Consider the following 70,613-nt stretch of genomic DNA (forward strand, 5'->3'; position numbering starts at 1 on the left):
CTGTGCTTAAGTTTTTACCTGTTAATCCCATTGTCCTTAACCATTTCTGGGTCCACTGGCACATTTTTCAGTTGAGTATGGGTCACATTTTCCTCATTACTGTGTCTGGTGTCTTTATCTAAACAGGCAAAACTTAGCATGCAGCCAAAAACTCAGCAAGAACTCTATGTAGTATTTGGAAGATCCTTCTCAGCACAGTTCTCTTTCTTTCTAGTATACTCTATGTGAATTCTATACACCGTGGTAGCACCCAGATCCACAACTCAGCAACATTGCCACATGCTGCTTGGATTCCCTCATCCTCTGCCATGACCTGAAATTGCCTCAAGGACAATACGTGAGTTAATCTTGGGTCCCAACTAATTTATTTCCCTTCTATCAGATCCAGCAAGCGTGCTGTCCTCAAGGTGCTCTTCCTGAAGTGGATGGCTTCTGCAGTGGATGTAGTCCTGCAGTGGATGGGCCCTGCAGTGGATGGATCCTGTAGTGGCTGGGGTCCTGCAGTGGGTAGGGTCCTGCAGCAGATGGGGTCCAGCAGTGGATAGTTCCTGCATGGATGGCTCCTGAAGTGGCTGGAGTCCTGTAGTGGCTGGAGTCCTGTAATGGATGGCTCCCACAGTGGATGGATCCCACAGTGAATGGCTTTCTGGAGTGGATGGGGTCTAATGGTTGGTATATGTTTGAGAACTGGAGAGAAGGTGAATGTGGCCTGGGTCCAGGGTGATGGAAGAAGGGGCAAGTAGACAAAAGTCCATGAGGTAACAGTGAGAAGACAGAATGGAGGGGCCGAGAGGGTCATGCCAGAGACCATGGCAGATGTCCGGGTGATGGGCGAATTATGGAGCCATTGCCTGTCTTCATCTGCTTAGGTAGCAGGAAGAGCAGAGCTGGGATTCAAGCACAGCTGTGGAGGCAGCTGTCTTTGTCAGCCAGGCCTTCCCCAAAGCTCCATACCATGAGGGCTCTCCCTTCTCTTAGAGGGAGATGCCTGACATCTTCCTGGCTGGTTGCCCAGATGACCATGAAAAGGCCCAGGCCTTCCACAGAGTGAGTATGACATCCTCAGGCAGGCACAATTTGGCCCGGTGCAGTCCTAGCTGACCATCCCAACTGATGCTGTGTCCCTTGGCTAGACATATGGTCCCAAGTGTTCAGGCAACCTTGGTGGTCATGGAGTTGGCCTGCTGGTTATATTTCTTGTGGCACCCCATGCCCTGTTCTTATCACTGCCCCCCTCTGCCATCACACATTTGTGATCTGGGGAATCCATCAGTTAGTTTTACTTGTGGCTTTTGGAAGCACCAGAGGAAATGCCTTCCATGAAACCACCGATAAGGACCTCTGATGAGGCCCAGAGCCTCAACAGACTTCAGCTTCTACACTTTGATTTATTGGACTTACCCCACTCAGCTAACATGGAGTTGAAGAAGGTCAGCCACCACACCATGGAGCCTAGAGTGTCTACAACTGAAAGCAGGAGGAGTGCATCCAGTATCCATGTGGAATCTAAGCCCCCACTTGACATAGATGTGCAATGGACACAACCAATCCAATGTCCACAGAGAAAATGTGGAATGGGTGTGGGAAGGGTAGCCATGGTGGCTGCTGGGTGTGGGGAATGGGAGGAAGAGATGAGATGTGGAGGCATTTTTGGGACGTGGAGTTGTCCTGGGTGGTGCTTCATGGACAACTACGGGACATTGTAGATCCCCCCAGGGCCCACTGGATGGAACATGGGAGAGTGTGGGCTATGATGTGGACCATTGACTAGGGGTGCAGTGATGCTCAGAGATGTACTTACCAGGTGCAACGGATGTGTCACAATGATGGGAGAGAGTGTTGCTGTGGAGGGAGTGGGGGGTGGGGGCGGTGGGGTTGATTGGGACCTCATATTTTTTTAATGTAATTTTTAAAAATAAATAAATAATTTAAAAAAAAAAAAAAGGACCTCTGATGAGAGACCAGACCTCAGGAGCCCAAGTTGGAGGCAGGGGTAGAGCTACAAGGTACAGCTAATGTGTATGGCCAAGGCCAGGTGAACCCTGGGATTTCCTCAGCAGGCAAGACTCCCATTCTCTTGCAGAAAATGTGGCTGGGTCCTGCAAATGCCTCAGACATAATTCTGGCCGTGGAGCTGAGTTTTCCACTGGGCAGGGAAGCCAGGACCTTATGCTGCCACCTGAAATGCCCCCTCCTGGAAGTCCTGGTCCTGTCCTTGAACCCCGGCTGACTCCCAAGACACCATCCTGAGGCCCAAACAATGAGGCCTGGCAGGCTCAAGGGCCCAGTTTGCAAAGGCTCTGGCACGATTTGTAGGGAAGAGTCAGCCACACCAAGATGACACCTGCCAGAACTGAAAGTTGTCCCCTTGGGGTGAGGGAAGCGTTCACACACACACAGGCTGCAGGAGCTGTGACTGGAAGGCAGCTTATGGGAGAAAAGATACAATTGCTATTTAGCCATGCACAAGTTCACTGGAAGCCACCGGCAGGTCAAGCTGGCTACAAAGGCCGTTGCAACCTGAGCCACCACCAGGGATGGCCAGCCCCTTAGGCCAGGACCAGAGTCCTTTGCGCCACCCAGATCCTGCTGCCGTCCCCTCTTTCAGAGGAACCGCGATGAGCGTCTAAGTGTCCAGAAGGCAGCCAGGTCTGTGAAGGAACAATCAAGGGCACTGCTCATATTTACCCAGCCCAAGAGAAGCACAATTTGGGGCGCATGAACGCCCCCTGGTGGTGGCACTCAGAAGTACTGTTCAAATGCCTGTGAGGTGGCAGAGGGCAAACCTAGGTCCAGAGAGGGCTGGCTGTCAGAAAAGACCTCGTTAGTCACTGATTCTGTGTTTGCAAATTCAACTCCTCACTAAAATCCCTTTGTAACCCCAAATTCAGATCACAGGGCTTTCACAGTCACTCGTGTGCAGATTTGCAAAATAACTTGTCTTCTTGATATGCATGCTCCCAGCTGAGATGGGACCAGCTCTTTTGCTGTAAGCAAATGTTGTGTGTGTGTGTGTGTGTGTGGTCATTTAGTGCCACGTTTTTTATATTTTTGTGCTTTTCATTGTTGATTTTTGTTTTTAAGAAGGCCCCAAAGTGTAGTACCAAACTGATGTCTAGTGTTCTTCAATGCAGGCAGGCTGCAATGCTCCTTACAGGAAAGTGCGTTAGAGAAGCTTCATTTGGGCATGAGTAATGGTGCTGTGGACTGTGAATTCCATGTAAATGAAACCTCAGTATAGGTGTCTTCAAACAAAAACACACAGAAACCAAGGTTATGTATTGATTGGTTGACAAAATGTCACCAGAGGCTCACGGGAAACTAACCCTGGATTTCCCCTGGAGTGATGATTCATGATTTATCAGTTCAGTGTTTGGGCGACTCCACAGAGCATAACCATTGTCAAGATGGAGAATCGACAGTGCTGACTGGCAGGTGGGAGAAGCTGGCTTGGGCACGGAAGGTTCATGCAGGAGGATGCTCGCCTGACTGCCCTGGGGCCTGTTGAGGGTTCAGGGCAGGGTAGAGAGACCCCAGGGTCTTAGAGCAGGACCAAAGAGCTTGGTGGAGGGAGGGGGCTGTTGAACAGCCAGAACGGGCAGTGGTCGGTAGAGAGCTAGTCTGAACGCTTAGTTTAGGAAGTATTGGCATTTCGTGCTAAGAGGCTTTCCGAGGAGAACAGTAACTAGCGCAAAACAGAAAGCCCCTTCCCTCCCTACCCACCGAGATTATGGGACACGTCCGAGGTTGCCTGGCTGGAAGAGGGTCACACTCAGACCCCTCTGCTTCTGTGCCCGTGTTCCATCCACTCAGCCAGGGTAGCTGCCGCCTGAATTCCACTAACAACTAGCACCAGAAGAGGTGTGTTCTGGAAGTGGCCCATCCCCAAGTGGTGTGGGGCAATGCTCTTCAGCCTGCTTGGCAAAGTGCCCATCACCTGCGGTCTCCTAAGGAAGTACTTGGGTGTTTATTCATGTGGCCGACCCCTGCGGAGCCCTCTCCCTGGGGCCCATCATTGGGAATCATGGGACCTTGGGGCAGCATAATGACAATTCCTTCTCTTCTGGGAGTGGGGCCTCAGGTCTAGCTGGCCACAGGGCATGGCGTGGGGAACGGGAAAGTAGGAGGACAAAGGGATCCTGGGTAAGTCACAAATGAAGTCATGACCACGGCTGCCACCCCTTTTCTCAACACATCCTCCCCCAAAAGAGCAAAAAGAAAGAACGTGTTAAGAGCTGGGCCCTGGCTCCAACCAGCTTACACACCAACGAGGAACCTGGGGTCCAGCAGGACGCTGCCCTGGGCCTCCTCACTCTACAAAGTCTGTCTCCTCCCTTTTCTCACCAACCTGAGTCCCCCCATTGGGCGCCTCTGACCTCACCTGGACGCCCCGACAGCACGGCGCAGGGACTGCTACTAGCCCCTCTGGCTGCTGCCCACCGGCCCTCAGTCTCACCCCTTTGTCTTGCCCACTTCTTTCCGGGGGGCTCCCATGGCCACCACCCACACCTATCAGCTTCGTTCAGCTCCCGCTGCCTAGGACACCCCACAGCCCCTCACCACCCTGCCCCTCCACACCCACCGCCCCCACCCCTTCCCCAGCAGAGCCGCCCTCCATTTCCCACAGCAGAAGCGAGGCTCGGCTGACACACTCAATAAACTTTATTGAAGAGAAACATTTTCTAAAACCATTTAGAAGGAATTACAACACAGAACTTGGAACTGCCACTACAGGCCACAGGTCGGGGCACGATCTTCCTCCCCGGATTGCCAACAGGGGCCTCAGCTGCCCCCCACTCCACTGCCTCCGGTCACCTTCTCCCTTCCCAAGGGCCCCGGGACGTGACTCCCACGGGAACGAGGGACCCTGGCCATGTGCACGCCCACAGGACATCACAGGTACGCTGGGAAACACAGCAGAGAACATCACCACGTTGAGGAAACTGAGTCACAAGTGACAACGAGGTGGAACTTTAAGCACAGTCCCTGCGGAGTGTCCCACAGCCCCTTGCCCGTCTTTCCCACTGTCTTCTGGGACTCGGCTCCGGGCCTCCGGGAACAGCTGCTCAGAGGACACACACGTCTCCACAATCGAGGACCCCAGCCGCCTGCAGGCACCTGGGAGAGCAGGGCTGAGCCCCCACAGGGATGTTGGTTGGGGTGGGCGCTGGCTTGATTGGGGGGTGATGACGATGTCTACTGGGCTATGGGTGGCTGATGTGTGGAGGTGCCCTTGGTCAGGGCTGGGGGTGGGGGTGAGGGTGGGGGGTCTGGCGCTCAGGAAGGCTTCCAGGCAGGCTGCCCAGTGGGTGGGGCAGGGGCTGCTTGGAAAGGCCGCAAGGGGGGCAGCCCCTTCCCCACCCCTGCCCAGATTCAGTGGGGAATGTGGTCATCTGGGCCCCTCGAATGGTCTGAGGGTGGTGGCCTGGGCCCCTGGCAGGAGATGGGGGCCCAAGGGTCCTGGGCAGTTGAGGCCTATTTGCCCAAGGGGGACTCGGGGCCGCTCAACTCCCCAGCCCCACCTGTGTTTCCCGCCTCCTCTCCAGGGGTGTCCTCGGCCCCCTGGGCGCCTGCCTGGGCAAGGTGCTCGGGTGCACAACCAGGACCTTCTGGGCCGGTCCCAGAAGCACTGCCCACCTGGGGTGGGGCAGGGTCCCCGCTGGCACCAGGGGCCTCTGTGGGCCCTGCCTGACCGGTGCCCATGGAAGCCAGGTTGTGGGCATCGTCCTCTGCTGCCCTGTCATCCTCCGGGTTGGCGTCACCTCTGGACTCAGCCTCGAACCTGGCCCTTTCTTCCGCCTGGGGTCTCTCGCCCCTGGCTAAACTGGCCTCCCAGGCCTCGGCCTCGCGAACGAGCCCCAGCATCTCCAGGAAGCTGGGCGGCCTCCCCACCATTCTCAGCTTCCTCAGCGCTTCGTCCAGAGGCTCGATCAGGGAGGCTGTGGTGAGCACCTGCCTCAGGCGCACGTGATCTGCTGAGGCTCTGGCCAGGGCCCCCTTCTCCATGGCCTTCTGCAGCAGCACTTCGAGCCGCAGCACGTAAGCAGAGAGACGCTCGCCCGCCTTCTGCTGGGCCGTCAAACACCGCACCCGGGTTGTCGCTGCTGACTCGTTGCCGCCAAACACTTGCACCAGGGCTGCCAGGCACTCCTGTGCCGTTCTGGATGGATTCTCGGCCAGAAGCCCATGCACCAGCTGCAGAGGGGTCCCCCGCAAACCCTCCAGCAGCCTCCTCCTCCTCTCCCTTTCCGAGACCCCTTGCCACACGTGCAGCATGTCGCTGGTGTGGTCTAGCCAGACATCGAAGGACTCCTCCCCGGGCGCCGGCTCCTCCCTCCCGGAAAAGACGCCCAGGTGCTGGTACCTGACAGTCTCCACCCAGGGCTGGACGGCCTGGCTGATGGAGCGGAGCCAGCACACCCGGCGCAGTCCCAGCCCCAGGGCGCCCGCCACGCTCTCCACGCTCTGGCCCTGTTGCTCTATGAAGTGAAAGACGCGGTTGAGAAACTCCTCGCCTGAGCACCGGGGCACGAAAACCACGTTCCAGGGTCCCCCGTTTCCGGGGATTTCCCTGGGGACCAAAGCATAGTTGACCTCTTGGTCAAGCTCGACCAAGACTGCGGTGGCATTCTCCTCCTCGCGGAACACCTTCCCCAGCACGGCGAAGTGGCCCATGGGCCACAAGGCGGCCTCCAGGGAGTCCTGCAGCTCAGCCTCCTCGCAGTCCTCTGGGACGCCCAGGACGAGCAGGGCCCTGCGGGCGCTCACGCCCATCCACCGGCACCAGTCCTGCAGCATCGTCACCGCCATCGCCCCCGCGCGGCTCAAGCGCCAGGTGGGGAAACGGTGCCCCGCGTCACCAGGAGGCCCCCGGGAGGAAAGAAACTGGGCTTGGAGCCGGGTGCTCTAGCAGGACGGCCCAGGTGCGCAGGGCCTGAGAAGACGAACCAGCCAGGCGGGGCGAGGTTAATTCCTGAGCCTACGCACCCCCAGACTCCCCCTCCCCAGTGACACCGCTGCAGTACAGAAAAGAGCCCAGGCCCGGAGCCTCCGCCAGCCACTCCCCCCACGTTTCCCCCAGCCCCCCGCGGGGTGCTGCAGTGGTCCCGGGGGTGGGGTGCGGCGGTGGGGCCTCCCCGGGCGGGGGGAGGGGATGCCGGGACGGCGGGGTCTCCCCGGGCCAAGGTCCCCACCCTTCCCCCATCCGGTACCTTCTCCCTGGGAAGGGTCCCTTCCCCGCCGAGGTCCCAGCAGCAGGGGCTGCGGCGGGAAGCAAAGCGACCCTCGGGCGCGCTCTCTTCCCAGGGTCCCCCGATCCCCCGCGGACCAGCTCCCGCTCCTGCTCCCGCTGCTGCCGCTGTCGCGCTCGCGCTCCGGCTCGGGCTCCCGCTCCCGCTCGCTGCCGCTGTCTGCAGTGCGGACGCGGGGCGGGGGCGCGGCGGCGGCGGAGCGCGGACCCTCACGTCGCCCCGGAGACCGCCGGGCCATTGGCGCGCGTGGGTCACGCGGCCGGGCTGTCGCCGCCGCCGCCGGCGCCCCGAGCCCGCGGGTGACGTCATCAGCCCTCCCCCGCCCCGAGGGGGCGCTGGCCCAGGTGGGGCCTCCCGGGGTCCCCGCGTCCATGGCTGAGAGTCTATGCGCCTCGGGCTTGCCCCCGACCCGCACGCGGGCCGCAGCTCTGTCCCTCGACCCTCCCGGCACGTACTCTCCTGGGGACGCCGGCATGCCGACGGGGCGTCACCGGTGGTGCCCTCCTGGCCGCGAGCGGCTGGGCCCCAGATGCGCTCTGGGCAGGGCCGCAGCGCTGGGGCGCTGGGGCACCTTGGCCTGCTCTAACCCTCCCGTCCCCACCCGGGTGCGGTCCTGCGCGGCGCTAGCGAGGAGCCCCTGGCCCATGTGGTGGTCGGTGGGGCAGGTTCACTTGCGCTCACGCGCAGCCCCAGGCCCCGCGTCTACCTAACCCGCTTCTCCTGCCCCGCGCGCGGAAGCAGCGGGCTTCCGGCGCCCGGGGATGCGTGCGCCACCGCGCTTGTCTTTTGCTCCCGGGGCGGCCCCGGTGCCAGGCTCCAGCCCCAGGGAGGGTGAGAGAGCGTTCCGATGGGCCCCCCCGAGCCACTCCCTGGCGCGCTGCCAAGTTCTGCGTCCCAGGAAACTGCTTGCCTGACTCGGAGCGCCCCGCTTTGGGCTTGCCTTCCTCTGTGAGTGTGAGCCATGGCTTCTGCTGTGTCGGTCAGGTCCCAGAGGACAGCGGATCAAAGGAGTGACTGTCCTTTAGGCGGAAAGCCCGCGTGGTCTGGGTGCTCGTGCCCACCGTGCCATTTCCTGGGAGCAGGGCTCCTGCCCCTTCCCAGCCAGCAAGGAGGGCCTTGGGGTTGATGCCCTGGTGGTGCCCATCCACCCAGCCTGGTCTGGGAAGCTCCACTGCACCCGGATCACAGCACAGAGCTGTCCACGTGACTTCTAGCCCCTCCCTGGATGGCCAGTGTTTTGTCTGCCTACCTCGGTCCAAGGATCAATGATCCCTGAGGGCCGTTCCCTGGGTCAGACTATGTAATAGTTTCTAAAACGTATTTAGAAGGGCTATTTCATTTATTTCTCACCAGAACCCTCACCACATCCGCATCTGACAGGTTGAGGCTCAGAGAAGGTAAGGGATATGTTCAAGGTCACACACCTTATTACAGGCCTAGTTGAAACTGGATCTTAAATTGGTGCCTGATGTGGATTGAATTGTGTACCCCAGTTTGGACACGTTCTTGGTACCATATTGATGCACATTTTTCTGTAACATCCTGAAGAGGTCTTGACCCTTCACGCTGTTACTTCAGTTAAGGGGAGGCCCAACCAAATCAGGGTGGGCTTTATTCTGAATTACTGGGGTCCTTTACAAGCAGAGTGAAAGTCACACACAGAGAAGCCATGGGGAGCAGCCAAGAGCTGGAAGTCAGTGGGACCCAAAGGGAAAGGAGAAAATGCTGCCATGTGCATGGCCATGTGATGGAAAAGCCAAGGACCAAGGATGGCCAGCTGCCAACCCCAGAATGCCACAGTCTTTGGGGGAAAAACGTTACCTTGCTGACACCTCAATTTTGGACTTCTAGCCTCAAAACTAAGAGCCAATAAACTCCCATTGTTTAAGCTAACCCATGGTATGGCATTTGTTTGAGCAGCTGGGAAACTAAAACAGAGCCCATCGCTGTTTGAATAGACTTGGTATCATCGCCTCATTAGTAACTTTATCCACACTCTATTTTTTCCTCTTCTGTCCACTCACAGTCCCTGTGAAAAATCTTTCTCTTATTTACTAGCTAGAAAACTGGCTCAACTTCAAATTTATAGGTTTTCTTACAGTCATGGAGGAGAATGGCAAATTTGTCTTTCTTGGAAACTAGTGACTCACTGTCCACAGCATAAGGACCTTGTCAGGGTGCTTTGAAAGGTGAGCATATCTGTCTTTTCCCTTAAAACCATGTAAGAGATTATTCAGAATCCATCTCTCTCAAACAACACCCAGTTGCAAATCTCCAAATTGGATTTTTGTGCTCACGAAAGGGGCAATGAAAGAGCATGATGGTCCAAGTTCTGCCATTTACTCCCAGTGTGACCTTGGGCCAGTTGGGTCCCCTCTGTGAACCTCAGGCTCCAACCCTTACACTGAGGAGATGAAGGTTCCGTTTGGGGCCAGTTGAACCTGAGGGCCTGTGAGATGTCAAGGGGAGATGCTCAGAAGTGTCGAGGCAAAGGGGGTGTCCGAAACGTCCCTGGGAGGAAGTCTGTAAAGGTCCCAGCCCAGTGCAGTGAGGCAGACTTGCCCAAGGCCTAGATGTCAGGAGAGAAGGCTGTGGGAACCACCAGGGTGGAGTCAGAGATTTTGCAGTTTCCTTTGAGAAGTTTTTGAAACTCTTGGTCATCTCAGTCATACTGTGCCTGCCTGCCAGCCTTCCTTCCTTCCTTCCTTCCTTCCTTCCTTCCTCTTTCCTTTTCATTCTCTCTTTCTCCTTCTCTCTCTCTCTCTCTCTCTCTCTCTCTCTCTCTCTCTCTCTCTCTCTCTCTCTCTCTCCCCCCCCCCTCTCTCTCTCTCTCCCCCTCCCTCCCTCTCTCCCTCCCTCCCTCTCTTTTTCAGAGGTACTAAGGATTGAACACAGTACTTTGTACATATGAAGCAGGTGCTCAACCACTGAGCTATACCCGCTCCCCTATGCCCTGCTTTAGAGGTCCCTCCTTAGACAATAAACCACATGCTGGCATGTTTAAATATGATAAATCATATCTCATTCTCTGTATTCATCTATTTTATCCACTAATCATTAAGTTTGTGCAGATTATATCTTTTTTAAACTTTTTATTGTGGCAATGTATATACAACTCAAAATGGCCTATTGTAATCACTTTCAAGTGTACAATTAATGGTGTTGATTACATTCCCAGTATTGTGCTACCGTCATTTTTTTATTTTTATTTTTTTATTTAATTCATTTTTTAAAAAAATATTACATTCAAAAACATGAGGTCCCATTCAACCCCACCGCCCCCACCCCCCACTCCCCCCACAGCAACTCTCTCCCGTCATCATGACACATCCATTGCACCTGGTAAGTACATCTCTGGGCATCGCTGCACCCCATAGTCAATGGTCCACATCATAGCCCACACTCTCCCGCGTTCCATCCAGTGGGCCCTGGGGGGATCTACAATGTCCCATAGTTGTCCGTGAAGCACCACCCAGGACAACTCCAAGTCCCAAAAACGCCTCCCCATCTCATCTCTTCCTCCCATTCCCCAAACCCAGCAGCCACCATGGCCACCCTTCCCACACCAATGCCACATTTTCTCTGTGGACATTGGATTGGTTGTGTCCATTGCACATCTGTGTCAAGTGGGGACTTAGATTCCACATGGATACTGGATGCAGTCCTCCTGCTTTCAGTTGTAGGCACTCTAGGCTCCATGGTGTGGTGGTTGACCTTCTTCAACTCGATGTTAGCTGAGTGGGGTAAGTCCAATAAATCAGAGTGTAGGAGCTGAAGTCTGTTGAGGCTCAGGGCCTGGCTATCATATTGTCAGTCCAGAGATTCAAATCCCCTAAATATATCTTAAACCCCAACACCAATTACAATTCCAGTAAAGTATCATGAAAGTCTTGTGAAAAGAGATCCCATCTGAGTCCAGTTTCATCACGCAGAAACACCAGCTCCAAAAAAGGGCCATCTGACATGGCAGTGAACCCCATCTGGCATGACCATAGAACTCGTGGGTCTCTTTTGCCCTCAAAAGAACCAATACCTGGGTTGTATCTACTTTATCTGTCTCTGAGACTCTGCTCAGGTGTGCATAAGGGCAATCCTTCTGACAACCTCCAGACTCTTTTTTAGAGACTCGCAGCCATATAAACTCATTTCTCCTTTCCATTTCCCCCTTACATTAGGTCAAACAGCATTTTAAAATCATGTTATTATATGTAGACAGGGATATTCTGCTGATCCGCATTGAACCTTTAACTCAAGGTCATTTTCTAGTGGCATCTTCAGCTGGTATTTGGTAGTGATCCCTCGGTGCCAGGGAAGCTCATCCCCGGGTGTCATGTCCCACGCTGGGGGGAATGCACTGCATCTACATGCTGAGTTTGGCTTCGAGACTGGCCACATTTGAGTAACAAGAAGGCTGTCAGGAGGAAACTCCCAGGCACAATGCTGCTCTAGGCCTTGTTCTTATTGCAGGCGTATAGGCTCACAAGCAAAGTCATAAGTATCAGGAGCCCACTGTTGGACCTTCATTCCTTCCTGGTTCTTACCGTTGCACCTGGGGGACTGCCACTGCTCCCCTAGGGACCACGACAGAGCACCCTCGGCCAGGAACCCAGTACCCCCCCAGCTGTTGTTTTTAATTGTTTACACTATGAGTATATCTAAACATTACCATGCACCCTGGACATATGCCCTGTATAACTCCCTGTCAACCATATATCGCCTGTCAATAACATCCCATACCAGTATTCCTCCACCGTCATTGTTGAACCACTCTTGATCCAAAACTTCCTGTAAAGTGAATCCCAATATAATGTCAGGTTCCCTTACTAGTAAAATGGAATATAGCGATGAGTTTAAAGGTTAGATCTAGAGTACATTTTGATTTGGAAAAATTTCTACATCCTGTCTTTTTCTTTTCTTTTTTCCTGATTATTGAGCTTCTCTTCACAAGAGTCTTAGATCACAGTAATTCATATATACAATATACAGTACTCCCACACATCCACCATAAAACCTTTTCCCTTCCACAGCGATAATCTTTTAACTTATTCATATCATATTTACTGAAACTGATGTACAAACTCCAAAACAATAGCTTTCAAACAAGGTGATATCTGTGCTTACAATGTGGTCCATACTTTAGGATACACAGTTTTCTAAATTTTTTAGTTATCCTATGTTTTACATTATGGTTTACATTATTAGTCTGTCGTCCCCTGTATGTTTTTGGTGTAATATTACATGTTGTATATTCATCCTCGTGTACTCTCGCAAAACTCCTCTCTTGCCCCCACATTTACCTTGGTTCCATCCATTCAATATCCATTTTCCCCTCCCCTTGGGGCCCACAGCGACAGCCAATCTCCATTTCCCGAGGAGCCACGTCCAGAGATACTTGTAACAGTGTTCAGCGCCTGACTTGCTCAACTGCCCTAATGCCCTGGGAGCCACCCTTTCTCTCGAGAGATACAGTTCTCTCTATTTGATGACATTAGTCCTCCCCAGGATGTGGGACCACCCCAACTCTCACTTCTTGGGTCTCTACCCAATGGTACAACCCACCCGGGCAAAATGAGCATTCAGACATTCCCCAGGAGTCCGTCCCGCATCAGGCCATCCCCTCCGAGCATCCTAAACAGGTAATCCTCCTAATTATATTTTGATATGATTTTCTCAGCATTTTACTCTCAACCAACACCTGACACTCTCCTATGTTCGTATGTTGCCCCTCCCTCCCCCCAATTTTGTGGGCAATATTACCCATCTCCCCAGCCCCAGCCCCCCTCAAACCCGCAAAGCCCCACCCAAAGGCAACCCCTTGCCCCCATTTTATCTCTTCTTTGTGCTCATACTTACTGCCAGCTCATCATAGATTCCACTCCTGCAGACATCGGCTCACATCCTTCCTCCACCCCCCGATTTCCTGTAAGCCTATTTTCCAGTCTCTAGCTCTCTGAGGCAGCTTGTTTATTTCATATCATTGAGGTCATGTAGTATTTGTCCTTCAGTGCTGGGTTGCTTCACTCAACATAAGGTTCTCAAGATTCATCCATGTTATCACGTGTGTTTGTAGTGTATTTGTTCTTACAGCCGAGTAGTATTCCATTGTGTGTATATACCACATTTTATTGATCCACTCGTCTGTTGATGGGCATTTGGGTTGATTCCAACTTTTGGCGATAGTGAACAATGCTGCTATGAACATTGGTGTACATATATCGGTTTGTGTCCTTGTTTTCAGTTCTGCTTGGTATATACCCAGCAGTGGTATTGCTGGGTCATATGGCAAATCTATGGTTAGTGTTTTGAGAAACCGCCATACTGTCCTCCAGAATGGTTGTATCCTTCTGCATTCCCAGCAGCAGTGAATGAGTGTTCCCCTTTCTTCACATCCTCTCCAGCATTTGTATTCTTCTGTTTTTTCATAGCTACCAATCTTATGGGAGTAAGATGGTATCTCATTGTAGTTTTGATTTGCATTTCCCTGATAGCTAGAGATTTGTAGCATTTTTTCATGTGCTTTTTAGCCATTTGAATTTCTTCTTTGGAGAAGTGTCTATTTAATGTGCTACCGTCATTAACAGCCATTGAAAATCACCCTTCCAATACATGCAAATAGGGTTCGTTCATGTACACTGCTGTACGGTATTCCACTCTGTGTGTGTGCCAAAATCTATTTAACAGCTTTCCCAGTGATGGATATTTGCTTCCTATTTTTATCTATCATAAAAAAATGCTGCTCTAAATATTCTTTGAGTTTCACAAGGGTTTATACTTAGCACTGGCATTGCCGGGTCGAGGCTATGCTCAGCTCTAAGAGACATTGCCAAGTTGTTCTCTGGGTAGCTTTCCCAGTATATAACCCTGCTGAGCTCCACATAATCACCAACGGTTGCTATGATGTTACTTTTGAGGTTGCTAACCCTGAGGTATGTCAATTGTCATTTCCTTGTGCTTTTCATTTGAATTTCTCTGATTATGAATGAGGTTTTACACCTGGGTTAGGAAGCCATTTCTGATTCCTCTTCTGTGAAATTCCTTTTTGTGTTTTCCCCCAATTCTCAAGTGAGCTGTCTCTCCCTTTTGATTCTTTCATCGTAGTTCTTCATGTAGTCTGGATAATTCTTCCCAATTACTATTATTACCCAAAATATACTGGCTGAAAACAAACGTTTTATTCTGCATGCACATGATTTTGTGAGTCAGGAATTTGGGAAAGGTTCAGCTGGGCAGTTCCCTCTTGGGGTCTCACAGGTGGTGGCAGTCAGATGTGAGCTGGGAATTTCATGATCTAAAGGCTTGGCTGGGTGGGACACCCACGATGGCACTCTTACATGGCTGGCCTTGTCACATTTTTGGTCCTTGCACCCAAAATCATCCTAATTTTTACCAATGCCCAGATTACAATTTCCTCTGAATCACCGTTCTTGGATGGATGAAGTTTTTTATTTGGACTTAAAGAAATTTCCATGAGAGAACACATATAGATGGAAGGAAATCACCCCTTTTAATTGTTTAAGTCCTAACTCTTCTAAGGATAAAATGCTGAAAGGTTTTCTGGAATAGAATTGGGAATAGATGGCATAACTATTCCATAATGAGGAGACATGACAGCCTAGAGGAGAACAAAAGAATCATTAATGAGATCAAAGTAAAATCTTCGTTAACAAGTCTGGTTTAAGTAATGGTTGCTCGCTATCTGGTGTGGTTTCATTTGCTTCATTGTGTCCTGAATAAGAATTTGTCCATTCTTCCTGACCAGCAGAAATCCAGGGCCCAGGAGGAGTAGGCCATTCTGGATCTTAGGATAATATAAAGTCACAGCTATCAATTTGTTAAAATCATAAAATTCTCATGTGAATAGATAGTTGAGAACACTATTAACAATCTTTTTTTTTCTTTAATTGGCCACAAGGCCTCTTTTTTTTTTATTGACTTTGTAATAATATTACATTAAAAATATATATGTGAGGTCCCATTCAACCCCACCCCCCCCTCTCCCCCCCCCCCCCCAACAACACTCGTTCCCATCATCATGACACATCCATTGGATTTGGTAAGTACATCTTTAGGCACCTCTGCACCTCATAGACAATGTGAGAACACTATTAACAATCTTGACAGCTCCTGCAAAAACTGCAGTAACAAGCCAATTCAATTCTACCTCAAATCCCCCATCCCCAGGGAATTAGTCCAGATCCCACAGGTTCAGGTTCAGGTTTAGGGCTGTCCTCTCCTAGATCGCCCTGCAGGCACCAGTCCAAGTTCAGGATCCCAGGCCACCCACACTTCTGACCAACTGGCTATGAATTCAGGGTTCCCACCACCTCCTCAGGTTCCATAAGTCACTAGAATGACTCCCAGAACTCACTGAAAGTGCTCTCCTTACCATTGTAGTTTTATGACAGTAAAAGGATACAAAGAAGAAGCCCAAAGAAGAGTCGCATGGGACGAGTCCAGGAGGGTCTCCAACGCCAGGTGGCACATCCTCTCCACGTGGAGTCAGAGCGCGCCACCCTCCCCGCACAGCCTGTATCTTCCTAACCCCGGCTTCGAGGGTCCCAAGTTTCCCTGGGGTCTCTTTACCAGGTGTGACTGATGCAGTCCCTGTCCCCGAAGTTGGGCTGAATCTGCAGCTGAGGGGACCCAGCTGGAGGCCCCAGCCCTCATCACCTGATTGGCCCCTCCGCTAAGGCTGCAGGTGTGGGTGGCTGGTCCTGTCATCTCCTCAGCATGTGAACTACCAGATGTGGTCCTGGGCCCCCCAGGAAGAGTAAAAGACACTGCAGTCCCCGGGAAAGGCCAGTCAGAGGGTGCTTCCCCAGGAAGTGGGGGCAAATGCTGGCCAAGTTTTCCATTATACTGTAATAGTGATCATGTATCAAAGTTTCATTTGGAAAGCAGATGTGGCTCAAGTGATTGGGCTCCCATCTGTGTTTGATTCCCGGGGCCTCCTGGTGAAGGCAAGCTGGCCCACATGGTGAGCTGGCCCGAGCGGAGAGCTGGCACAGCAAGATAACACAACAAAAAGAGACACAGAGGAGAGACAATAAGAGACACAGCAGACCAGGGAGCTGAGGTGGTGCAAGAGATTCAGTGCCTCTTTCCTACTCCAGAATGTCCCATGATGAGTCCTGGTGCTGCCTAAAGAGAAGACAAGCAGACACAGAAGAACACAGTGAATAGACACAGAAAGCAGACGATGCAGGGGCAGGGGGAGAAATAAATTAAAAAGTCTTTTGTTTAAGTTTCATTTAACTCATTAATGAGGAAAACAGCAGAATGATGGTGGCTGCTGGGTTTGGGGAATGGGAGGAAGAGATGAGATGTGGAGGCATTTTCGGGACATGGAGTTGTCCTGGGTGGTGCTTCACGGACAATTACAGGACATTGTAGACCCCCCCAGGGCCCACTGGATGGAACGGGGGAGAGTGTGGGCTATGATGAGGACCATTGACTACGGGGTGCAGTGATGTTCAGAGATGTACTTACTGGGTGCAATGGAAGTCTCACGATGATGGGAGACAGTGTTGCTGTGGGGGGAGTGGGGGTGGGGGCGGTGGGGTTGATTGGGACCTCGTATTTTTTGAATGTAATTCGTAAAAATAAATAATTTTAATTAAAAAAAATAATAAATAAAATAAAATAAATGAAAGTTATGTATCACAGAGCGGCCAAAAATAAATAAATAAAATGCCTATTTTCTAGCAAAAAAAAAAAAAATTTGAGGGAAGCAGATGTGGCTCGGGCAACCAAGCTCCCGCCTACCCCATGGGAGGTCTGTGTTTCTATTCCCAGTGCCTCCTGGAGAAGACAGTGAGCTGGTGTGATGGGTAGACACAGCAAGCTGACACAACAAGAGACACAAGAAGAAAAACATAATGAGAGACACAACAAAGCAGGAAGCAGAAGTTCCTGGTGGCACCGAAAGAAAACGAGCAAGACAGTAAACTGAAGCAGCAGGCAGGCATGGCAAGCTGATGCAACAAGATGATGCAAAAAGAGACACACGGAAAAAGATAATGAGAGACACAGCAAGACAGGGGACGGAGGTGGCTCAGGCAATTGGGCTCCTCCCTACCACATCGGAGTTCCTGGGTTCAGTTCCCAGTGCCTCCTAAAGACACGGCCGTAGCGAGTGCAAACAACTGGGGGGGGGGGGGGGGGGTAGGGATAAAGAAATAAAATAAAATCTTTAAAAAAAGATTTGAGTTACTGATTGTTTGGGGGAAAATAAATGCTGAAATAAGATTGCTAAGTCAGGTACAAAATTAACATCCTCTGGGACAATAAGACCATTAAACTTTGGGGTTATCTTTTCTACCATTCAGGAAAAAAATGACTCCACTTTAATTATGTGACAGGATTATAAAGCATCCAAGTTCCAAATAATTTTTTATCAGTCAATGTTACAATTCTGGAAAGAGTCAGGTGACCCCAGAATTAGAAAATGTACTAGCCTGATATTAAAATGTCATGCACTCACAACTTTGCATTATTTTTGCTTTTGGAATAATTTTCCTGCACAACAGGGAGGAGCGCAGAACCTGCCACAGTCCAGCACTGTGAACTGTGGCCTGCAAAGTAGCTCTGAATGGACACATTATTGCAAAACCTCAAGGTGTCCCGAGGGGAAACAAATGGAAACCAAGGATCAGTGCTGGAACCACCAGGTTCTGAGGAGGAAGGACAATAGCATCATTGAGGAAGAGAAATGGGGAAGAGGAGAAAACAGGTTCATTCAAACCTTTGGGCCGTCATGGAAACACAAACTAGAGAATCTGGATAACAACCACATCCCATGATTGTTTCCTTAAGGTTTGTTGGGTGACCTCTGCTACATGGTGAGCTTGGGATTTGGGAGGTCCTCGGTGCTTGTCCTGGGGGAAGAAGCAGTTTGTCTTATTTTAGGCTGACCTGTGCTGTCATATTTACTTCACTTGGCCAGGTAGAGTCACCCTGATCTGGCCATCCTGGAGCACATGATGACCAGAGGGTCCCCATGGATGAGGTTGAACTTGATAGTTCTTGGGAAGGAAGACGCAGGGGCCCAGGGATGGTGCAGGCTTGAGAGTATTGTCTGGTTGCCTTTAGCATGGCAGAGGAGGCTGGGTCTGTGGAGGCAAAAGGCTCCATGCTGCTCACTTGGAATCAGTCGCATTTCAGCCTGGATTTGGAGTGCCGGGGCCTCCTGGACATGGCCACCATTTTATGCAGCTGTACTGGAAGCTTTGGTCAGCTCACAAAAACATGAGGTTCTGACCATGCCTCCCTGGTTCTGTGGTGGCTTCCTGTCCTGGGCAAATATATTTTGTGCATTGGAGAGTGGGGTGGGGTGAGGGATGGTGACATGGTGGGAGCTGCTGCCTGACTATTCCTTTCTGGTTCTCTGGTCTGGAACCCCTGGAAATCCCAGAAATTATGGCTTTCCTGTCTGTGGGACGGGCATTCAGTTTATCCTTGGGTGGGGGGGTCAGACTTCAAAGAGTGCTGAATTCGCAAACCAGTATAGTTTTCTATCCAAATGCTTCATTTAGGGGATTTGCATCTCTCTTTTAGGCCTTTCTGTCTTCCACTTCTAACATCACCGGTGACTCTCGGCAAGGAAGGGGGATGAGGGTGGGGGTGGGGATAAGTCCAAATATCGGGCTTTTTCAGCATCCGAGGGCTGAAAAAAATTTGCTCCTTCTTTCCTATTTCAGCCAGAGCCACAGGTGGGAACTTTAAACTACAAAAGTACCTACATTGCAAGTGAATTACAAAGTACTGAAGAGGGAGATGGTGTCTTTTACATTTTAGCAGCTGGTTTCCTATCTGTGCTGTTCCTCTATCTTGTTTTGATTTGCATCCCGTTCTAGAAGGCAAAGGAAAAAATAAATAAACTAAGGAGGGACAGCCTTCTTGAATTTGTGGTGCATGTCTATAAAACCTCACCCCCACTTAGCCTCAGGTTCGCTTTGGATTTATTAATTACATGAACCATGACCATGAGTTTGGATTTTAAAGACCTAGACTGTGGGTTTAACCTCCGAAGGCAGAATGGGGAATGGGGGCCCTTCCCTTATAAAGGATATCTCATCCTCTAATATTGGAGAAACAACTCATAAAATTATTAAAATTCCAAAGGCTAAGAAAAAAATGCTTAAAGCCCACCTTCTGTAGGAATATGGTTTGCTAATAAAATCTAGGGGATACTGGATTCGTTTTAAAATCATGCTTCGTATTGATTAACTTATGAGTTGGATGGCTTGATATCTGGGATTTGCTTTCAAATACTTTGGAAAAAAATGCAGAAATAGATGAATTACAAGTGGCAGAATGGTGATAATGGCTGAAACTGAGTGATTCATAATACTCTTCATAAGGGTTCGTTATAGTATCCTCTCTTCTTTTGTGTATGCTTGAAATTTCCCATAATAAAAAAAGTTAGAAAAACAAAAATAAGGGGAAGTAGACTTGGCCCAGTGGATAGGGCATCCGTCTACCACACGGGAGGTCCAGGGTTCAAACCCCGGGCCTCCTTGACCTGTGTGGAGCTGGCCCACGCTCAGTGCTGATGCACGCAAGGAGTGCCGTGCCACGCAGGGGTGTCCCCACGTGGGGAAGCCCCATGTGCAAGGAGTGCGCCCCATAAGGAGAGCCGCCCAGCACAAAAGAAATTTCAGCCTGCCCAGGAATGGTGCCGCACACACGGATTGCTGACACAGCAAGATGATGCAACAAAAAGAAACACAGATTCCTGAGTCGCTGACAACAACAGAAGCGGACCAAGAAGACGCAGCAAACAGACACAGAGAACAGACAGCCAGGGTCGGGGGTAGGGGAGAGAAATAAATAAAATCTTAAAAAAAAAACAAAACAACAAAAATAAGCTTCCATCTTACTGTTAGAAGAAGAGCAGAGAGAGAGGGGAAGGAAAAAAAACACAGGAAGATATGTTGTTTAAGGTGGAGAAAGAGGGCTTTCCTATGGAATCTGTGATTGTGGAGGACAAGGTAAGCAGAGGTGAAAGAGAAAATAAGATAAGGTCAGATCTAAATGTTTTAAAAAACGGAACTAGGAAACGGAGAGCGAGTTTCATTGTTACTATGTCAGAGAGACCAGGGAGAGGTAGGAGGAGAAGAAAAAATGCAGTAGAATTACTAGTGAGAATCCAAATCTAAAGACTTATTGAGCAGTGCCCTCCTAAAGGCTAAATTCAAAAGTCCATATTTAGAGCAAATGGGGAAACGCCAGGTGGTAGGCAAAAATCTACCCCTCCAAAAAAATTTGTTTTCACCTCTCACTTCCAGAAAGGAATGATTCACAAAATATAAATTCCATTCTTCTGTGACAGCTAAAACTTAAATCAATTTCTCTTAAAGGATATGAACATGAAAATAGCTCTTGTGCCCACTATTCCATAAGGAGATTTTCAAGCATCCTTCACCTGAGAAGGAACATATGCTAATTATTTCTAAAACAGGGGTTCTTAACCTTTTTTGTTCCATGGACCCCTTTGCCAGTGAGGTGAAAACCACAGACCCCTTCTCAGAACGTAGTAGCAGCGAATTTTATGACACTCAACTAGCGTCATAAAACGTTGTTAGCGTCGGGTCCAACAACTACCGTAATTTTGAAGTATGGATGAGCGTTAGCCATTTTTTGAGATATGTAACAATTGTAATGTGATATAAAATTAATACTGCTGTAATTTATTGCATACATTCATAAGTGAAGTAAATGCTAGATTTCAGTTAGAGGTCCAAGAAAATAAATATAGTAAGTTGATTTTTTTTCAAGTCAAGCTCCCAGACCCCCTGAAATCTTTCTCAACAGCATCGTGAGCCACCCATCCTCTGAGACAGCACCTTCCGGGCCCCATCCTTGTACCAGGGGTCCAATGTGAGATCAGGTAGCCCCCTCCAGGTTGACATCAGGAGCCTCTGAAAACATGACTGGCAATGCAAAAAAGGAGAATACTGGAGATTGACTTGAAAAAGAAGCAATGAGAATTCTTGGCATTTTAACAAGCTATTGCCCAAAACAAGAAGAAGAAAATCCAACAGAAGAGCTGATTCCACAGTTGAGGACTGAATTAGATACCTTGAGGATGATATTGAAAAATTCTCCCAGAAAGCAGTGAGAAAAAAAAAAAAAGACACAGAAATGGAAATGATGAGAAAAAGAGCACCAACAGGATTTTGCCCAAGAACAACTCCTTCCCCATCAGATGTGGAGGGCTCCCTCTCCTGGGGGTCCTCGTCCATCACAGCCCCAGCTCAGACTACCATCCCCCAGAGCACCCCACCCCTGGAGCTACCTGTCCTGTCAATTTCGGCACTGCTTGGGACGGCGGGGACAGCCTATGACCCGCCTTGGGGCCATCCAGGTTGGCTTCCGAGTTTCTGTCACCTGAAAGGCTTGCTTGGGGGTGCTGCAAAAGGCACTCTGTCTCATGAGCCTCCTTCTCCCCCCATCCCCCAGTCCAGAGACTGCAACTGCCCCTCATGCAGGCAGGTACCCTGCGGGTTCACCCTGGCCACTGCTGGCTTGACAGTTACAACCTCCTACTTGCCTGGGGTCTCTGCTGCCCTCAGATTGACGGCCTTCACCTGCATTCAAGGGATTTGAAATCCCAAAGAGAATCTGACATGCTAGGCCAGTCACTGTCATTAAATGTTTTGGGGTGGTTTTTTTTTGGATTTTTTGTGGGGTTTTTGTTTTGTTTTTTTAGGAGGTACCAGAGATTGGACGCACAACATCATAAATGGGAAGCAGGCACTCAACCACTGAGCTACATCTGCTCCCCTGTCACTAAATGTTGAGAAAGATTTGGTTAGGTTAGGGTTGTAGCCAATGTTTAAATATTCCTGGGAAGTTCATTTGTTAAATCAATAAATAGCATGGAAATAGAGGAATCGTGACCATTTCTCTTTTTTTTTTTCTCGAATGATTATCTTCAAGTACATAGGCCTGGTCAACACGACATTAAACAAAGGACAGATAGCAGTGACTGTATCTCTCCAAGCACAGGAGCCACAGTAAAGAACTGGTCGACCTCCCCTTCTCCCCTTTGCTACAGAGTCTAGGGCCTCTGGGCCTCAGGCTGGTCTCGTCTCCAGGATACACAGCCAGCCCACCTCCTCTGGACTTCAAGATTCAGCTCAAATGCCATTAAGTGAGAGTTTGTTAACATGGCCCCTCAGATCACTGACCTCTGGTGTTGCCTGACCCTTGGAGTGCTCCCTAAAAGGTTGAGGGGCCTGGAACTCTGCTGCTCCTTTTATCGAGTTCACCTCCCACTCATGGGGGCAGCAGACATTGATCTGAGTGCTCAGCTTCCTCCTCAATTTCTTTTTCCATTCTTCAGTCACAGGGAGATTCCCAAGGTGAATTGTTGATGCTTGGTTCCTGGCCCCTTTCCCCAGGGCCTGTGGGCCAATGCGCGTTGGCAGGGTTTCTGTGAGGCTCCTAGCTCTTCTCAGGCATCAGCTCTTTAGAACTGGTATGCTAGGCATGGACGGGAAGTTACGGCCAGCATCTGAACTGGGTTTGGTTCTGGATTCATTTCCTGTGGCTGCTGAGACAAATGACCACCACCTGGACGGCTTCAAACAACGGAACGTTATTCACTCCCAGTTCTGGAGGCCGGAAGTCCACAGTCAGGATCCCTGGTCTGAAGCCAAGATGTCGGCAGGGACGTGCTCCCTCCTGAAGCTCTCTGCTCCTGCATGACTTGGCAATCTTCAACATCTTCCAATCTCTCTGCTCCCTCTTCACATCGCCTTCTTGTGTGTGTGTGTTGGTGGGGGGGGCGGTACACGCGCGCCCTCTGCCTCCTTCTTATAAAAACACTTATGAGGGCATTCAGGGCTCACCCGGATAAAAAAGATAATTTCACCATCTCAAGAGCCTTAATCACAGCTGCAAAGACCCTTTTTCCAAGAAAGGTTACATGTACAGTTTCTAGTGATGAAGACCTGATTTTTTTGGGGGGTGGGCATTATTCAGCCAGCCAGTGGCCCATGTCCTGCCCCTACCTTGATCCAACCCACTGAGCCCACCCCCAGAGCAGCAGGAGACCTCAGCAGGCTCCCCTCACCTCTCCACAGCCTTTCAGCCACAAAAAGCTTCTGTCAGGGATTTTCTGCTGACAATTTCCTCGTAAACCCACACAAAGCCTTGCCTTTCTGGTTGAAAAATCATTCCTGACTTTTATATTCCTCCTTCACCTGGGAGTGGAGATTTCCTGGCTCCAGCTTGGGAGGGAAATGGTGGGTAGATTCTCATGGCTGCCAGTTGCTGCCAGGCTTCCACAGGAATAAGCAGAGGTTTCCAGATTTTCACGTGCTTCACAGTGGCACTATTGGAAGCCAAACATCTCTTATTCACAGAGACCACACCGCTTGCTATGATTTTGCAGGGGTGAGGGTGGAGACAAGGAGCATTCATGAAAGGGACATCGAGTCACATGCTGCCATCTTCACCAATATATGTGATACTGAGTTGAAGGTTTGACTAGATACACCCCAAACTAATAGCAAGGCTGACCTGAAAGGAAGAGGCTGACAGGGAAATTTTGCTTTGTCCTCAATTGTAGCATTTAATTCTGTAAACATTGAATTTGTGTTTTTCACTTTTGTCTAAGGCAAAAGAAGGTAAATATGAACTAACATGGAGTGCTTTCCATGTTGACTTACTGTGCAAAGGAGAAAACAAGACACAGAGTGAGTCCATTTAAGTAAAATATAACTAAATGGTATATGTATATTTTTATGTGTTTGCATATGAATGGAATGGATAGAGTATTCTGGAAGGCCCTCATCAAGTTGCTGATAGTGTTCACCTCTGGAGGTGGTAGTGAGGAGACAGAGCTAGAGAGTGTGACTTTCACAATTTCTTTCATACACCTCCCTATTATTTGAATTCTTTACCATGAAAATATAGTCAGGGAGCCACAGGGATGAGAAGGTAGAACAGAAAAATGATTCACTCCTCTCCATTTGGGACTCTGGGGCTGAAGAGAGCTGGCTTGGAGTTCCAGCTTCACCACTTCCAACTGTGTGACCTTGACCAATTAAATTAAACAACTAAATCAAAATAAACAAGGGGAATAATAGAAACAATCATTTGCGCCACTGTGAAAATCCAACAGGAAAGATAGTGCCTGGTACATTGAGTATCACAGTTCAGCAAATGCCATTTTTGTTCTTAATAATGACTTTTCCTTTTATGCTAAGAAAGCAAAGGAAAGCAAATGAAGGCTTTTGAGCAGGAAATTAACATAATCCGAGTTGCTTTTTAAAAAATCATTCTGACTGCTGCATGGGGAATGCATGAGAGGGCAGCAAGAGTGATGCAGAGAGAGCAAAGAAGGCCATTTCAATAAAACACAGGGGAGATATGGTTAGCATCTGGACTGGCCTAGAGGGTGTGAAAATGAGGCAGAGCAGAAAGATGTGAGAAACATTTAAGGGAGCCCAATTTCATTGATTTGACTTCTGCTTGTGGGTACAAGAGAGCAGCCTTTGGCAGACAAAGTCTCCCATGGAGAAACATGATGCAGAAATACCAGTTGCAAGCCACTGGGGAGCTACGAAAATGAGCAGGACTTAAGAGGCCAGCATGCAGGAGAGGGGAGAACCAAGGAGAGGTGCACTGACATTCTGCAGCCGCCTTTTCCCAGGAAGATGACCATGCCTGGGGACCAAAGAAACCAGCAGAGCTTTGGGTAGGCTTAGAGGGCTGGAGAGAAAAAAATGTTGACTAGAGGACCCAAGATTCCAATGGAATGGGAGAGAAGGAGTATTTTCCCCCCAAGACCTATCCTGAATGCTGAACTTGTGTGGAGTAAGAAGCTAAGAACATAAGCCAAAGACTTTTCTAAGACAGAGGAGTTTTTGCCAGTCTCATGGCAAGAAAAAGACATTAAAGGCATCCGTATTAGAAAGGAAGAAGTGAAAATGTCTCTTCCCACACAACAGTCTCCATGTAGAAAACCTGATGGAATCTACGAAAAGAATCTGCTAGAACTAATAAAAGAGTTTAGCGGGGTTGCAGGATACAAGGACGGAGGGTCCACAAAGGGGCAGGAGGAAACTTTTGAGAGGGCTGAAGATGTTCATTATCTTGATTGTGGTGAAAGTTTCATGAGTGTGTACATATAGCAAATGTTATCAAATTGTACACATTAAATACGTGCATGACAATTATACTAAAGTAAAGTTGTTTGCACCAAAACAGCAAGTGGACAAAGAGAGGTGAAAAGGGAGAAGGCTGAGAGAGGGAGAGGAAACTGAGGATGCAATGTCTCGAGGCCCCAAAGAGGTGGAAGGATGATCTCAGTGGGGTTGCTGTGATTAGAGAATGGGATATGTGAGTCATTCATCCTAGAGGGGGGACAGTTACAGGAGATGACGAAGTCTGGGGTGTGAATGTGGGAGTGGGTGGCTGAGGTCTAGGGTGCTTTTGTGCCAAGCCCTTTCTAGATTCAAGGTCCATGGCATGTGCTGCTCCTTTTGCCTGCCACTGGCCTTGCAACCACACTTTGCCTGGCTCATCTTCACTCCCCCTTCAGGTCTCAACCTGAATGTCTTTCCACCACGCCTTGCCTGGTGCCCATCCCTTATCAAATTTTTGTTGCCCTCTTGGGGTACTCTCACATCCCAAGCATGTTAACACAGTAATTAGATATTTATTTGTACAACTCTTCCAGCAGCCCAAAGCCCCATCAGGCCAAGGCACCATGTGTGGTTTTGCTGACCACTGTATCCCTAGCAGCTGGCACAAGACATGGAAAAGCATAGCTGTTCCATATTTATTGAACAGGTAACAGGATGACAGATGGAATTGTTCCTATTTTCACAGAATTTTATCCCAAATTGGAAGCCAGGAGGTATTAGGCCTCTGCAGGCTTTGCTCTCCATGGAAACACTGTGCAAGGCTGAAATTACTAAGAGGTGGCAAAGCCAGTTCAGGGACCACCATCCCCTCAAGGCTATTCAAGAAAAGATCAAACATTTCCAAGATGGTTTTCAAGGGATTTTGTAGGCGGATGGAGTGCTTTGACTATTCTTCCCTCTGTGTGAGAAAGGAGAAGCAAGGCTTCTCTGTCCCCCAAAACAAATGCATTAGTTTGGGTCCTCCCATAAGCCAAGATGGAATGAGGAGTACAAAAGACTTATGGACAAAGATGAAGGGGAGAGGGCATGGCATAAGCAGGGAGCCTTCAGACCATGAGGAGGTCTGGCACCTGGGAAAGGAGCAGGTGAGCAAGGATGAGAAGGAAGATCGTCTGACTGCGCTGCAGCTTTGCGAAAGTTTTGGCCAGCCCAGTGGGGAGCTCTGGTGTGAAGATAACCCAAAGAGGGACAGAAACACTGACGCCTTGCTCAGTCATTGGCTGGGAGCGGCTTGGGCACCACATGGTCCCTCTCGGCTCAAATGCTACAGCAGATCCTGAAGGCACTGCCCCAAAGCTGTCGGTTAACTGCACTCCTCATAGCAGGTCCTTTCTCAGAGAGAGAGCTAAGCAGTGTGCATCCATTATGACATAGATGTGCAGGGAGCAGCTCCTGCCTGGCTCCAGTGGGCCTCTCTTCCTGGGGATAAACTTAGAAGCAGGAAGTTTGGTGGGGCATATGACGACCCCTCTATCCCTGTAACTGGTCTTGCAGCTGCAATGGGAAGTCATCATCATCATCCTCCACTATCTGTTCTAAATTCCCCTCACCCAAGCTATCACCTCTGCAGTCTTGGTGATGCCCCTTCATTCCTGAGGGGTCTGAGTCCCTCGTCCCTATACCTTTCTCAGGCCAAGGCTGCTGCACTTCTCTGTTCATGGTCACAGTTGGTCACACAGTACCAAGAGCTACCCAAACCAATCATCTCGTTTCCCCACATCTTCCTTCCTTGGACCACTGTGCAGCAGTTCTACATCCTCTTTGATGAGGGTCAGTTACCCCTGCCAAGAAGCTGACTTATCCAATTTGCTGTCCTCTGGACACAAAGAAACCAAAAGTCCCCAGGCAGCAACCATATGACTAGTACAATGTGACCCTGGCTGCTTCTCCTGAAAAGAGCGCACTCCGCTGAGGAAACAGAACCTCTAGCTCCACGGAGCCCAGCATTGAGAAGATGGGTGGCATCTGTCGGCCCCCGAGTAGGTCATGAGAAAGCCGGGAAAGATGGAGAGTGGCCTGGAATAGACGGTATTGCCTCCATTCTCGTGCCTCAGTTGTACCTCCAGTCGGCCATGCCAACACTATATCAAGCTAGCAGTTTCTGGGTGGTGTCATGTGTGATACCAGAGGATCATGGTCAGGGACCCCTTGAGGGCACACCTCTTTCACATGTGTGTCCCTTTGTAAGAAACTATCTTATATAGGATTCCAGGGTTGCAGTTCAGATATTTCAGAGGCCCCTAGATAGTGATACTGGCTTAAACTCTGTAGGCTGGAAAGGCAACCTGATGGCCATTCCAAGACAAAAGAGGCCTTTTTCAAAAAGGCTGCCAAGACCATTCAATGAGAAAAGGACAGTCTTCTCAACAAATGCTGCTGGGAAAACTGAACATCCACAGGCAAAAGAGTGAATTGGACAATTACCTTAGACCATATACAAAAATTAAATCAAAATTGATCAAAGACCTAAATTTAAGAGCTAAAACTATAAAACTCTTAGAAGAACAGATGGGGGAAATCTTTGTGACTCTGCATGTGCAATGGTTTCTTAAGTATGTCATCAAAGGCACCAGCAACAAAAGAAAATATAGATAACTTGGACTTCATCAAAATTTAAAATGGTTATGCATCAAAGGATGCTATCTAAAGAATAAAAACACAAGCTATAGAATGAGAAAAATATTTGCAAATTATATGTCTGATAAGAGTTAATATCCAGATTATATAAAGAACTCCTGAAACTCAACAACCAAAAAACAAACCACCCAATTTAAAAACGGGCCAAGTGTTTGAATAAAAATATTTCCAAAAGAAGATATACGAGTGGTCAATAAACACATGAAAAGATGTTCAACATCATGAGCCATGAGAGAAATGCAAATCAAAGCTACGATGAGGTGCCACTTCACACCCACAAGGGTGGGCTAATATCCAAAGAAAAAATGGAAAATAACAAATGTCAGGGAGGATGTGGAGAAATTGGAAATCCCGTACACTGTGGGTAGGCATGTAAAATGGTGTGCTGTTGTGGAAAGTAGTTTGGTAGTTCCTCAAAAAGTTAAAAATAGAGTTACCATTATGACCCAGCAATCCCACCCCTCGGTATATACCCAAAAGAGTTGAAAGAATTGGACTCAAACCAAACTTGTACGCCAATGTTCACAGCAGCATTTTTCACAATAGCCAAAAGGTGGAAACAACCCAGTGTCCATCAACAGATGAATGCAGAAAGAAAACGTGCTATGTACATACAATGCAATATTATTTGGCCCTAAAAAGGAATGAAGTTCTGATACATGGAACAACATGGGTGACATTTGTAAACATCACACTGTGTGAAATAAGCCACTCACAAAAGGACAAATACTGTGTGATTCCACTTATAAGAGGTGTGGTAAGGGACTACCATCTGAGCACAGCCTGCTGCTGCTCCCTGTGACCCACTAATAAACCCTAGGCTTGGGACTAGATGAGTTAGCCTGGCTCCTAGGACACGATGATAAATGTGGGCCAAGTCTCTTCTCAGGAATGCCTTGAGTTAACACATACCCCCTAGCAGATAATGGATTGCCCCAGATTCCTTCCCCTTTTGTACTGAACATATGTAAACTTTCAGTCTGTTAAAATACATAAGTTTTGTGGCACTTGGCTCACCCCCACTGCTACTTTCCTGGCAGCAACGTGGCAGCATCCTTCCACTATGACACAAGCACACGCTGTGCACAGTCCATCTCCCTCCATTGGCTATAGATCAAGACCCACTGGCAATGGGAGACCGATGCCCATTAGGTCAGTGTAGCTGACCTTGCCCTGACCTTTCTCAATGTGAGTAAGCACTGATCCAGCCAGTGCATGTGTGAGGCATGTATTTGTTGGCAACCCCCAGCCCTGCAAAACATGGAGTGGGTTGGGACGCAAGGACTGCTATTCCTGGTGGTAGGCCTTGGGATGCTTTATGTTCTCCTCTGTACAGTGAAACCAAGGGAGGTAATAGGTGTGTCTCTTTCTGGCTGAGAGTTTGGCATGGTGAGCAGTGTGCCAACAGGAGAGATCTAGAATAGGTAAATTCTTAGAGACAGAAAGTTGAATAGAGGCCACCAGGGCATGGGAAGAGGGGAGGATGAGGAATTATTGCTTAAGAGGAACAGAGTTCCTATTCGGGATAATGAAACATTTTTGGAAATACTGGCAGTGATCACAGCATTGTGAAAATACTTAATGTCGCTGAATTGTACATTTAAAATGGGTAAAATGGTCAATTTTAGGTTATATATGTCTTACCACAACAAGAGAAAGGAAGAAAACATAGGTGGGGCCCAGCGTAGACTATTGGGGGAATGCTGCCAGGTCAGGGGCCTATGGAATAGCATGGCATTGGTAAGTGGGGTTCCCTGCTTATGGGCCCATGTACAGTCTCCAATCTCTCCTCCTCTGGTCTCTCCATTCATGTGCCCATTAGGTCAATTCTGACTGGCTGATGATGAAGGGTGCCTAACATCACTTGGCCAAGTCATTTTGTCTACTTGGTTGTTCAGTGCCTTTGCAATTGTTTATGCTTTCTGGTGGGTATTAACAAGGGACTTAAAAAAATCTCCCTTCATGCTCACTCCCATCCATCCATCCATATGTCCCTACCTCAGACCTCCTTACCTCTGATCTTCCAGTCTTCTCCTTCTAGGCCCTTAGGTAGGCCACTGGCCACTGACCAGTAATCTATGTATATTCTCAACTCAGGCCACTTCTCCTTCCATGAGAAGTGGAGGAGCAAGGTGCATCACTCACAGCCACACCCACTGGGAAGGCCTTCTCTCCCCTTTGTCTTTCAGGGCCACCCCCGAGTGTGGCTGTAATGCAGATGTCATCCACTTTCAGTTTGTACCCCGATACTGAACCAACACTACAATAAATCAAACTTGCCTTTTTCTTCTCCTCCAGCTGGTCATATGGGATCACATGGCCATAGGCATTAGTTGTGGGAGAGGCAGTGGTGCAATTGTGATGGGTGAGATGGGGGTCTGGGCTCCTGCTCATGCAGCTTACTTGTGCCTCTGGTCCTGCTCAGGCTGGATCTCAGATATACCATTTCCATCTTACAACCCACCCAGTTGTAATGCCTGATGAGTGCATCAGCAATGTTCATTACTGGAACTCCCATGGCCAAGTGTTCTGCCTCTACAAGGGTCTGGAAACACTCCAGAAGCTCTTTCTAGAAAAGCATATAATTCTCTGTTGCAGATGGCTCCAGAACCCAAAGGGCCTGCATGGTGATTCTCTCCTTGGTGCTTGCCTTGAACCCTACACTGCATCTTTCCCCCCACTGGATAGTGGCAGCTGCTCCTCCACTCAATTTGAATTGTATATATTAAGTAGCACATCATTGGCTGTCCATCTCTTTTGCCCTTGGGGATGCCGTGCTCTATTAACCATATCCTCAACAACCTGTGTGCCAAGCTCCCTTGGCTGACCCTCCGATCTTGCCAGTCACTACATTAATTGTGACCTCCTGGCTTTTTGGGGGACTGTGTGCCACCACCTGGCCTCTGTTATGTCCAAGCCCATCATCCCCATGGATGGTAACAAGCCCAGCCCTGTGACATCTTCTACGGTCATCCCTGGCCTGTAGACAAGGCCACTGAGGTTCTGGTGAGGTTGGGGCCCTTTCACAGATGCATTCCTGATGGCCTTTGTGAGAAGGGTGTCTTCTGTGTCCTCCCATGGAACATAGTCCTCTGGGGGTCTCCTGGCCTCGCATATACATCTATCCCAGCACTAAGCCTTGTAATACTCTCTTTCTCCACAATTTACCATGGCAACTTGGACACTCCACTTTGCTCAGAGTGGGCTTTCTCCAGGCTTCTAAGGGCCACCTGAATAGTGAGTTTGCCCCCTTCTCTGGGGTCCTTGCCAGAGTGTTAAGTCCTAAATCTTGAGATCATGCCTTCTAGTCAAGTAATTCAAGCTGATGCAGTTTTATGAACTACCCCCTTAAGCAAACGTCCTCAAAATCCAATCCCATGGATTCTCCCATCTCCTGCCAGCACATACTAGCTAAATCTTGCAAATCCTTCAGTGCATAATCTCTCTCCTCTTTAATCAGGCCCAGTATAGCTCTATCCAAGTCATGATTAAACCCTGGTTATCAGCCCAGCCACCAGAAGAGGGAGTGGAGGCAGCTCCTAAGGGGGTCCCCTGTTGCTTCGCCTCTGCCATGTCCTCCCTCATGGGGGAATGCTGGCTCTTACTAGGGAAGTCCATTTCTGCAAGCTCTGAATCAGGGGAATCTGCAGGACTAGTTTTCCAGGGCATCCACCCAAATGTCCTCTTCCCATTTTTCAGGATCTCAGGTTTTACTAACCAAGGCCTCAACCTTAGCAAAGCAGATGTGCCTTAGTTGAGCACTGAATCGCTTTAAAGTTCCTGGACCCTACTATCCTGCTTTCTCCTCAACCATGTCCACTCTCCCACTGCAGGGGTTAAGGCCTCTTGGGAAGCTACAAAAGAGGGTCTCTGGCTCTCACCATCAGCCTCTGTTTGTTAGCCATCCTCAGCTTCTCATCCCTCTGTAAGGCATCAATGAAACCTCGTAACAACCAGCTAATTGCATCGTCCTTTTATGAGTAGTCCCCCAGTAACATTCAAATAACTGACTTATTTGGCCAGAGCATCCCCCTCCATTGGGACATTTTCCCAAGCCACCACCAGTGACATTTTTAGCAAGGCCATCTAGTGCCAGGGACCACCTTTGCCCATGCCCACATACCACACAGGCTGCTCCTCCTTGCCAGTCAGTTGGTGAGGGAGCCAGTCCCCAAAGCCCAAAGTGAACTTGGACCACTTTAGGGTCTCTGGCAAGCAGGTGCTAAGACTGAGTTAGAGGAAGTGGATGTGGCTCAAGTGATTGGGCTCCTGCCTACCACATGGGAGGCTCAGGGTTCGGTTCTGTAGGAGTTTGATATGGTTCATGAATTCCAAACATAGATATCGGATTATGTTTGTAAATTGGTCTGTGCCTGGGTGTGATTAAATTATGATTAGGGCTTTGATTGGGCCATGTCAGTAGGGTGCTGAGTTCCAGCCCCTTGGTGGGTGGTAACTCACAGATAAAAGACATGGCAAAGGACAAAGTTAGAGTTTTGATGCTGGAGTTTTAAGCTGGAGTCTGGGAAGTGAACATACAAGAGAAGAACTCAAAGGAATAGAGATGGCTCCTTAGACACAGCAGAAGCCCTGGGGAGAGAGAGAGAACCAGTCGCCTGATAGGCTACAGCTGGCCTTGTGGGGAGAGGCAAAGCCTTAGAGAGCCTCCTAGTCTACAGCTGACCTTGTGGAGCAAACAGAGGAGCTGAGCCCAGAGAGAAACGAACCCCGGGAAGAAAGGAGCCCAAAAAGCCTGAACCCTGGCAGACATCGGCAACCATCTTGCTCCAACACATGGCAAAAGACTTTGGTGAGGGAAGTACCTTATGCTTTATGGCCTTGTGACTGTAGGTTTCTATCCCAAATAAATACCTTTTATAAAAGCCAAATGATTTCTGGTATTTTGTATAAGCACTCCTTTGGCTGATTAATATAGGTTCCCAGTGTTTCCTAAAGAAGACAGTGAGCTGGTGCGATGGGCAGGCATGGCAAGCTGATGCAACAAGATGACATAACAAGAGACACAAGAAGAAAAACATGAATGACACAGCAAAGCAGGGCAAGGATGTGGCTCAAACAATTAGACAGACACCTCCCTCCTACATCAGAGGTCCCAGGTTTGATTCCCAGTGCTTCCTAAAGAAATAAGAAGATGAAAAGACACAGTGAGTACAAACAAGGGGGTGGGAAGAAATAAATAAATAAAGTAAGTGTTTAAAAAAAAAAGACTGAGTTAGAATTGCATGAGTTTTATTAGGGGAGAGGAGTAAGTAGGGAGAGGTTTTTATTGCAATGCACATTCCTCAATTGAGAGCAAGAGAGAGTTTTGGGAAGAAGAACCTCCGACAGCAGGACCACTTCAATGAAGTCTCGGCCAGACCAAAGATTTCCCAGAAAGAAGGGCCTGAGGTAGGCATCCCTAACTGGCTAGGCCCTAGAATCCCATTGGTGTTGTCACTGGCACTGGCTGCCTGGGAAGAGCCTGGCCTCAGCGTGAATGCTGCAGCTGATCTGGAAGGTGCTGTACCTAGAGGCTGCCAGCCCACTGCACTCCTCACAGATTCTCTCTGGAAGGGTGATCTGAGCAGTGCGTTGCCATGGCTGCCAGGCCAGGTGGGGGCAGGCCTCCACAGGAACCATTTCTAGAGAGTGGAGCAACAGTAAAAAGGGAAGAGTGGCATTTTGCTCTTTAGCTGGGGACTTGCTTACCTGCAGGAGCTTCCAGCCTGTATGGCTAAGCCTGATGGGTATCTCCAGGAACTGAGGAGATAAGAAGATAGAGATTGGTGTGTCTGTCTTGCTGGGAGGAATCTGAAGGGAGGACTGTTGGCTAGAGTGATGTGTACTGTCTGGGTGAAGAGAGGGGTCAGCCCTTGAGCAGGTAGTACTCCACATATGATGAGGCTAGGTGGGATGAGCTTCCTGTTGTCTGGATGGGAACCAGGGAAGGGAGCCAGGCTTGAGGTGCTCTTGTGGGACCTGCACCACAGGGTGGGGCAAAAGGACCCCAATAGTAAGAGGCTGGAGGATGTACCTCTCAGGGCAAAGGCTAATGGGGAAACACAAGAGACCACCCAAGATGGCATCAGAGACATGACATTACATGCCAAAGTCACAACTGACAAGAATAGTAGTCCTGGAAGATTTGGTCTCTCTTCTCTTACATCCCCTCTTCCCTGGCCAGGATCTGAGAGGTACCCAGAATCCAATGGGCCAGAAGGAAGTAAAGAGTGAAAATATAAATCCTGCTCCCTTTCCCCACTGCAGAGTTCCAAGACAGAATTCACTTCTACATTTTAAATTGGAGCATACTGTGCTTTTTCGTAGCTAAAAGTGAGTCAGTGTTTTCATTTCCAAAGGCTGCCAATGCGAAATACAAGAAATGGGTTGGCTTTTCTAATGGGAAATTTTTAGGGTCAAATCTTAGTTCCGAGGCTGTGCAAATGTCCAAATCAAGGCATCATCAGAGATGCTGTCTCACTCAAGTTCAGCTCCACGCAATCCTGGACTATTGCCATGGGGCAAGACACAATGGCAGCTCTCTGGTCTGGGTTTCTCTCCAAACTTCTCCTCCAGGCTCACTTTCTCCCTGAGCTCAGGTATGGGCAGTCAGGTCTATGGCTCATCTCTTCCCCCCTCCTCTGGGCCACCTCTCTTTGAGCCTCTCAGGAGCCTCTTTTCAAGCCTCTGTGCTCTGCTGATTCGAGCGTCCAGCTTCCAGGATCTCTCCCAGGCTCTGGGGGTTTCTCTGTCTCTGCTGCTTTTTCTGTGTGTCTGCTGCTTTCCGTTTATAAAGGACTCCAGCAAGAGGACCAAGACCCACCCTGGGTCACACCTCACTGCAGTTCTCCAATCAAAGGACTCCCAGCTGAATGCAATTCAATCAAAGGGTCCAACACATGGATTAGCATCAAGAACATGATCTTTTCTGGGATTCACAAAAAGCTTCAACCTGTCAGAGTCAGTTATCCAAAATAAGTATTCTCTTATAACTGCGAGTCCTTAGGAAGGCCACAGAAGCAGCTGAGAGGATGTCAAGGAACAGGAACCAGCAGATAAGAAGTCATTAGTGGGAAACAGACTTGGCTCAATGGATAGAGTCTGCCTACCACATGGACGGTCCACGGTTCAAACCCCGGGCCTCCTTGACCTGTGTGGAGCTGGCCCAGGCACAGTGCTGATGCGCACAAGGATGGCTGTGCCATGCAGGGGTGTCCCACATATAGGGGAGCCCTACACATAAGGAGTGCACCCCACAAGGAGAGCCACCCAGCACGAAAGTTCAGCGTGCCCAGGAGTGGCGGCCACACACACGGAGAGCTAATGCAGCAAGATGATGCAACAAAAAGAGACACAGATTCCCAGTTCCGCTGACAAGAATAGAAGCAGACAGAGAAGAACACACAGTGAATGGACACAAAGAGCAGACAACTGGGGCAGGGGGGAGAAAAATAAATAAAAAATTAAAATCTTTTTAAAAAAAGTCATCAGTGAAGAAAATGAAAACAGGATGTTATCATTTTTACCTGGTCAAGCTCAGCCTGCTCAATTACACTTTAATCTGTACAGCTCCCACGACCAAGCCAAGCCTAGTAAGTGTTCAATAAACAGTAGTTATCTATTTTCTGCAGGAGCGTGTCATGGTGAGCACAATTTTGGCTATAGGAGGCTCTGTGTCTGTTTTTAAAGTCAGGTTTCAATGTAAACATCACTTCTTCCTTCAGAAGTCAGCTACTGAGTGAATGAAGCAGAAGTCCTTAATGGAAACATTTGACCTGGTTGGAGACTGTGGGCAAGCTCTGGGGAGAATGCTAGCTGAAAAGGAAGGGCCAGTTTCAAAGGGGAATAATGTGTTCCTCCACATACTTCTGTTGCTCTGGGAAACTGAGGCTCTTAGCCCCTGAAGAATAAGCCTTAAAATGGCCTCTGCTCTGCCCCACCTACAGTCAGGGAAGGGGTTTGCTGGACGGTATAAAAGTCAATAAGGAAGAAAGGCAGTCTCTGTGGGAAGAGAGCCATCCCAGCTGCTTGGCACGTGTACTGATACCCAATCTACTTGCTTTAGTGTGAGCAGACTAGGAAGACACTGTGTGACCAGAAAGTCACCCCCAGCGTAACAGTAGAAATGTAGTTAAATGTTGACAGAGGGCCCTTCCAGGTAGGAATAGGAACATTTGATTTCCAAACATAATAGAAGTGGGCTGGGGCAGCATCACAAATACCAGGGAGACAGAAAGTGGGACAGCAGATAGAACAATTTAGAGGCGCTTTCAGAATCATCCACCCAATCCAGAGCTGCAAGCGTCCCCTACACTTGGAGGGCCTGAGCAACGTGCCCCCCAGGTTCACCAAACCATGGCCGGCAGGAGGCACGGAGCCTTAAGAAGCCTGACCCTACAACTCTGTGACTATGACAATCCCCTCCTTTCTCTCCTTCATGAACAAGGAGACGCTCCATTTTAGGCACTAGGAAACGGGGGCTCCACGGCGCTCCCGGACCTGGGCAGCCCCCGGTCCCCGACGCCCCCTCCCGGGGAAATCAGCCCGTCGTCTCTGTCCTCACCGCTGGGCCCGCCAGCGCACGCCGGATCAAGTCCGGGGGTGCGTGGTGGTGGAAGACCCGCCGCCCGCGCCCGCCCACAGCCCCTGGACGGCTCGGAGGGCCAGTGTCCCCGTGTCCAAGGGCCCGCCAAAGGCGCCCGGGCCGCAGGACCCGCCTGTGCTCCCGCCGACACCCTGCCGCCCTCCGCCTCGGCCGCCCGCGTCCTGACGGACCCGCGCCAGCGCCGTCACCACCCCGAGGGGGTGGGGCCGAGCACGCTGCGTCCATTCGTGATCCTCGAGCGCCACCTAGTGCCCCGCGCGGGCACGGCAGCGGGAGAAGCCCCGCGATGCCGAGCTCGCCCCGAGCAGAGCAGCCATTTCGTGGCTAACGGCCGCATTTCCCCGCGGACACTGCGGTCAGCAGCAGGAAATGGCGGCGCGCGCAGGCGCACACGAGGTTCTGGCGCCAAGCGCGCTCGCGAAGGCCTCGCCAGTCCCTGCTCCGGTGGTCGCTTTCGCCGGTGCACGGGCTTTGCGCCAGCTACCTTGTGCCCACCCGTTTGATATTTACGGGCCAACTCTGGCTTCTGGTTTTCATGGAGAGTTTGTAGAAGCTCTAGAACAATGGTTCCATACATAGGAGCCACAGATAAATAGGAGATATATTTTTTTTTAATACCTGTACTGGGGGAAGTTCTAGGAAGATGGCCTCGGAGTAGGCAGGCAAGGCTCAGCGCGCTCACAGAAACACGAAGAAAGGGCCAAAAGCTGTCAGAACTACCTGCTCTGGGAGTCAACACACCAGGACAGTGCGACACAACCCAGAGGAGTCCGAGGGACAGAGAGAGGAAGAACCTGAAAAACCAAGCCCCCTCTGCTTTTGAATACAATACAAAGAAATATTTCCTGAAAATGGGGTGGAAGCTATATGATCCTCTTTCCAAGTATAGGAGGCAGGGAATTCCTAATGAAAGCTGCAGAATAACTAAGATAAATGAACAGTAGGGGCTGTGTGATGATTACTCCACCCTCTTGGTTGTGCCAGCAAATATTCCTGATGAAGATTTAAAGAGAGTGGCATTCTTCAGATCAAGGGGTGGGGTGGCAATTTTATCATGGATTCATCCTGAAAGTCAAGCCACAATTGCTCAGTGTAGTTAGCCCATGGTAGGAGTGAGTGGGAAGTGGAGCAAAGAAGATGAAAAATACCTTCAAGCCATCATGGGTTCCAATGCCCAGTCTTATAAAATTTTTATATTCAGTGCCTGGCCAAGTGTTAATTCCATTGACAAGAAGGCAAAGGGTGGAAGTTATGAAAGTTAAGATGCCTGTCAAAATGCAGAGCTAGTTTTTCTCCATATCCACAGTAATCATGATATAAGAGAATCATTATGAAAACTTGAGATTGTGTACCCCAATACTGAGGAAACTCAGTGGTTGTCTAACTTGGAATCTACTCATTGTCTAGAATATATTAAGATTATTCTTGCAGAGGGTCTTGGGATTGCTGACAAGGTAGAGTAAGGGAAGATGTCTGTGGTAGTACATTGCAGTGATGGTTGGAAGTGCCCAGCTTAGCTAACTTCCCTGGCCATGCTTATGTTGAATGGATACTATAGAACCATCTAAGAATATGAAATCCTTGTGGAGAAAGAATGGCTAAGCTTTGGATGGCGATTTCAACTAAGAGTTGGTCATGGAGATAAGAATTATGAAGATGCAGACAGATCACCCGTTTTCCTTCAGTTCATTGACTGTGTCTGACAAATGACAAGACAAGACAACATTTGAATTAATTTCATATTACTATTTTGGACCACCTATATAGCTGTTTGTTTGTTTTGGGGTCTTTTTTGTTTTTTTTTTAAGATTTTTATTTATTTATTTCTCTCTCCATCCACCCCCCACCCCGGTTGTCTTTTCTCTGTGTCTTTATGCTGTGTCTTCTTTTGTCCGCCTCTGTTGTCATCAGCAGCACAGATTTCTTTTCGTTGCACCATCTTGCTGTGTCAGCTCTCCGTGTGTGCGGAGCCATTCCTGGGCAGGCTGCACTTCCTTTCGCGCTGGGCGGCTCTCCTTATGGGGCACACTCCTTACACGTGGGGCTCCCCTACGCTGGGGACACCCTTGCGTGGCAGGGCAGTCCTTCCGCGCATCAGCACTGCGCATGGGCCAGCTGCACATGGGTCAAGGAGGCCCAGGGTTTGAACCACGGACCTCCCATGTGGTAGACGGACGCCCTAACCACTGGGCCAAGTCCGCCGCCTATATAGCTGTTTATTTGGCACATTGCTCTGCAGCAGTTAGCAGCAGAGAGGAAAAGAATCTTCCCAAAATGACTGTGTCACTGTGGTCTACATAAATAGCCAGCTTGGAGACTTCACTAATCTTCTCTATGGGAGCTATTCCAATCATCTCCTTTATCCAATAGCCAGCATGCACCACCTAGCTCTGGGTGGGTTATTACATAAGATGGGATCTATGGTTGAAGACATAGATCCCATTCACAACAGATATAAAGGACTTCTTGCTAAATGAGCAAAGGTTAAAAAAAAAAAGTAGAGGAACTACAGAGAAAGATTTTCAACCAATCAACTTCATCCCAGAAAAAGCCAGTTCACGCTGGAGTTGGTGTATGCTCAGGACACCTGAATCTCTGGACTGTCCATGTGAGAGCCAGGCCCAGAGCCTCAGCAGACTTGCAACTCCTACCCTCTGGGTGATTGGATGTACCCCAGCCAGCCAACAGGGAGATGAAGAAGGTCAACCACCACACCAGGGATCCAAGAGTGCCTAAAACTGCAAGCAGAAGAATTGCATCCATCATCCATGTGGAATCACCCAGGGTCCACAGGATGGAGGAATAGAGGATGGATTAGAGTGGACTTGCTGGTATTCTACTATGGAACTATTGTGATCAGTAATGGAAGAAATTGTAGCATTGATGTGGAGAAAGTGGTCACAGCAGCTGCTGAGGGTAGGGAGCGGGAAGAAGAGATATGATGTGGGGGTATTTTCAGGACTTGGAGTTGTCCTGGGAGGTACTGCAGGGACAGATGCCGGAGACTGTATGTCCTGCCATGGCCCACTGGGTGGACTGGGGAGAATGTAAACTACAATGTAAACCACCGTCCATGTGGTGCAGCAGTGCTCCAAAGTGTGTCCGCCAAGCGCAATGAATGTGCCATGATGATGAAAGAGGTTGTTGATGTGGGAGCAGTGGGGTGAGGGGTGTGGGGAGCATATGGAGACGTCATATTTTTTTTAATGTAACATTTAAGAAAAAGAAAAGGAAAAAAAAGGAGCCAGTTCTCCTGCACAATGTGTCACTCCTATCCAAAATGTTACATAAAAGGACTGTTAGATAGGAATATATCATCGCTATGTACTCTTGATTACAATGGCAGCTTTATGCATAGAAACTCTTCTGAATTTAGAACCCATGTGTGAGAGAAAGTCCAGTCACTGTATATGTTAAATCTCTCTGGAATGTGTTTAATTTTAGCAGTGCAGGTGGTTTAAGCGCAATAACCACATATATAATTATATGATTATAAAACTAATCTTACGAGGCACCCAAAGGATATTAATATGCTTCATTACTGGATCTGCAGTGGGAACACATTTTTTTAAAAAGAAAAATACTATCTTAGAAGTTTTGACACCTGGTAAATCTAAAATACAAATCATTTCAAAATGTACCTCTTGAAAGGACAGTGCTCATTAACGAGGAAGTAGAATCAAATAGATCAACACTGAGATTCTGTAGCATCATACATATTGGGCCTCTTGGTAAACCCTTCCCTATGATGGAGTTTTCTATTATGTTGTAATTCACTTACTTTGATCACTTTGAACATTCACATTTTTCATATAGTGGTAGTTAAAAGTTATTGCTGTTATTAATATATTTACTTATTAAAGATACATTAGATAGCTCTTCCAAAATGAAACCTTATAGAGGAAGGAGGTGCTAGGGTAAGGGGAAACTGGAAGCTGGTCAGGAATTCAAAGAATCCCATCTACATCCTTCAAATTAGCTTCCATTTGCCCAATTATCAGACACATCCAGAGAGCAGAGCAGCTGAGCCTGGAGAGAAATAAGCCCCAGAAGAAAGGAACCCAGGAAGCCTGAACCCTGGCAGACGTCAGCAGCCATCTTGCTCCACCATGTGGCAACAGACTTTGTTGAGGGAAGTAACTTATGCTTTATGGCCTGGTAACTGTAAACTTCTACCCCAAATAAATACCCTTTATAAAAGGAAAAAAGGAGCTTCTTGTCCCTTAGGTCTTTAATTAAAAGAAAATTTCAACTGAAAAAATAAAAAACAATACTGGAGGTGTTAGGCCCAGGGCTCCCGTTGTGCCCCCCTCTCTTTATCACCTTCCCTCCCCCTCTTGCTGCAAGTGTGCACTCCTAATTGATACAGAGCCAGAGTGCCTGTCCCTGCTCCCGCCCAGGTCCCTCCCTAACCATCCAGGTCTGATAGTAGCAAGCCAAGTCTGAGGGACGCGGATGGACCTCGAGAGCCAATATGAATTATCTCGCCATGACCTTAAAACTGCAAAGCTAGCATAGACCATCTCAAACCAGCCCCTTTGCAATCTAGCCACAGAATGGTTTATAAATACCCCCTCTCCCCTTCCTTGGCTGCTGCTGTCCACTCAGACACAGCCCGCTTGCTAAACTCTTTCATTTAAAAGCTTTGTTTGAATGGACCTCAGCTCCCAGTCTGATTTCTAAGATGCCTCCCTTACTCAGTTTCCCTTGACACCTAACAGGAGGGTAAACCCAGGCCTGTGACTGCTGCCTGCCAGCCCTCAGCCTCGCTCCCTCATCTTGCCCACTTCTTTCTGGGGGTGTCCCAGGGCCACCACCCGCACCCACGAACCCTGTCGCCCAGCTCAACCCACCTAGGACACCCCACAGCCCCTCACCACCCTGCCCCTCCACACCCACCACCCCCACCCCTTTCCCAGCAGAGCCGCCTTCCACTTCCCACAGCAGAAGTGAGGCTCGGCTGACAGCTGATGAAATTTATTGAAGAGAAACATTTTCTGGAACCATTTAGAAGGAATTACAACACAGAACTTGGAACTGCCACTACAGGCCACAGGTCCTGGCGCACCCCCTTCCCCCCGGGATTGCCAACAGGGGCCTCAGTCCCCCCCCACTCCACAGCCTCTGTTCACCTCCCTTCCCAAGGGCCCCCGGACGTGCCTCCCATGGAGACGAGGGTCCCTGGCCACGTGCACGCCCACAGGACATCACAGGCACGCTGGGAAACACAGCAGAGAACATCACCACGTTGAGGAAACTGAGTCACAAGAGACCACAGAGTGGAACCTCAAACACAGTCCCCGCGGATCTTCCCGCAGCCCTGGACCCGGTCCGTCCTTCCTTCCCACTCAGGAGGGGGACTCAGCCAGCCCCTCACCCATCTGTCCCGCTGTCTTCTGGGACTCGGCTCCGGGGCTCCGGGAACAGCTGCTCAGATGTCACACACATCTCCACAATCGAGGACCCCAGCCACCTGCAGGCACCCGGGAGAGCAGGGCTGAGCCCCCCACAGGGACGCTGGTGGGGGTGGGTGCTAGCTTGACTCTGGGGAGATGACAGGGTCCACCGGGCTGTAGGTGGCAGACGTGCGGAAGTGCCCTTGGTCCGGGCCGGGGTGGGGGTGAGCTGGCCACTCAGGAGGGCTTCCAGGCAGGCTGCCCAGTGGGTGGGACGGGGGCTGCTTGGAGGGGCCACAAGGGGGGGCAGCCCCTCCCCAGATTCTGTGGGGAACGTGGTCATCTGGGCCCCTCGGATGGGCTGAGGGTGGTGGCTGGGGCCCCTGGGGGGAGGTGGGGGACCCGGGGGCCCTGGGCCATCAGGGCCTACTTGCCCAAGGGGGACATGGGGCCGCTCACCTCCCCAGCCCCGCCCACGTTTCCCGCCTCCTCTCCAGGGGGATCCTCGGCCCCCTGGGCTCCTGCTGGGGCAAGGTGCTCGGGTCCACGGCCAGGACCTCCTGGGCCGGCCCCAGGAGCACTGCCCAGTGGGGGCGGGCCAGGGTCCCCGCTGACACCAGGGGCCTCTGCGGGCCCTGCCTGACTGGTGCGCACAGGGGCAGGGGCATTTCCATCCTCCTGAGTGGCAGCAGTGGCCTCAGTGGCAGCGGCGGCCTTGGTGGCGGGGCCAGCTCCAGGGGCGGCACTGGCAGCCTCTCCCAGGGCAGCCCCTGCAGCCTCTCCCAGGGCAGCGGCAGGCTGGCCGGTACCCGGGGCTCCCCCGGCACCCTGGGGCCCTTCTCCCCAGCGGCCCCGCTCGCTCCTCGCCAGGGTGGCCTCCCAGGCCTCGGCCTCGCGCACGAGCCGGAGCAGCCCCACGAAGCCAGGGGGCCTCCTCTCCACCCGCAGCCTCTGCAGCTTGCTCTGCAGCGTCGCGCTGGGCCGGGCTCGCATCAGCACCTGCCGGGCGCGCACCTGGTCGGCGAGGGCGCGGTGGATGACCCCCTTCCTCACGGCCGCCTGCAGCAGGCCCTCCAGGCGCATCACGTAGGCAAAGAGGCTCTCCTGGGGCCGCTGGCAGCAGGTGAGGAACTTGAGCCGCGCCGTCATGCGGGTGTCCTTGTTCCCAAACACCTGCGCCAAGGCGCCCAGGCAGTCGTGCGCGCTGAGCTCGGGGTTCTCCGCCAGGAGGCCGCCCGTGAGATCCAGCGCGGGCCCGCTCAAGCTCTCCACCAGCCGCCGCCGCCTCTCCCGCTCCGAGACGTGGCGCCACAGGTTCAGCATGTCCTTGGCGTGATCCAGCCAGCCCTCGAAGGACTCCTCCCCGTGGCCCGGCTCTGGCCTCCCGGAAAAGCGTCTCAGCTCCTGGTAGGTCATGTTTTCCAGCAGAGGATGCAGGGCCCGCCTCCATCGCCTGGCCCAGAAGCCCGCCTCCTCTGCGGCCCCGGCCTCACTCGCAGCTTCTGCCACATCTGCAGCTACTGCCATATCTACAGTTATCACACCTGCGGCTCTGGCTGCACCTGCAGCTCCATCCACACCTGTGGCTCCTGCCACATCTGCAAATGCCACACCTGCATCTCCTGACTCACTTGCAGTTCCTGTCAAATCTGCTCTTGTCACATCTGTGACTCTGGCTTCACCTGCGGCTCCTATCACATCTGCAATTGCCACACCTGAAGCTCCTTCTCACCCGCAGCTCCTGCCTCACCTGCAGCACCTGGCACACCTGAAGCACCTCTCTCACTTACAATTGCCTCATCTGCAGCTCCTGCCCCACCTGCAGAACCCGCCCCACCTGCAATTGCCCCATCTGCAGAACCTGCTTCACCTGTGGCTCCTGTGTCACGTGACACTCCTGCCTCACTGCCAGTTTCTGCTTCACCTGCAGCTCCTGCCTCACTTGCATTTCCTGTCACATCTGCAATTGTCACATTTGTTGCTCTGGCCTCACCTGCAGCTCTGGCTTCATACGCGGCTCCTACCACATCTTCAATTGCCACACCTGCATCTCCTGCCTCACCTGCAGCTCCTGCTTCACCTGCAGCACCTGCCACACCTACCATTGCCTCACTTGTAGCTTCTGCCCCACCTGCAGAAGCTGCCCCATCTGCAATTGCCCCACCTAGAGAACCAGCCATATCCGCAACTGCCCTACCTGTGGCACCTGCCCCACCTGTAATTATCAAGCCTGTGGTTCCTGCCTCACCTGCACCTCCTGCCTTACCTGCAGCCCCATAAACATTCTCAGCTCCTGCCTCACTGCCAGTTCCTGCCTGACCTCTGGTTCCTGCCACACCTGCAGCTCCTGCCACACCTGCAGCTCCAGCAACTGCTTGCCCCTGGGACTGAAGTGGGTGAGTGAGTGCTCCCTGTAACTCGCCGTGAGGGACCTGGAGCAGGTAGATGACAGCCCAGGGTCCCCCCTTGCCCGGTATTTTCCGCGGGATCAAACGTCCGTTCAAGTCCTCAGCGAATTCGATCAAGGCGCCCCTGGCCCCGAGCTGCCTATTGAAGACGTGGCCGAGCACTCGGTACCTGCCCAGGGGCCCCAGGGCTGCGTGCACGGCCTCCTGGAAGTCCTCCTCCTCGCAGTCCTCCGGGACGCCCAGGATCAGCAGCGAGCGCTGCGCGTTCACGCCCATCCACCTGCACCAATCCCGCAGCATCGCCTGCGCCATGGCCCCGGATCTGGGCTGAGCCGGGCGCGATCGGATCGGTCTCCGCCGCCTGCGAATGCCAACGGGAGAGAGGGGTGTTTGCCCCGGGGCCCCGCCCCCCACCGCATCAGCTCAGAGCCCCGCCCGCTCACCCACGTTGTGGCTGCGAGACCCACTCGACCTCCGGTCCAGTGGCTCAGAATTTCTCAGGGGACCCCACACACCCCCGGCGGGAAGACCCCCATTCACCTTAGCTGGCACCCCCCCGCATGACCACAGCAGCCAGAGCCCCTCGCCCTCCCTCCATACCTGCATCCCCGCCCAGGATCCCTCCACTCCCCAGACCCCCTGCAGCAGCAGCCCCTCCCGAGCCTCACTCTGGCACTTATAGCCTGGAGTCATCCGGCCCCCTCCAGCCAGAGCCCCTCCCCTAACCACCATCCCCTGTACCCCGGCCGCAGAGCGCTCCTCTCCCACCCCCCGCCCCTGCAGTAGGTGTCCTTCCCCTCCCAGACCTGCTGCAGTCAGCAGCCGCGCCCCACTTTTCTGTGCCAATGCCTGATCGGCAGGCCCCCTCCCACACCCTCCTTTGGCCCCTGCAGCCTGGAGACCACTCTCACCAACCCCTCCCCCCCCACAGGACAGCTCTAGGGGCCCCTGACCAGGGCTCCTGCGTTCACCCTGGAGTCTCCTCAGTAAACAGCCCCTGCCCTTGCTTGTGTTCTCCTACTCTGCAGACTGCCACTGCCTGCGAAAATGCCTTCCCCTAGGGCAGGAAGGTCAAAAGAAGCCACCTCAGCCGAGGGCATCAGGGCTCCTCAGACCAAGGTTCTCCCTCCACTCTGTGCACCTCAGCCACGGGACCTCCCGATTCTCCCAGAAACCCCAGGCAGATGAGGCAGAAAGTTGTTGGTGTCTCTGTGCAGAATAAATGTTTTTGGATCCCGAGAGCTCCTGAGGGGAGAGCAGGAGAAAGAGCGGCCGTGTTGCTATGACAACAGGACCTGAGTGATCAGGGTTTTGATGTGGCAAAGCTGGGACCCCTCCGGGAGCAACAGGCACACCCATTTGGCCTTCCACCAACAGAATGGCCTAGCTGGTGGGGGCCAGTGGCGAATGGGGGAAGTTGACCCAAAGCCCTTGGGAAGTATGGGGCTGGAAGCTGGGAGTCAGTGGGCAGCCCTGTCCTGGGACCCCAGACCAGATCCAGTGTCACTTTGCATTCACAGGCATTGGAAGCTAGTGTTGGGGACCAGCTCAGTGATCCCAAATCTGAGCACTGAGGATCCCGTTTTCCCAAGGAACTCAAGAATTGACTCAGGTGACAGGTGAGTCTCTACTTCTGCAGGGTTTGGTCAAGAGAAGCCTACAAGGAACTTGGCCAAACTCTGGCATGTCTAAAGTGGGCTGCCCACTTGGCCAGCGACTTGGGGAGTTTCCCAAGAGTGGACCCCAGGTGCGTGGGCATTGCTGCATGGCAATGGAGTTGCCCTCACCCAGTTTCTCCAGGCACAAACGTGAACGATGGAGTGGGGAGCAGCAGCAGCAGATTGTGCCTGATATGCCAGGCTACGTGAAGATGAGGGACTCTCCTAGGATCTCCTGTGGGAGACTGCTTTTTACAGTGGCCCCAGCTCCTTACTCCCTGTATCAGCACACTTTGCCTCTGATTTCTCCTTTCATCAAGAGGTAGTCTCTTTTTTTTCTTCTTTATTGTCTTTTAAATGTTACATTCAAAAAAATATGAGGTCCCCATATACCCCCTACCCCACTACACCCCACTCCTCCCACAACCACAACCTCTTCCATCATGGTGGCACATTCACTGTACTTGGTGAATACATTTTGGAGCACTGCTGCACCACATGGACAGTGGTCTACATTGTAGTCTACACTCTCCCCCAGTCCACCCAGTGGCCCATGGCAGGACACACAATGTCCAGCATCTGTCCCTGCAGCACCACCCAGGACAACTCCAAGTCCTGAAAATGCCCCCACATCATATCTCTTCTTCCCTCTCCCTACCATCAGCAGCTACTGGGGCCACTTTCTCCACATCAATATTACAATTTATTCCTTTACTGATCACAATAGTTCTCCAGCAGAACACCACCTTTGGAGTCCAGGCTGCTCTAGTAACTTGTTTTGACCAGTAGAAAGTGGCAGGAGTGCTAGGGTGCCAATGGTCACTGACCATGGCTCACCTTTCCTTGCTACTTCATGTTTTGGATTTTTTTAATTGTGTGCCTGACTTATTGTGTTTAAACTAACCATGGGGACTAGAGCAAAATTTTTCCCCTAGAGAGGGGACACTCTTTCCTCTGTCAGACCCTATCATTTCTCTGAGGTCTAGAACTTCAGTTCACATCAATCCAAATGAGGAGATGGCCTGGATCATGGCTCGGGTGCAAATTTATAGTTAGTTTAGTTATTAATAGCATCTGGTTTCAAATTCCTTCAAGGTGCAATCTGTCCTACATGTGCCACAATCTCCTCCCTCCAATTACTAGGCTCAAGAAGGGCTTTGGCATCTGAGCACCACAAGACTACAGACTGAGTCAGTCTCTCTTTCTTTCTCTCTCTCTGTCTCTACACCCCTGCCCCAGCATAGCCCCCCCCCCCCCACACACACACAGCCTGATGCTTCACTTCTGCCACGATGCATTTAGAAAACAACCCATAGGAAAAATTGATGGATGAGAAAAACCAGCTATGCACTTGGAGCTCCTACAGATTCCAATCTGCAAGCCTGCCCACACAGCCATCAGCAGCCCCTATCCTGGCAAGATTTTCTCCCTACAGCTGGCCTAGTCCTCTGTATCCAAACCCATGCCTGGCAGGAATGTCCACCTCTGCGATTTAATTATTTTAGACTACATTAATATCCCAAGCTCTCACATACCCTTTAACAAGGCATGACTACTTAAGCAGCAGACTTCTCTGTAGTTCCAATGGGATCAGTGGTCTGTCATGACCTACATCCTAACTGGAAGCCAAAACGCACCCACTCCTGACCAGAAACAAGGGCTCCTGAGACATTTCAAATGATCTTACTAAAGTAATAGGATGTTGCCAGTGCGTGTGACTTTTGTCCTGAGAGGGCAGGAGACCCTAATGGCTTTATAGCTTCCCTGAGCTCTAGTTCTGTAAAGCCAGGGCTGTCTAGGCTGTGGACTGGCCTTTGCCTCAGGGTAGGCTAGGAGCGAGTAGATGAAGTTATGCACAAGATTTGTCACTGGAGGGAAGCGGACTTGGCCCAGTGGTTAGGGCATCCGCCTACCACATGGGAGGTCTGCGGTTTGAACCCCGGGCCTCCTTGACCCGTGTGGAGCTGGCCCATGCACAGTGCTGATGTGGGCAAGGAGTGCCCTGCCATGCAGGGGTGTCCCCGTATAGGGGAGCCCCACGCGCAAAGAGTGCGCCCCGTAAGGAGAGCTGCCCAGTGCAAAAGGAAGTTCAGCCTGCCCAGGAATGGCACCGCACACACGGAGAGCTGACACAACAAGATGACGCAACCAAAAGAAACACAGATTCCCATGCTGCTGACAACAACAGAAGCGGACAAAGAACATGCAGCAAATAGACACAGAGAACAGACAACTGGGGCAGGGTGGGAGAGTGGAGAAGGGGAGAGAAATAAATAAATAAATCTTAAAAAAAGATTTGTCACTAGAAGAAAACATACACACCTGCTCGCGGGGTATTCTTCTGAGATTTATACTGGGTTATCACTTATTCGAGGGGTAAAAGTTGTCTTCCTTTCCCCACCCTACCCCCTTTAGTAACAATGTTCATATTTGACTTTTGTTTTTTGCTCATAGGTCAGCTATCTATTTTTTTAAGAAAAATGATAATTTTATTTTTATTTGTTGATGAATCACCAAAAACACATTTACTGCTCTATTTTACATTCTCAGCAACAATTAATAAATATTTATATTTGTGCACATCCTCTCCAGCACTTCTTAATTTACATTTTCTAACAAAAAACATTTTCCTGGGTGCATAATGCTATCTATTTGTATTTTATAATTATCTTTTTAAAAAAAAAAGATACGTAGACCACAAGAAATGTTACATTAAAAAATAGAAGAGGTTCCCATATGCCCCACTTTTTATATAGACTGCAAGACCCATGGGAATGGGAATTTGCCCAGTCAGACATGGGAACCTGACATTGGTTCATTGGGTAAGTTGCAGTGAGTATTCAATAGAAAATGACTACTTTTCCCTAAGACATAAAGAAATTTCATCTCCATATTACTAGCCTAATTGTTCATGATAAATATCAGTCTCTCCTGAAGATACCCAGTGATGTTGCACCAGCAGCACTGGAGGTATTTATTTATACTCATGCACACACAAATATTGCATGTCCTATCCTAGGATCATTTAGAAGGAATATTATGGGGTGCTATTACAGCTTACATGAGATAAAATAAAGTGGCATGTGGAAAAAAGTGAGAAAAGTAATTGATAGAAATAGGGGAAACAGTGGAGAGTGATACGATACCTGAAGCAAGGAGATGGTGGGACCTCAGTATAGTGGTAATGGTGCTCACAGATTAGACATGGCGAGTAGCAGATAGGAGCTCTAGAAGCTAGGACTTCACTTCACCAGGCCCTAGGAAGAAATATCCAGTGGCTTTCTCTTGGAAGATTACCCGCCCTTGCTCTCTCCCTGCTGCTGCAATCAGCACCTGCAATGCTCAGCCTAGAGTGAATGGAAGCTGCAACATTTTCCTTCCCGTCTTGATAGTACCTTTGATGCAAAAGTCTTTAATTTTTATGAAGTCCAACTTATTTTTTCCTTTGGTTGCTCAAGATATTGTGTCATATCTAAGAAACTGTTGCTTAATCCAAAATCTTAAAAGATTTACACCTATGTTTCCCTCTAAATGTTTTAGTTTTAGCTTTTACATTTAGGGGGTTGATACATTTTGAGTCAATTTTTGAATGGGGTATGAGGGGTGGGTCCAGATTCTTTTGCATGTAGGTACAAAACACAATTTGTTGAAAAGACTATTCTTTCCTTATTGAATGGTCTTGGCACCCTTGTCAGAAATCAACTGGCCATAAATGTAAGGATCTAGTTTTTGGACTACAAATTCTATTTCATTGGTCTCTGTGTCAATCCTTATGCCAATATCACACAATCTTGATTAGTGTAACTTTGTAGTAAGTTTTTTAGGTCTGGAAGTGTGGGCTCTCCAATTTTGTTCTTTGTTTTCAAGATTGTTTTGGCTATTCTAGATGTCTTGCATTTCCATATAATTTTAAGATCAGCTTGTCCATTTCTGCAAAAAAATTAAAATGAAATGGATTTTAATATAGAATGCATTGAATCTGTAGATCAACTTGAAGAGTACTGCCATCTTACCCTATCAATTCTTCCACTCTATGAAAACGTGATATATATGTATTTCCATTTAATTGTCAATCATTTTTCAACATTTATAGCTTTCAGTCCAACTCTTGCACTTCTTTAGTTAAATTTATCCTTAAATATTTTATTCTTTTTTATACTATTGTAAGTGGAATTTTGTCTTCTTAAGTTAATTTTCGAATTATTCACTGTTACTGTGTAAAAATACAACTAATTTTTGTATTTTGATCATGTACCCTGGAACATTGCTAAACTAGTTTATTAGCTCTAATAGTGATTTTGTGGGTGCATCGGGGTTTCTATATATAAGACTATGCCATCTGCAAATAGAGATAATCTTATTGCTTCCTTTCCGATCTGGATTCCCTTTATTTCATTTCTCGGCTAATTGCTCTGGCTAGAAACTCCAGTACAATGTCAAATAGAAGTGGAAAGAGTGGACATCCTTATCATGTTCCTGATCTTAGGAGAAACACATTTAGACTTTTCACCATTTTATATGGTTCTAGATGTAGGTTTTTTATATATTCCCCATATCAGGATGAAGAAGTTCCTTTCTATTCCTAGGGCTATTTTTAGTGGTTTTATTTTAATGGGCTATTGGATTTTGTCAAATGCTGTTCCAGTGTCTGTTGAGATGATTATGTCGGGGTTTTTTTTCTGTATTCTATTAATATGGTGCATTATATTGATTTATTTTCATATGATTAACAAACCTTGCATTCCTGGATAATTCTCACTGGGTCATGGAGTATTATCCATTTTATGTGCTGGTGGATTTCGTTTGCTAGCATTTTGTTGAGTCTATTTGCATCTATAGTCATAACATACATTGGTCTGAAATTTTCTTGTGATGTCTTTGTCTGGTTTTGGTATCTGGGTAATAGTGGCCTCATAAAATGAGTTAGGAAGTATTCTCTCCTCTTCTATTTTTGGAAAAGCTTGATAAGAATTTATTTTAATTCTTTAAACCACTTGTTAGAATTTGCCAGTTGTGCAGGTTTGGACTACATATCCTGTAAAAACACATTCTTAAACATGAACTCATTGTAAGTAGGACCTTTTGATGAGATTACTTCAGTTAAGGTGTGGCCCAAATCAATCAGGATGGATCTTAATCCTATTAGTGGAGTCCTTTATAAGCAGCATGAAATTCAGACAGGTAGGGGAAAAGCCACAGGAAGCAAGAAGCTGAAGGTCAATTAAACCAAGAAGAGAAGGGAGAGGTCCGGAGAGTCTGCCATGTTCATTGCCATGTAATAGAGGAGCCAAGGACCAAAGATCACCAGCAGCTGGCCCCAGAATGCCAGTCTTCAGAAAGAAAGCATCACCTTGATGGTGCCTTCTTTTGGAATTTTTGTAGCCTCACAACCATGGGCTAAGAAATTTCCATTGTTTTTGCCAACCCATTACATGGCATTTGTTTGAGCAACCAAGGAAGCTAAAACACCAGAGAAGCCATCTGGTCCTGGGATTTTCTGTGTTGAGAGATTTTGATTACTAATTCAATCTCTACTTGTTATTGGTCTGTTGAAATCTTCTATTTGTTTTTCACTTAGTGCAGGTTCTTCGTGTCTTTCTAGGAGTTTGTTCACTTAATCTAGCTTTGTTCATTCAATCTAGCTTTGTTGGCATGCAATTGTTCACAAGATTCCCTTATAATCCTTTTTATTTCTGTAAGATCGGTAGTAATGTCCCCTCTTTCCTTTCCAATTTTAGACTTATTTATAGACTTCCTGGTCACTTTTGCTAAAGGTGTAAAGCCTTTGGGCCTTTTCAAAAAAAAACTTTTGGTTTCATTGATTTTTCTATACTCTCTTTGATTATTTCCCCTCTAATACTTTCTATTTCCTTCCTTCTGCTGGCTTTGGGTAAAGTTTGCTTCTCTTTCTCTAATTTCTTAAAGTGGAAAGTTAGGTTACTGATTTGAGATCTTTCTTTTTAATGTGAGCATTTACAGCTATACATTTCCCTCTAAGCACTGCTTTTGAAGCATCCCATAAGTGTTAGTGTATGCTATTTTTCCTTTAATTCACAACAAAATATTTTATATAAAAATAAATTTTAACAAGACAAAAACAAATAAAAGAAAATTTTAAAAAACAAATTTTAAAAATAATTTCCCTTGTGATTTCTTCTTTCACCTAGCATTTATTTATGAGTGCGTGATAGATTGACTATGTCCCCCATAATCCCCAGTCCTATGTGTGTGAACTCCTTTGTAAATGGGATCTTTGAAGATCCTATTAAGAAGAGGCCAAACTGAATTAGAGTGGGCCTTAAGTGGGTATGACAGGAGTCCTTATAAGCAAAAGAAATTTGGACATGGAAGTACATGCCATAGAAGGAGACAGAAAGAGACAGAACAACAGGTGATGGATACAGAGATTGACTGTCAGCAAGTTACCACCAGAATGCTACAGACTTTGGAGAAGATATGGCCTGTTAATATGTTGATTTTGGATTTATGCCTTCCAAATTATAAGCCAATAAATTCCTGTTGTTTGAGCCAACCAGTTTGTGGTATTTTGTTGTAGCAGCCCTGGCAAACTAACACAGAGTGTTCTGTTTAATTTCCTCATAGTCATAAATTTTAAAAGTTTTCCTTTTGTTATTGATTTCTTTTTTTAAAAAGATTTATTTATTTTATAGTTGTAATTTACAACTCCAAAATTTCTATCTGGTTCTTTTGTCATTTCTATCAATTGATTTATATTCTCCATTTGATAAGACATCATTCACACACCTTACCTTGATTCTTTAGACATGGTATCTTTTACCTTTTTGGACACATTTAAAATAGCTGACTTGAAGTCTTTGTCTAGTGAATGCAATAGCTGGACTTCCTCAGTGACAGTTTCAATGGATTGCTTTCCTCCCTGTGTATGGGCTGTGCTTTCTTGCTTCTTTGTATGCCTTATAATTTTTATTGACTACAGATCACTTTGAATATTATAATGTGACAACTCTAGAAATCAGATTCTCCCACATTGTGGTGCTTTGAATCTGTATGTACCTGAGGAAAACATGTTCTTAAATTTAATCTACTTCTGTGAATGTAAACCCATTGTCAGTAGGACCTTTAAATGAGGCTACATCAGATAGGGTGTGATCCACCTCAGTCAGGATGAGTGTAATCCTATTATTGGAGTCCTTTATAAATGGAATGAATTCAGACATGACAGAAAAATTCATGGAAAGAAGTTGAAATCAACAAAACCTGGAAGAAAAGGGAGAGACCAGCAGACACTTCCATGTGCCTTGCCATGTGACAGAGGAGCCAAGGACCACTGGCAGCTGGTCTTTGGGAAGAAAGCAACACTTTGGTGATGCCTTGATTTGTACTTTTCCCAGCCTCAAACCACAAGCTAATAAATTCTAATTGTTTTAACCAAACCATTTCATTGTATTTGCTTTGAGCATCGTAGGAATCTAAAATACCCATCCCCTAGGTTTGTTGTTGCTGCTTATAGTAGCAGTAGTAGTGACTTTTCTGGCTTAAATCTGTAAAGTTTGTGTTATTTGTCATATGTGGCTACTGGAGTCTCTGATTGGTCAGCTAATGAGTGGACAAAGATTTCCTTAAACACTGGAAATGAGTAAATTTCCCAGTCTTTGCCAAGGGGCTCTGTGTGCATGTTTGGGCGTGTCTTCAACACTCAGCCAGGCAGTTTACAATTCTGCCTAAGCCTTTACTTCTGTTTGCATAGAGCCTTAAATTCAGCCAGAGGTGAGAGCTTAGAACCATCTTGGGCTCTCCTGAGCAAGCACACAAAGTACATAACCTTCTAGATTCCAAGGAATTTTGAAACTGTGGGCAGGCCAAAACCACTTTGTGAGGGTATGTCCTTAACTTCAGGTCATATAAACTGAGTGTGCCCCAAAACACTGACTTTTGTGCCTCAGACCATTGACACACCAGGAGCAGAGGTCGCCTTCCTTGGAATCAAGATTATGAGGATAAGGAAACATTGGAAGCAGGTCAAATGTGAAAGGCCCTTCAATAAGAAAGATCTGGCCTAAAATCCACTTTACCATATATAAACAGCTCTATATTAACCAATTGTACTATGCCAAATCCAACCTCCCCATTTCTGTCCACACCTTTCATCTCCCATTTCTATAAAATCTCCATTTGTGCTCAGATCAGAGAGACAGACCTGTCTCTATGCTGGCTAATCTTGCATTAAGGTTCTTTCTTTTCTCAAAATACCAATGTCATAGTATTGGCCTCTGTGTGCCAGGCAGCAAGCGAGACTTTGCCCAATAACAGTATGTCAGAGCTTTTCTATAACCCTAGGCACATCTCATTCTTCAGCATTTCCTTTTCAGCTTTTTTTTAGTCTATTGTTTGTTCCAGTTGTTTTCCATTGCCTCAGGCAGCCATGAGGTTCAAACACTTGCTATAAATGTTTTCAACCAAACCTCCCGTGGAGAGACTTTTAGCACTGGGTGAGCTCCAAGTCATATCGAAAAACAAGCCTTTTGAGTAGGGGTATTCCAAAGAACAGTGAGGCAAGTCAAATAATGACGATTCTTTAAGACAGAGATTTTGAATGAGCTCCAGCTCCATTCATCTCCCTCCAATACCTGGAATGTAAGCTGTTGTTTTCAAGGCTTCTACTGATGTAGAGTGTAGAGATAGGACGAAATCAAGGTAAAAATCCACAAAGCCTCTGTTTTTACTGAGATTCAGTAATTTTATTGAATAAACACTTTCTGGGTTGCTATAAGTCTTTGATCAATTTCCAGAGTTCTGAAAAAGTTGATTCCAGCAGTTTTTGCCAGTTTCCTCATTGGCAAATGAGATCCTTACTTCACCCTTTTCACTGACATCTTCTTTCCACTTTTGTTTCTATTTCTAACGGGAACCACAATCGTGGAAACCAGATGTTTTTCTCAAGAAGTGTTCCATAGTCCATCCTCCAGCTCTCTGAGTGTTAATAGAGTGAATCTCAACCCTCTTAGTACAGTGAGGTGGCCACAGCATTCTCCCTAATCTCTGGCATACAGGCCCAATCCTCTCAGAACAGTGGGGTGATGACCTGACTCTCCCCAACCACCAAGGAATGTGCTCCACCCTCTCAGTAGCCTGGAGCAGCCAAACTTTCCCTGCACAAAGGACTGGAAGATCCACCCTCTTCAAATGCTAGGGCAAATTCACCCTTTCTGTACGCATGGGTGGGGTCCCTCTCTTGGCCTAAGGAGATGTCTTCATTTCAGACCTCAGCTTCCATGATTTTCCTCTTGAAACCGTTTTTCCTTCAACCCCTCCCCTCCCTGTCTCTTTGAGTCCGGGATGATAGTGGTTTCATTCATACAGATCTCACAAAAAGCTCTCTTGGTACGAATATCTGTTTTAGTTTACAGAAATGGGTTGGCTTTTATAAAGGGGATTTATTTGGAGTGAAAGCTTTCAGTTCCAAGGCCATGAAAAGTCCAAACTAAGGCACCATAAGAGGGGCTTTCTTACCAAAGTCAGCTACTATTGATTTTTTTGTGTGGGCATGTGGCAAAGCAAGATGGGCACTGATCGCTGCCAAGTCTCAGCATTCCTGGATTGACTGTCTTCCTGTTTAGCTGCTATGTGGGCCCAGCCTCTTGGGGGTTGCATCCTTAAGCAACCCTCTAGTTCTTTTTCACATGGCAGGATCAAATACGGCATCTCCCTTTTCCTGTGTCCATCATCTCTCTCTGTGTCTCAGGGTTTATATCAGATCCACAAAGGGGGCAGAGACTCAACCTGAGTCATGCCTCACTGATGAAGTCCAATCAAAAGCCCTAAATTGATCTTATCAAGTAATCTAATCAAAAGAGACTCAACTGAATTTAATGCAATCAAATGGTTTCATGCCCACAGGAATAGATTAGTTTATAAACATAACCTTTCTTTTTTTGGGATTCATAAAATAATCTCAAATGGCCACAGGGAGGGAGACTATTACAATAGAGAGTGCTCAGACTATAGATTTGAAATTTTCAGACTGTATAACACCTGCAAGCTTCACAAGGGTTAAGTGCAATGGTATTTTTCTATTATAGGGAGAAGTAAACAAGGCTTGAAACAACCAGGTATGGTGAAGTGGAAGAAGTTGCCATTTTATAGAAAAACCATACAGAAAATACAGAGCTCACATACACCACCCTATTATTAACACCCTGTATTAATATGGTCCATTTGTTATAGGTAATGAAAGAATATTATTACAATTGGGCTATTAACTATAGATCACAGTTTTTTTTCTTTTTTAAGATTTATTTTATTTATTTCTCTCCCCTTCCCCGCCCCCACCCACCCACCCCAGTTGTCTGTTCTCTGTGTCCATTTGCTGCATGTTCTTCTTTGTCTGCTTCTATTGTTGTCAGCGGCACAGGAATCTGTGTCTCTTTTTGTTGCGTCATCTTGCTGTGCCAGCTCTCTGTGTGTGCGGCGCCATTCCTGGGAAGGCTGAACTTTCTTTTGCGCTGGGTGGCTCTCCTTACGGGGCGCAGTCCTTGCACATGGAGCTCCCCTATGCGGGGGACACCCCTGCGTGGCACGGCACTCCCTTGCGTGCATCAGCACTGCATATGGGCCAGATCCACAGGGGTCAAGGAGGCCCGGGGTTTGAACCGCGGACCTCCCATGTGGTAGACAGATGCCCTATCCATTGAGCCAAGTCTACTTCCCAGATCAAAGTTTATATAAGGGCTCATTCTTTGTGTTATACAGCCCTATAGTTGTTGTTTTTTTTTCTAAAAGCACATATAAAACCTAAAATATTTTCTTTCATTGAAGGTTAAAAAAACTTTTTGTTTTCACAATGTCCCCAAATTACAAACAACTTCAAAAGCATACTGTCAGTTTACAGAAAATATACCATAACTGTTTAATTTTTCTGAATCATAATCCAGGAAAACCTTTTCAAAGCTCTAAAGGACATTTTCCTTAACCTACTTGGACCTCTTGAAATTTGGCAATTGGATTTTATTCAATTACTCCCTATAGCATTTTGATATGGTTATGAATTCCAAAAATAGATATTGGATTATGTTTTTAAACTGGTCTGTACCTGGGTGTGATTGAGTTATGATTAGGGCTTTGAATGGGTCAGGACATTAGGGTATTGAGTCCCTGCAACTTGGTGGGTGGGGACTCACAGATAAAAGCCATGGCAAAGGACAGAGTTGAGGGTTCTTAATATTGGAGTTTTAATGTTGGAGTTTGATGCTGAATTCTTAAGCTGGAGCCTTATACTGGAGCCCTGGGGAAAGAGACAGGGCCGTTCGCCTGATAATCTACAGCTGACCTTGTGGAGAAAACAGAGGAGCTGAGTCCAGAGGAACCCAGGAAGCCTGAACCCTCATAGACATTGACAGCCATCTTGCTCCAACACTTGAAAATAGACTTTGATGAGGGAAGTAACTTATGCTTTATGGCCTGGTATCTGTAAGCTCCTACCCCAAATAAATACCCTTTATAAAAGCCAACCAATTTCTGGTATTTTTCATCAGCACCCCTTAGGCTGATTAATACCCTCCCATCCCAAGGCTATAAATATGTTTTAATAATGATTCATCTACTGCAGCTAACACCACAAAGGTATTAGTAGAAAAAAATAATTCCAAATTGGGGAATTCCCTTCAAACTCCACAGCAACTGAGGAAATCTTTTAGGACATCTTATAGGACAAATCATGCAACACATTCCTATTTCACAATATTCCCCCTGTACCTATCATTCTTAATCTCCAGGCCCAGTAGAAAAATTTCTAAACCAAACCCAGCCCTTCCTCCATAGCTGCCTTAACTAGTTTATTCATCCTAAATAAGGTGCTCCAATGCCCAGCTCTAAATAAGGCTTATAAAGGTTGAGCCATTAAAGAAAACCTAGGAATTTACTTTCTGTAATATCCTGCAAGGCAAAAAAATAATAATAATGGATGGCTTTGATCTTGGGAGAGGGAAAGTTATAAAGCTTTGGATTTGGCCATGGTGTTAGATGCCCTGGAGGCATGGGTAAGGTAAATTAGAAAGAATGTGGCCTGGTCGATTTAATCTGGTTATAAGGGTTCTAAATGAGGGCAGTGATATTTAAAACAGATAAGGTGTCCCTAGTATTGATTAGAGCCCATACGCTGCATTTTATTTCTAATTATCAGATCAATTTATTTATTTTTTTAATGTTACATTAAAAAAATATGAGGTCCCCATATACCCCCCACCCTGTAAGAAAGAAAAGAGCATTCTGGGGTTGGTGCTGTTTTCAGGAAGTTTGGGGGCAGTTTCTTTTCTTATGTCCGGTAATTACAAGTACCAGCAATTTGAACCCTGGTGCTTAGAGGGTTATGGAGAGGCTTATTTTACTGCTGTTTTAGCTTGGGAGGAATTGGTAGAAATTTGAGTACTCAGGCTCATAAATCTGAATGATAAGATTGAATTATTTTGCAAAACCTACTGAGTCTTCCTTAGGCTTTGGGAAATCCTATCACTATAGAGGTGGGGGGGGGGGGTAGGCTAAGCTAGGACATAGAGGAGGAAGACAGGAGGAATTTAAATATTAAATATAATTAAATTATAAAATATTAGAAGTTTGGCTTTTTTAACTTCTGGGACCCAAGAAGTATTAATTTATATATAAGTGCTTATTTAACTTTGAGAAATTTGAATAGAGCTCTCCTAAAATTTTTTTTTGTTAATTTGATATTACCATCCAGAAGTAAGAAAATATATATCAAACAAACAGAAGACATAACTAGAAATTTGTAGCTTCATTAAGTTTTAGCCATGAGTCAGACACAAAAACACAGACAAATAAAACATTAATCTAAACTATAATTTTGTATCTTTTTCTGTAAATTCTTGTTCTGGCACAAAGACATAAAAACTGAACATATGAGATTTACTTCTACTTATCTTTTACAATATAAACCTAATTGTAATACAGTCTTATAGTTAAGAGATCAATTTTCTGGCCATTGCTCCTCAGATTCCAGTTTATATTGGTGCCAGGCCATGCTACAAAATAAAACCATCTTTTTTCTTTTCATATGTACATAGCTAAACAGAGACCAATTATCCAGAATACATTTCAAAGGACTATAGTCAGATGTGCTATTAACATTTCCCATAGTTACAGTTATCTGGCACCAACTGCAGATTTCCAGGGGTTAGATCTGCCTAGCAGTACTCAAACCTGACTTCTAACACTTCTAAGCTTACCCTGAACTAGAAACAGAGTCTGTGAGTACATTCTATGACTAAATCCTCATAAGTCTCCGGGCTTTATCCCAATAACAGTTTCTAGGTGGGACTTAACCCCAAGTCCCAGCTGATAAGATCTCTTTTGCAACAGGGACGTCAATCCCTAAGGGGGAGACCTGATTCTAGGGTGAGACTGAAACCCACAATTTTAGAAGACATGATCTCCAAGACCAGAACATGAATAGATTCCAGGGTGGGACTTGAACCTACAATTCTAGCAGACCAGATCTCCCAGAAAACCAAAACATGAATACTCGCAGAAAGCCAGAATGTGGATACTCAACTCTCATAAGTTTTGGGACTTGTACCTGACAACAAGCAGGGATCTGACTAAGGTAGGACTCAAACCCATGATTATAATCAGTGAGATCTGACAAAAAAGTAGGCACTAAGACAAAGTTACTCACCCAGAAGATATCTGTTCCCAGAACTATTTCTTTCCTCAAAATAGCAGGAAGTACCAAAGGGCCTGAAGTGCCAGCCAGAGTGAAGGGGGTCCCTATTATCAAGCCTCTAGACAAAACCTGTCTAGGTGGCTACTTAGGCTCAGAGTGTGTTTGGGAGGGGGGGAAGGGTGGGCATGATCTGCCAGAGCTGCAGTACCTTGGACAGGCAGTCCTGAGACCAGAAATGTCCCCTCATTTTGACAAATTGTTACCAAGCAAAATCTTGCTGCCTGACACACAGAGGACAATACTATGATATCAGGATTTTGAGAAAAGAAAGAACCTTAATGCAAGGTCAACCAGCATAGAGACATGTCTGTCTCTCCAATCTGAGCACTAAGGGAGATTTTATGGGAATGGGAAATGAAAGGTGGGGACAGAAATGGGGAGGTTGGACTTGACATAGACCAATTGGTTAATATACAGCTGTCCATATGTGGTAGAGTAGATGTTAGGCTGGATCGTCCTTACTGAAGGACCTCTGATATTTGATCTGCTTCTGGTGTTTCCCTATCCTTATAATCTTATTTCTTAGGAAGGTGGCCTCTGTTCCTGGTGTATGAGAGACAAGAGTTGAGGTTTTCTGCACATGTTCAGGTTATAAAACCTGCAGTTAAACAAGTTCAGAAGAAAAGGTTATAAGAACAGAGGACATACTCCCACAGACTAGTTTTGGCCTGCCCATGGTTTCAGACCCCTCTTGAGTTTAACATTCCTCAATCTTGAGGAATTAGGGACAAAGACATCTCTGGCTGCTTCCTGATGATTAAGGGCATAGATTAGGATGTGAGGAATGGAAGTGCTTGGCTTGGAGCTTAAGATACTCACAAGTTCCTGGCTGTCATGCTTGGAAGGACTGGAAACTCTGGATTTTGGGGCCAAACTGGCATAGGAACAGTACAGAGGCTTTAAGCCTCTGAGAAATAAACTTAATAGGTAAATTGAAAACTATAGGTCCAAATAAAAAACAAGGAGGATCATGATTCGGGGACTTAGAAGAGAGTATAAACATGTCATATCAGGGAAAGAGCTTTTCAGGTTCCCAGATAAAGCCAGTGTTGATTCCATGTAGCCATGTGGCTTGTTTATGGTAACTGGATGTTCCTAGGATTTTCAAGAATATTGTTGCTTGAAGCTTTGCATACTGTGGCAGTTTGTATTATCTGGCTAAGACATGCATAGGTATAACCTCTGGAATGACTTCCCAACTCCATTTGACATCTCTTAGCCATATAAATTCTATTTTGTCTTATTCCTTTTAACATTTCCCCCTTTTGATCAAGATCCTTCTCTGAAAGCATAGCTGATGAGCATTTGGAATTAATCCCTTTACCAGGAAGGCTCATCCCTGGGAGTCATGGCCCAATGGCCCAATGGCCCATGTAAGGTGAAGGTAGTGAGTTTATTTGCAGTTTGGCTTTGAGAGAGGCCACATCTGAGCAACAAGGAGTTTTCAGGGGGTTACTTTTACGTAGTAATTATAAATAGGCTTAGCTTCATTATTACAGTAATAAGTTTCATACGTGCAAGCCTCAAGATCAAGGGCCTGGCTCATTCACATATTTTCTTTTATGAGGCAAGGCTCTTATATTTCAGAGTTTATTTACATAAGTCTCCTTGTTACAAGTTCAAATGGGGATGATTTTTCTTTAATTTTATAAATAAACCCATCAAACCATAGCCAGTTTTTACTACGACAAATTTTCTTTCTGGTTAACCTTTTATAACTTTCCAATACCCATTCAGGATTTGTCCTACACTTTCCTCTTTCTCATTCTGTGACAACCAGTCATTTTACTTTAGGACAAAATGACTCACTTTTTCATTAACAAAATCAAATCCTGTCTATCTTACATAATTAATTAAGCAGAGGTCTAAAGTTTTAAATTACCCAGAGATATTGGGAACTGATTTCAAGCTGACATACTGTGGAGTAAGTTGCCACATGGCACATCACAGGAACACAGGTTCAGGCACAGTAGAGACTTTCATCAGATGGCCAAAAGAGCAAGGGAAGAGATCCCATTATGGCCAGTCACCTGAAGTAAGCCCACTGCTCGGGTCAGGGTCAACAGCTCCACACACACCCCTTGTATTTGAGATGAGGGACACTTGTGTTGCCCAAGTAGTGGGTACTTATACACTCCAGGGTGTGGGCCTGCCAATGAGCAAAAAGCATTCATCAAGCAAACTTTGTGCCCTGGCAAGCAGCTGGGGCTGCTCGAGATTAAACATCTCTTCCAGACTGCCTGCTGTCTCTTGTGAAATGGAAATGTACCTAAAACTTGCACACAAACAAGCAAGAATTCTTATTGAACACCTGCATGCAAACAAAACATAAAAATATATTAAATATCTGTATGCAACAGACAAGACGGGGAAAGGAGGTGAGGTCTGGGAGATGGCTGCTGAGTGTGTCCCTGATTTCCCCAGCACATACTAGACAATGTAATTGTTGACAGATAAATTTTTGGCAGAGTATCTTCACTTTCACTAATTTCTGGTAATTTTAGGAATATTCAACTTATATAAGCACTTATTCATCTCTAAGCCAATCAGAATATAGTTCCTTGAATGGATTTTAGAATTTAATTTGGTAAGATCATAAGGAAAATACACATACCTACATAGACATACAGAGACACAGAGATCTTATAGCTTCAATTCTAAAACTTCAGCTACAATTCAGGTATAAACACAGAAATACAAAATTCACAGTTTTCATAGAGTTAGGTCTCATCCTCGTGCAACCCTTACTTTTTACCAGGATTATATTTGTCAGATGGAGCAAGTTGAAGTTACCTCCTCGACGGGAAGGCTAAAGTAGTCCCACCAACATTTTTTATGCACCCCCCTGCAGCTTTTTGCTTGCTGTCTGCTTGCTGTGTCCATTCACTGCGTGCTCTTTTGTGTTTTTGCTTGTCTCCTTTTTGTTGCATCACCTTGCTGAGTGGGCTGTCCATGGCATTTGTGGGCCAGCGGCACTCTGCAGTGCCTGGGCCTGCGGCTTTCTGCAGGGTGAGGGTGAGCCTGCCTTCACAAGCAGGGCCCGGGACATGAACCCAGGACCTCCCATATGGTAGACAGGATCCTATCTGATTGAGCCACAGCTGCTTCCTCCCATCAACATTTTTGAAGGAGACCTTTAAGGTTTCCTTTGCCATGAAGTATGATCTCATGCTGGACTAAATTTCAACTAAAGGGCCAAGGAAACACCAAACGGCCATCTGTTGTCTTCAAAGCCTCGCCTCATGTGATGGTTTTTGGGGTCCCTGAACCCCTCAAGAGTCCCCCAATGGGGGCAAAGGTCCTAAATCTCTAGCTTCAATAGGGAATTGAGTGGATAGAGTGGGAAGGGAAAGATCTGGTAGGGTGAAGGGAGGACAGAGGAGATAGATAGGGGTGTTTGGGGGACAGATCAAAGGATTCAAGGGAGCTGAATGGAAATCTTAAGCTGGTAAAAAAGAACAAAGTAGGAGCCAGGGGTGATGGGGAAGGAAAGGTCTTAGATGAGTCAACTTCGGGGATCTCAAGCTTCCCAAAGAGACCACTGATGTTCTAACTTGCCTTTAGTAAAAATTTTCCACTTTCTGAGATATAGGACTGAGCTGGTGCCACAGTGGCAAAGCATGTAGTGAGCAGGGAAGAAAGGGTGGGGGTGCCCACCAATAGTGAGAGTTACCCAGATGATTCACCTAAGTTAAACCATAGAGGGGAAAAAACACTGCGAGAGTCAGGAAAGAGTCCTGCTGGGTAAATGCCAGTTGGAGAGCTAGGGAACACCCTGCCACAGTTGCAGCAGTTGGATGGAACCACCCCGTTCTGTGATCATGGAGGGAGTCACCCCAACAATCTCAGGGATCAGAAGGCCAAGTAAACCCACGTACATACCCCTAACACACAATCTCTGGGGTGCAACCTCAGGAGTTGGGGAGCCAAGGAAACCCCCCCAATCTCTGAGTTCAGAGACAGTCTAAGGAACCCCCCATCCATCACATGCAATCTCCTGGGTCAGAGCTGTGAGGAGCATCGCCCCCATCTCCAGAGTAGGAGAGCTGAGGGAAGCCTCCCACACCATCTTTGGGTTCAGAGAGAACCAGAGAACCCCTTCCCCAAGCAGGCATGATCTCAAGGAGTCGACAGCCAAGGGCAGCCCCTCTCCCAGTCACTGAGGTAGGGAACTAGGAGTCCCACTGCCCCACTGCTGCAATCTCAGAGTTCAGAGAACAGAGGGAAGCCCCCTTCCTCAAACTCTGGGTTCATAGAACACAGAGGGAGCCCCCACTACCATTCCCAAATGCCATCTCCAAGGTCAAGGAGTTAGAGACCCAAGGCAAATCCTACCAATCTCCAATCTGCGGAGCCGAGGACCCCGTCCCCTGCAATCTCTGGGTTCTGAGAGAGCCCGGTGGGCCCACTCTCAGCCTGTGCAATCTCCCTTCACAGTGGGAGAGCCGAGGAAACCCCCACCCCAGGCACTATCTCGGGGGTTGGAGAGCTGAGAGAAACCCCCCCCCCCTCAATCTCTGAGGTAGGGGAGCTGAGGAGAAAGAAAAGAGGCCTCACAGAAGGGGTAAAGAAAAGTCTCTGCTGGAGTAATCACTGGATTCGACTGGGAGTTGTGGTTCACCACTGTGGATCCCAGTTTCCCCAGTCAGGAAGGACCAAAAGGGTCAAGGAAGCCAGCATGAACACTGGGTGAAGACAGCAGGTCTGAGGGAAGGCTGGCCTTCCATCCGAGTCATGGCATGACTATTTGTAAAAAAAAAAATGCAGACTTGGTGAGGTCAGACTCTCTTCCAGGGAGGAAAGGGGCTATTGCAACAGGGAGAACAGTCTGACCACAAGATCAGCAAGCATCTCAAGGGTTAGTCAAAAAGTGTTTCACTTTTTGAGGAAGGAGTACACGTGAACTAGGTTAGGAAGAAGGAGGTGTGGGGAATGGGATTAAAGAGTCGTGTGATCCCATAGTGGGTCTCAATTGACCAGTGGGGACAATACAATTCAGCTAATCATTCATAAGACAAAGAATGGGAATGTGGAGAATCTTTCTATAAATTCTTCAAAATCTCTGCCACATCCACGACAGTTCTGACAGCTTCTACAAAGGCTGCAGTGGCTCAGTCAATTCAATTCTTCCTCTAATGGAGGAAAAGGTCTAATACTACTTAGTCTTTAGTGTTTCTGTCATTGTTCAAATGTATTTTCTGTAACAGAAACATACTTGGAATGTTTTCCTTTGTCCCTTATAAATTGTAAATCCTGGAATAATGCTGCTTTAAGAAGTCTCAAGATCAGATTATATGATCTAACAATTGAATATTGTAAATAACTTATCTTCTCAATAAAGGAAACATTTCTATTAAAAAAAAAATTCTGCCTCTAACTACTCCCACATGTTCAGAACCGAGAGGCAACATCAATTATGCAGTTACTGGACATGAGGACTTCAGAGCATAGTTTAAGAGACAGAACCGAGAGGCAACATCAATTATGCAGTTACTGGACATGAGGACTTCAGAGCATAGTTTAAGAGACAGAAAATGAAAATGGTATATAAATCCTGACCTGTAGTTGACAAGTTCCGTCAGACTCCATCTCCCCCAGGGTTTCTGAAGGTTATTGATCTAAATCCTTAAGGCAATAGCTTCTATGATAACAGAAGAGACTGTTAGCCAGATTTGCAAGCTGCTTTGAGACATGATTCCGTCACAGAGTCACATGGCTCATGAGCATCCACACCTCAACAAGAGGTTTGGGGTTGGTGTTCTGTTTACCTCCTAGTTCTTCCGATTCAGCTGGAGTCTGACATGAGAGTACAAACTTACTGGGGGTAGGATATGTGCTAAAGGGCACAACAAGACACTGTTATTTAGCTGGACAAAAGGGTCATCAGGGACAGTGTGAAATACTGTTGTGGAATGTATTCTAGGCTGAATTCCAGGTTAGGTGGATAAACTGAACTGTCACTCCCATGATTTCAGAAATTTAAGAAAAAATAAGGTCCTGTACAATCGTATGAGAAAAGTAAAATGTCCTGCTAATAAAATTTAAAAAAAAAATGTGGAGTCAGAGCGCACCATCCCCCCACCACAGCCTGTATCTTTCTAACCCCGGCTTCGAGGGTCCCAAGTTTCCCTGGGGTCTCATTACCAGGTGCGACTGATGCAGTCCCTGTCCCCGTGGTTGGGCTGCATCTGCAGCTGACAGGACCCGGCTGGAGGCCCCAGCCCTCATCACCTGGTTGGCCCCTCCACTAAGGCTGCAGGTGTGGGTGGCTGGTCCTGTCATCTCCTCAGCACGTGAACTACCAGGTGTGGTCCTGGGCCCCCCAGGAAGAGTAAAAGACACTGCAGTCCCCAGGAAAGGCCAGTCAGAGGGTGCTTCCCCAGGAACTGGGGGCAAATATTGCCCAAGTTTTCCATTATACCACAGTCTGCCTGCCCTTGCCCAAGGTCAACAAGGGGCCTCTGAGAGCCTTTTCTAAATCTTGTGGTTGATGCTTTGTGGTGAGCTGCTCCCTGGACCACAAAGGGCTGAACTGTCACTCTTTTCAGGTTCACAGGGCTCGAGTAGATTTCACCATGGTCAGGAGGGCTCTGACACCTGGCACAGGGCAGTCAGAGGGGTTGGTGGTAGAAGTGCTCATGGGACGGGACACTCATTCACACACAATTCAGTCACACACAAATTCACATATTCACACACATATTCACTATATGCTAATGCACACACACATCACAGCCTTTCACAAACTCAATTCATTCACTCGCTACACTCATATTCACATTCATTCATACATGTCAATGCATGCACATGTATACACATTCACAAAAACTCATTCACACACTCTTACACATTCCATTGCACTCACTACATTCACACATTCACTGACACACAATCACTCATATGCACAAATGCACGTGCTCAGTTATTCACACAGTCACATACTCAGACACACACTCAGATGCACACTTGCACACCCTCACACATTCACTGACAGTACCACCCTCACCTGCAGCTGCTCAGCCATGCCTTCACACACCCACACTTACACACATATTCCCCCCACAGCCACACACACACTGGCACCTGCTCAAGGAACACAGCACACACAGTTGTCTCCAAACAAAGGCGCAGCCTTTTGCCCAGACAGACCCTTGCTGTGGCCAGAGGAGCTAAGCTGAGCCCTGTCCTGGCCCCTTTCCTCTGGTCCTGCAGCCTGAAGCCTGAGAGACCCTTAGAAAGCAGCCAGGTGCCATGGGATGCACACAGGACACAGCTGCCAGGGTCTTTGCCTAAAGAAGGCAAGGAGGGCAGAGCCCAGCTGGGAGCCTCAGCACCTACCCCTGCAGCGTGCCCTAATGGGACACACGACAGGGGTCCCTGTGACAAAGGGCCAAGCCCCCTCAGGCCAAAGGCCTGCTGCTTGGTGCTCTTCCAGGAACACCATACGCGACAGCAGCCCCTGCCCCTGCCTTGCCCAGGTGTGCCCCGGGGCTGCTGCACCTCCAATCCTACAGACCCCAGGCTCTACTGCATGCACCTCAGAGCTGGCCGCACATTCCCCAAAACGAAGCGGGAGACAGCTGGGCATACTTAGAGTGCCAGGCGGCCTCTGCGGCTTGGGCAGGTGGCCTCTGAGTTCCGCACCTGGCTTAGGGCTGCTGCTTTGGGGACACTGTGAGTCCTTGGTGGCCTGGGGGGTCCAGGGTTCACTCTTCACAAAGATAGTGGGACGCCCATGGGCACCAACGGAGCAGGGCCCGAGGCTCACTCGGCGTTTACAGGTCACACTGCTGCCCCTTCTGCAGGGAGGGGCCCAGCCGCTGGCGTCCACCTCCCTGAGGTTCCAACCCCCTCCCCCTCAGGGTGGGGGTCCCGGGCTGAGAGCAGAGGGGTGAGAAGATGAAGGTGGCTATGTGTCCCCACTCCGCCCGAGCACGACCCTCCAGGGACACCCCCAGCCACAGGCCCAGGTAGGGACCTCCGAAATCAGCAGCACCCTCCACCCCAGGCTGGTGCCCTCTGTGGGTGGCACCAAGGGCCCAGCGGGTGCTGCCAGGACACAGGGCCTGGCCGCTGGGAATGGGGTCCCTGCCAGCAGCCTGCACCTCCCCGCCCGCCTCCAGCTGTCGCCAAGGCCTGGGAGGTGGCTCCTCAGAGCCGGATGGGGGTGGGGGAGCAGGAGGGGCTGTCCCGGCCTGGGGAGCAGCTGGTCCGTGCAGGACTCAAGATGGAGGACAGCCTTGCCCCACACCCTCCCCTCCACCCCGCGACTCTGCCATCCCGCCAGCCGGGAAATGAGAGCCTTTCACCCACACTCGGGGCCCCAAATAGCCCCAGCAGCTAGTGGGCTGACGACAGGGCAGCTTGCAGGGGGCACAACGGGGGCACTTGAGCACGAGGCACCTCTGACCTCACCTGGACGCCCTGACCGCATGGCGCAGGGGCTGCTCCTAGCCCCTCTGGCTGCTGCCCACCGGCCCTCGCTCTCCCCCCCTCGTCTTGCCCACTTCTTTCAGGGAGGCTCCCAGGGCCATCACCCCCACCCACCAGCTCCGTCCAGCTCCCTCTGCCTAGGACACCCCACAGCCCCTCACCACCCTGCCCCTCCACACCCACCGCCCCCACCCCTTCCCCAGCAGAGCCGCCCTCCACTTCCCACAGCAGAAGCGAGGCTCGGCTGACAGCTGATGAACTTTATTGAAGAGAAACATTTTCTGGAACCATTTAGAAGGAATTACAACACAGAACTTGGAACTGTCACTACAGGCCACAGGTCCTGGTGCACACCCTCCCCCCTGGGGTTGCCAACAGGGGCCTCAGTCCCCCCCCACTCCACAGCCTCCGTTCACCTCCCTTCCCAAGGGCCCTGGGACGTGCCTCCCATGGAGACGAAGTCCCTGGCCACGTGCACGCCCACAGGACATCACAGGTACGCTGGGAAACACAGGAGAGAACATCACCACATCAAGGAAACTGAGTCACAAGTAACAACAGGGTGGAACTTCAAGCACAGTCCCTGCGGAGCATCCCACAGCCCCTCGCCCGTCCTTCCCGCTGTCTTCTGGGACTCTGCACCGGGGCTCCGGGAACAGCTGCTCAGAGGACACACACGTCTCCACAATCGAGGACCCCAGCCGCCTGCAGGCACCCGGGAGAGCAGGGCTGAGCCCCCCACAGGGAAGCTGGTGAGGGTGGGCGCTGGCTTGACTGGGGGGTGACGACAGGGTCCACCGGGCTGTGGGTGGCAGACGTGTGGCGGTGCCCTTGGTCCGGGCTTGGGATGGGGGGCTGGAGCTCAGGATGGCTTCCAGGCAGGTGGCCCAGTGGGCTAGGGGTGGGGGCGGGGTGGGGGCAGCTGAGGCAGCTGCTGCTGAGTCTCAGTTCGCCAGTCCCAGGTCCTCCTGGCTGCACAAACACAAGCAGAAGAAAACCAACGCCCCCGCCCAAGACCCCCTTCTGCCGATCCTGCTCCTTCGCTCCTCCCCCTCCTCTCCTCCTCTCCCTCCTCCTCCCTGCCCTTTCCCTCCCCCTCCCCATCCTTTCCTCTCCTCCTCCCTCCTCCTCCCTGCCCTTTCCCTCCCCCTCCCCATCCTTTCCTCTCCTCCTCCCTCCTCCTCCCTGCCCTTTCCCTCCCCCTCCCCATCCTTTCCTCTCCTCCTCCCTCCTCCTCCCTGCCCTTGCCCTCCCCCTCCCCATCCTTTCCTCTCCTCCTCCCTCCTCCTCCCTGCCCTTTCCCTCCCCCTCCCCATCCTTTCCTCTCCTCCTCCCTCCTCCTCCCTGCCCTTTCCCTCCCCCTCCCCATACTTTCTCTCCTCCTCCCTCCTCCTCCCTGCCCTTTCCCTCCCCCTCCCCATCCTTTCCTCTCCTCCTCCCCTTCCCCTCCTCTCCCTCCCCCTCCCTCCCCTCTTCTCCCTCCCCTCTCCCGCCCCTTTGCTTAGGAAGCAGCATCCCTGCACCTACTCTAGACAAAGCCAGCCGTGGGGTCACTGTCCCACCACGTGCCCAAAACTCTGCCCCCACCCATCTGGGCTTAGGGGCTCTGACCCATGGTCCTCTCCCAGCAGTCTTCGCTCTCCTTGCCCAGAGCCCCTGCCAGCCGCCAGGGCATGTACGTATCTATCAGGTGGCACTGGGCTCCCAAGGGTTTGGTTTCTCCTGCCTTCAACTGTGCAGGGACCCAAGGGTGCCACCTCTCTGGGGCACCTGGGGAGCAGTGTGGATGATCCCGAAGATGGGGTGGACCCTGCAGTCTCCCCTCTGGGCTGTCACCTCTCTACTGCGTGGGTGTTGCTCACCACCACCGGCTCTTTCTTGCATGGGTGGCACTAAGCCAAGCAGGGGAGGCCCTGCTGAAAACAGCGGCAGTCCTGCCCCACACAGTGGCGGTCCTGCCCCATGCAGGGGTGGACCAGCCCTGAGCAGTGGCGGTCCAGCCCCAACCAGCACTGGTTGACTTGAGCCAATCAGTGCTGGCACTACCCCATGCAGGGGTGGCCCAGCCCCAAGCAGCGGAGGTCCAGCCCCAACCAGCACTGGTGGTCTTGCACCAAGCAGCGCTGGCACTCCCCCAAGCAGGGGAGGTCTGGCCCCGAGTATCAGTGGCCTTGGCACTGCCTCCTCCAGGCCCCACGTGGCCCTGGGGCCGATCCTCATCCGGAGCTCAAAGCCCACAGGGTGGGTGTTCGGGGGCGGCCCGATCATGCGTCTGATTCCCAGGCTGAAGCCTCCGGACACACTTCCTTCACTTTCAGAGCCAGGCACCCTACTCGCGCCTGCTGGCA

At 48.8% G+C, this 70,613-nt stretch overlaps 3 protein-coding genes and 1 pseudogene across 4 annotated transcripts in view; 1 reads left to right on the plus strand and 3 right to left on the minus strand.

The window, feature by feature from the left end:
• Nucleotides 1–4,644: 4,644 nt before the first annotated feature.
• On the minus strand, nt 4,645–7,430 carry PNMA6A (PNMA family member 6A). Of its 2 annotated transcripts, XM_058292206.1 has the most exons (3): nt 7,212–7,430; nt 5,638–6,934; nt 4,645–5,132 (listed from the first exon to the last, which is right to left on the minus strand). In XM_058292206.1, the coding sequence occupies exons 2-3, from the start codon at nt 6,808–6,810 to the stop codon at nt 5,067–5,069; spliced, it is 1,239 nt and encodes a 412-aa protein (XP_058148189.1). In that variant the 5' UTR covers nt 6,811–6,934; nt 7,212–7,430; the 3' UTR covers nt 4,645–5,066. The 2 variants fall into 2 exon arrangements, with proteins under 2 accessions (XP_058148189.1, XP_004469569.2); XM_004469512.4 differs by having other exon boundaries at nt 4,645–6,934.
• Nucleotides 7,431–20,182: 12,752 nt separating this feature from the next.
• LOC131277162 (phosphatidylinositol-3,5-bisphosphate 3-phosphatase MTMR2-like) lies at nt 20,183–39,944 on the plus strand (annotated as a pseudogene).
• Nucleotides 39,945–42,026: 2,082 nt separating this feature from the next.
• LOC111766818 (paraneoplastic antigen Ma6F-like) lies at nt 42,027–44,816 on the minus strand. The gene is made up of 3 exons (XM_023592027.3): nt 44,627–44,816; nt 42,480–43,445; nt 42,027–42,126 (listed from the first exon to the last, which is right to left on the minus strand). The coding sequence occupies exons 1-3, from the start codon at nt 44,767–44,769 to the stop codon at nt 42,027–42,029; spliced, it is 1,209 nt and encodes a 402-aa protein (XP_023447795.1). The 5' UTR covers nt 44,770–44,816.
• A 25,609-nt stretch (nt 44,817–70,425) lies between these two features.
• The window catches only part of PNMA5 (PNMA family member 5), a 1,851-nt gene continuing 1,663 nt past the window's right edge, over nt 70,426–70,613 (minus strand). The window contains exon 1 of the mRNA XM_004469513.2: nt 70,426–70,613. This exon is cut by the window's right edge and continues 1,663 nt beyond it. The gene's annotated coding sequence lies outside the window, so the exon portion shown is untranslated.

The sequence above is a fragment of the Dasypus novemcinctus genome, chromosome X (assembly GCF_030445035.2).
Source record: "Dasypus novemcinctus isolate mDasNov1 chromosome X, mDasNov1.1.hap2, whole genome shotgun sequence".
NCBI classification, from domain to species: Eukaryota; Metazoa; Chordata; class Mammalia; order Cingulata; family Dasypodidae; genus Dasypus; species Dasypus novemcinctus.

What these genes read in the sequence shown, in the direction of transcription:
- PNMA6A (XM_004469512.4), bottom strand. Translation starts at nt 6,810, where the DNA reads ATGGCGGTGACGATGCTGCAGGACTGGTGCCGGTGGATGGGCGTGAGC.
- LOC111766818 (XM_023592027.3), bottom strand. Translation starts at nt 44,769, where the DNA reads ATGGCGCAGGCGATGCTGCGGGATTGGTGCAGGTGGATGGGCGTGAAC. An exon ending in GCCCTGGGGCCCCTGGGCAG is followed by an intron (nt 43,446 to 44,626) that starts GTACCGAGTGCT and finishes CCAGGAGCTGAG; the next exon opens with ACGCTTTTCCGGGAGGCCAG. An exon ending in CCCATGTCCCCCTTGGGCAA is followed by an intron (nt 42,127 to 42,479) that starts GTAGGCCCTGAT and finishes GGGTGCCTGCAG; the next exon opens with GTGGCTGGGGTCCTCGATTG.